The 71,188-nt window shown below is 48.5% G+C and overlaps 1 protein-coding gene across 1 annotated transcript; it reads left to right on the top strand.

Annotated features, from left to right (window-relative positions):
• The first annotated feature begins 31,411 nt into the window (after positions 1-31,411).
• On the top strand, positions 31,412-59,102 carry Slc2a1 (solute carrier family 2 member 1). The gene is made up of 10 exons (XM_021635021.2): positions 31,412-31,623; positions 43,592-43,687; positions 53,871-54,031; positions 54,159-54,399; positions 54,821-54,983; positions 55,076-55,263; positions 55,593-55,697; positions 56,088-56,189; positions 57,565-57,768; positions 58,024-59,102. Exons 1-10 carry the CDS (start codon positions 31,606-31,608, stop codon positions 58,222-58,224), a joined length of 1,479 nt encoding a protein of 492 aa, XP_021490696.1. The 5' UTR covers positions 31,412-31,605; the 3' UTR covers positions 58,225-59,102.
• Positions 59,103-71,188: the final 12,086 nt, after the last annotated feature.

Genomic DNA, 71,188 nt, shown 5'->3' with positions numbered 1-71,188 from the left:
GGGCAAATCTGGAGGCTTTTTTTTTTTTTTTTTAATTAGAACACTTTCTGTCTTTTTTATTTTATTTTTCGAGACCAGGCTGACCTCGCACTCACAGAGATCTGCTTGCCTCTGCCTCCCTTACTACTGAGATTAAAGACCTGAGCCACAGAGCCTGGCCTTTAAAACATCTTCAATCACAGAGATGCAGGACTTAACCAATACCCTACAAACTCAGGAAATAAGTGAGGTCCAACACTCGACACAAATGTACAGCTGGGACTCCAGCTGAACTCTCCTAACTTCTAGCAAAAGAGTCATCCCATACCCTTCCTTGATGCCATTCTTGTTTTGTTTTGTACGTTTGTTTATTGAGGTGTGTGTGTGTGTGTGTGTGTGTGTGTGTGAGATCTCAGTATAACCCAGGCCAGCATGCTTCTCTCACCATCAACCCTGGCATTCCTACCAGAGCATACATACCTTTTCCTCCCATGGCTCCAGCCTTTGCAAAGCAACAAGTCCAGTGTGTGGATCCCCTCCTCTTCCCTCCAGTGACAGGTTTCTTCAGGGGACCTGAGAGCCATGAGTACACAGAGGTTGCTAAAGGCCAGTCAGGTGCTGCAGTGGAGGCATTCTGAATGTGCAAGCACTGTGCAGAGCTGTGATGTGGTGCATGGCTACACTAGCCTCTTGGCTGTGAACTTCCCAGGCCAATGGGGCTGATTCAATGAGAACTGAGTGGGAATCCAGAGTAGCGGGTGACAAAGGTGTGTCTTCCCAACCTCCATCCCATTCTCTTTCCTTTCCTGCATTAACTCTCCATCTCTGTCCTCTTTCCTCCCCCACTTTCAGTCTCCCCTGTACTCCCAAAATGAAAGAAAGAATTGTGGGCTAGGCATAGGGGCACAGGCCTTTAATCCCAGCATTCAGGAAGAAGCAGAGGCAAGTGGATCTCTGTGAGTCTAAGGTCATCCTGGTCTACACAGCAAGTTCCCAGGACAGCCAAGGATACATGGTGAGACCCTACCTCAAAAACCAACAAATAAACAAAAAACCAAACCAAACAACAACAACAACAATACCCAACCAGAATTGTAGCCCACTGCTCTTCCCCCACAGAGAAGAAGTAAGCCGAAAGTGGTGTTCAAGAAAGTGCTCATACCAAATTTCCGAATCCTCCAAACATCACCTTCCAAGACAAAAGTTACCTTTTCCTGAGTTGTCCAAGGAAGCCCCAGAGGCCATCGCAACCATCTCTGAAAGAAAGAAGAGAGAAGAAAACAAGTATACGCAGAGGAGAGGGCGCTGTGAAGACAAGCAGAGATCGGAGCGATGTGGCGGAAAGCCACAGAACAGCTGCAGCCACCAGAAGCTGGAAGGGGCAGAAAGCTGGCTCTCCCACAGCCTGCTGCCACTTGCTTTGAGACTTCCTCCTTTGTGGGGAGAGAGCACATTCCTGCTATTGCCAGGTACCCGGCAGGGTAACTGCTTCCAGCAGCCATGGGGAGACTAGATGGGTCTAGAGATCCCAGCAGCATCCAACCAGCAGCCTGCTGTCCCTGCCAAGCCAAACCTGAACCTAAGCAGGCACTCAGCCAGCCACTGAACTCCAAAGTCAGATCCTGGAGGGGTGGGATGCCTGTGTCAGGACAAAGGGAGATTTTTCCTCTACCCTCCGAAGTTTGGCTGGAGTAACCTGTCGACGATGGATGCAGATAGGAGACAGGGTATACAGGCTCACTAACAAGCACGAAGGGAAACCTTCCAGCGTGAGGGAAATGACGAGTGTGACTACCCAGTAGCCCAACCTGAATGCAAATTCTGAAGTCCCTTTTCCCTACAGGGAAGGTGAGAGGGACAAACAGAGCTTTCAGAGGAATGGTAAAGGTAAATGAATTTGGGAGGGACTTACTGGAGTGTGAGAACACAGAGTTCTCGAGTAATGGGTTGTAAATGACTCTGTTTGGGACTGAAATAGACGACAACATAGAGAACAACAGCCTAAGTCCACTTTACAGTGGACTTCTTCAGGCATTCTTCCTGCAGATAGGCGTTTAGGATCCTGCTCTAGCTAGTGCGATCTCAGAAGATTGGAGGCGGCTATGTTTCCCTTTTGGTGGTTTTCTGGCTGGTTAGATAAAGAGAGTTCTACAGACAGCCTCTCCCTGTTCGGAGGGGAGAAGAGCCTTGACTTGGGGTATGCTCTGAGACCTCTTGGCACGTCCAAGTGCCAGACTTTGGGGCGTCTTTTCTGCCCACGTGCTACTTACTCTGGATCGTAGTTGCCATCTGCTCTGTGCCCTGCCTGCCTCCTCTGGAATGAAGCAGCAGTTTCTCTGGCCCACAGACCCCAGTGGGAGGTGAAAGCAGGCCATGCCAACTGGCACTGAGTACTGGCTAGTGGGGAAAAACCACTCATGGGGAAATCAGAAGGCCTATATTTAATTTTGCTTCTGCATTGACTTGTGTGCTAATCAACTCAGCCAAGCCACTCCAGATTTGTATTCTCCACTGCCAAAGGCCCAGACTGTCCAGTGTGATTTTTGCAGCCCCTGTTAGTTCTAACTGTGAATAAAGAAAGGGAAAGGGAGGATTAGGAAAAAAAAAAAAAATGAAGATCATCAATGCCAAATGGTAAAAATGTTCAGTCCTAAAAGCAGGTTGGACTCTTTCACAGGCTTGATGAAGAAGCAGCAAACTTCAAAGACTGGGAGGAATGAAAGCTCTGTGTAGGTGAGGTGGGAGTTAGAGGTGTTCATCATAGTGTCAGAGAGATGGCTGGGTTTCTCCACCCCTGCAGATGCTCAACAAAGTACATTTGATCCATGGACCCTTGCCTTCTGCTTTGGTCTGAGTGTTTATGTCCAAATTCATACATTGAAATGCTGGCCCCAGGGGGCGATATTAGCTGATGAACTTTGGGTCACGAGGTCATGATTGGGATCCAAGCACTTAGAGACTCCAGAACGCTAGCTAGCTCAGGCCACCATGTGAGGACATTACCAAGATGTTATCTATGACTGAGGAAGAAGCCCAAACAAGGCACACTCTGCCCTATCCCTGAATCACCAATCTTTCAGCCTCCAGAACTATAAGCAATTTCTGTGTGTATAAGCCATTTAGTCAAACAGTTCAAATGGACTAAGTATTCTTTTCAGACAGAACCAGGTAAACCAACAAGGAACTATCCAAGGACTGCCCAGCAATCAGTGATGGAAGGAAAGGTGACATGGGCCAAATTGGATGGGGATTTGAACTGGGAAAATATGGTAGGGACCTGGAGGCAGAGAAGCCATGACACGGGAGAGCTCAGGGACTGAGCCTGCACATCCAATGATTGGGCAGAGAAACCAAAGGGAGAGCTAGCATCCATTAGTTCGGTGAAGCAAACAGGTGGATGAAAACAGATGTAAAGACATATCAGAGACAGGACCTTTTATCTAGAATATGAAAAGAACTCTTGCAATTTAATAGAAGAAATGACTAAAATATTTGAACAGATACTCCATCAAAAAAGATGTCTGAATGGCCTGTGGTACTCAGAAAGCAAGACTCCACTATGGGTAGTAAATGGTCAGATGATGGTGGTGGGGTAGGAAAGCCATTTTCCCTGGTGATGTAGCCACTGGTTAGTTGACCACACTCCAGTGAATAATCTAGTAAATAAAGCTATACTCATGCTCATGCAACCAAGACTAACTAAACTCAGTAGGTCACACACAAGAAAGAGATACGAAGTCAGGCCTAGTGGCACACACCTTTAGTCCCAGCACTTCAGAGGCAGAAGGAGGTGGATCTCTGTGAGTTCAAGGCCAGCCTGGTTTACATAGTTAGAGTTTTAGGATAGCCAGAGCCACATAGTGAAACCCTGTCTTGAAACCACCACCATCCCAAGAAAGAAAGAAAGAAAGAAAGAAAGAAAGAAAGAAAGAAAGAAAGAAAGAAAGAAAGAAAGAAGGTAAGAAAGAAGGTAAGAAAGAAAGAAGGAAGGAAGAAAAGTAGAAGGGGAAGGGGAAACTTGTTGGGAAGTAGGGGTTCTGTGGAATTGGGGCTAAAGAGACAGTAATGCAGTGCATGTGATCAAAACATTGTATATACACATGAAATTGTTAAAGGAGAAATAAAAAATGTTTACTAGAATATCTTTTATTTATGCTTTGACAATTTTGTACATGTAATCAGTATACTTTGATCATATGCACTTCTAACTCCCCAAGCATGAAGACCTCTTTCTTGCTTTGTAGACCAAGCTAGAAAAAGTGAAAAAGTGCACCTCTATGTCCAGCTGCTTCTCTCTCTCTCTCTCTCTCTCTCTCTCTCTCTCTCTCTCTCTCTCTCTTTCTCTCTCTGAGTCCAATTAGTGTTGCTTATTGGAATGTTGGGATGTTGGCTGATTTCATTGGCTTGACCTTGTGGAGGTAACCATAGCTACAGTGGGTTCATGGATACAATAGTCATGTCATCATCGTCAGAAGACAGAATTTCACAGCATACCTCCCTGTTCTCTAGATTTCATATTCTCTCCACATAGCTTACTGCAATGTTCCATGAGCTTTGGTGGTGGTAGGGTAATATGCCCCTGAATACTCAACAATCACTCTAGCGCTTTGACCAGTTATGAGTCTCCACATTAACTGTTGACCACTGCAGAGGGAAGCTTCTATGGCCAAGCTTGAGAGCCTCACTGATCTCTGTATAACACAAATTCTTAAGAAGGTAGTTTGACATGTCCATTTAGTAAGACATCAGTAGTAAAATCATGCCCCCTCTCTCCCCACCCCACAACTATGATCTCCCTGGCCATGGGTTTATAGTACCAGGCATGAATTCCTTCCTATGGAGCAAGGTCTCAAACCCAAGCCAAAAGCAACTGGTTACGCCTGTAACTTTGATGCCACTGTTGCATCAGCGGGCACATCTTGCCGGTCATGTCAGGATTGTAGCATGAAGGTTTCGCCATTGGGTAACATCATTTGTGGCTTTTCTACTCCTGGGATTCATAAAGCACCTTCTAGCTCTATGAAAGCGACCCAGCAGGGAGGGCATTTTCACATCAGTTCCAGTTTGACTTTCCTAGGTCCTACAAGCAAAGTGGGATATCTTTATAGCAGATGTTATCTGTTCCATGTTAAAGTGTTATCAAAGTGGGATTATCTTTAGCAATAGGGGCTTACCATGTAGTTGTGGCGGACAACCAAAGAAATGACAATAGCTTGTGCTGTTTTGGTGCCCTCTGGGCCCTCACTGACCAATAACCCCAAGGGACGCATTCCAACCCTGACACGGAGATTTTCACTTAAGAACCTATGTCTTCTAAGGGGAAGCAGTGTCCCCCTATGCACGCAGTTGTGTTCAAATTCCTTTTCTTCTGAATTTATTGTGTAAATTTTCATTTTTGTTAGATACATTTCTTTTATATGTATGAGTACATAGCTACGCCATGTGTGCAGTGACGCAGGAGCCAGAAAAAGATGTTGGACACCACTGGTACTGGAGCTACAGATGGTTGTGAACTACCATGTGAATGGTGGGAACTGAACCAGGGTCCTCTGTAAGATCAATAAGTGCTCTTGACTTCAGAGTCAGAAAAAAAAATTTTAAAAAAATTCTTAACATTATTAGTCATTAGAGAAGTGTACACTTAAGCCACAATGAAATAACACCATAGCACATATCTGTTGGAATGGCCACAAAATACTGTCCTTGAGTTCAACCAGGAAGTGCAAAATACAGTCTGCACTTTAAATTGTCAGTGTTTGCTTTTAGTGCTAATACTACACGTTTAAAAGTGTTCGCCGCGTTCATCTATTCAAATAAATGTCTAGGAAGCCTGTATGAGTTAGTACATCTATCCAGCTGGAAATTACCTATCACCCATCTATAAACATGGTCACAGATCTTGTCCTGAGAATAAATCGATTAAGGATCTTACTTAATTGGCACTTTTGGTATTTAAAGCCTGACCTGCTAGGACCCAGACATGTTCAACTTCCTGGTTAGGGCGGGACTGAATCCCCTCACAACAGCCTCCCCTCATTCATGAGGTTCATTGTGACTAATACCTCTGGGATTTCTCTGTGCCCCATGCATGTGCTTACATTAATGTCCCTCTGACTGAGTCAGCGTGAATGGCTGGCCAATGGTTTCTTGCCAGCTAACAGCTCTTTGCTAGAAATGGTCAGTCAAAGTTCTAGTTCATGACTAAGGGTTAGGCTAAGACTTAGTGTTCTGGCCACGAAAGACGCAACTCGAGCTACTACTTGGATTATGTGTGACACTCTGGGTTAGTGGTTAGGATATGTTGTCAGATAAAGAAATGAATAAAAACTGGCTCTCACCTGATGAGTCTGCTCTTGGCTTCAGGTGGTTCAGCAGATGTTATCAGGAATGGGGAAGTGGGTCTCTCCTGGATTTGCTCTGACCTCTGCAGGGTCATGATCTAGCTTCCTGACACCCATCAGACAGGGACTTTCTTTCCTCCTCGGTACCATTCCACAGCAGGAGTATCCCTGGCAACAGCTATAGTAAAAAATAGCCCAAATCTCTTTCTCTCAAATGCTACAACTTCTTACTTTTCCCTGGCTCCAATTTGGTTCAGGGCCAAATTTTGATTGGCGCAAATCCATCAACTCTGTTCCTAGTTCTCTAGAGTGGGCTGCTTCCCATAAGAATGTTTCAGAGACACTGGCTCAGGAAATTACTGGTGGAACCATGGAACAGTATTATTTTAAAGTCTTCCAAATGCATACACATGATTAAACTAAACAAACAAACAAAAAACATAGGGACTAGAGAGATAGCTCAGTGGTCAAGAGAACTTGCTCTTTGCAGAAGACCCAGGTTCAATTCTCAGTACCTACATGATGGCTCATAACCATCTATAACCCCAGTTCCAGGGAATTCCATGCCGTCTTCTGACCTCTGTGGGCACCAAGCATGCATGTGGTGAACAGACATACATGTAGGCAAAACATTCATACTTGTAAAAATAAATAGCCAGGCACAATGGTACACACCTTAATTAATATCATCCTTCGAGAGGCAGAGGCAAGCAATCTCTCTAAGTTCTATCTAGGCCAGCCTGGTCTACACAGTGAGTTCCAGAACTACCTAGTGAGACCCTGTCTCAAAATTCCAATCAATCAATGCTGAGTTCAATCCCTGGTATCCACATGGTAGAAGGAGAAGAGTCAATTTCCACAGGTCCTCTGACTTCCACATACACACTATGGTGTATGTGTTTGTGTAAGCACACAAACTCCACAGTAGATAGTCCCAAACGATCACGTCATATTGATAAGTGGGAACGCCACTTACTGGGATACACACACACACAAGCTTAAGCCCCCAACAAGGAATTCCTAGCCCCTTGCCATCTGGCTTCAGGGCCCTGAGTAGCCTTGCTGCTAACCCCTAACACATGGCCGTGTGAAACCACTCCATGTCTTCAGGCACGCTCAAGTCACTCATGACCAATTCTTTGCAAAAGCTCATCCTTCTATAGCTTCTCCCTCCTCTACCCAGAGAACTTCCACACACCTTACAAGGCCCGGCTAAAACGCTGCTTCCTCTGGGCAGCCTCCCCCACCATCTTCCCACTGTACGGCTTTGCTGTGAATTTCCCAGCACCTGCCTTGCTGCCCACAAACATTTCACAAGCTCACATCCATTTACAGCTTTGTATACGCCTTCTCATGATCCTTTGAGGTAGACACCTACAGCAATGACAACAACGGTCATGATGATGATGAGGGTGTTGAGAACCAATGGACAGGAATGATGACAGCGATGATGGTGGGAACCATGTCGAGGGAGAAGTCTGCTCCGGGCCTCTTCCTGGGCCGCCACACCAAGAGATCCTCACAACGGTCTGTGAGCTCAGCTCTGTTGTTACAAGGTCCTTTTTGATGAGAGCCCTGAAGATTCTGGACTCTCTTTACCTAAACTCGCCATTCTCCTAATTTGCATAGTTTGCAGAAGCCTCTGGCTTCAGGGTTGCACACTCCCACACTAAGTCCCTGCTCAAACGTTCCTGAGTAATCCCCAGCCAAGCCAATCTCCTGTTTCCATGGCCTTAGGATCTGGGTTGCTTCCAGCTTTGAGCTATTACAAATAAAGTTACTATAAATATTCATATAGGAGCTTGTGTAATGCTTCAACTTCCCTTGAACAAACAACTAGGGGTAGAATGGCTATGTCATGTGATAGGTGTATGTTTAACTTTATATGTATTATATAAAACTATATAAATGCATATATATATACATATATATATACTTGATAGACAGACAAACAGATAGACAGACAGACAGAGTATTTTGCCTATATGTATGCCCATATACCATGTGCCTGCCTAGTGCCCACAGAGACCGGAAGAAGGCATCAGATCCCCTGGAACTGGAGTTACAGATGGCTGTGAGCCACTATGTGGGTGCTGGGAACCAAAGCCTGGTTCTCTGATAAAGTAGGCCGCCATCTCTCTAGCCCAGTATGTTTAACCTGTTGTTTGTTTGTTCTGATATAGGGTTTCTCAGTGTAGCCCTGGATGAACTGGAACTCACTCTTGTAGACCAGGGTGATCTCAAACTCAGAGATCCACTTGCCTCTGCCTCCCAAGTGCAGGTATTAAAAGCATGTGCCAACTTTGCCCAGCTTCCTTTTCATATCTCGTTTGCTTGTTTGTTTGTTTATTTTGAGATAGGTTCTCTGTGTAGTTTTGAATGTCCTAGACTCAGACTCACTTTGTAGACCAGGCTGGCCTCTAACTCACAGCAATCTGCCTGCCTCTGCCTCCCTCAGTGCTGATATTTAAAGATGTGTGCCACCATGCTGGGCTCTTTCTGTAACTTATTAACATCCTTTTGTCTGTCTGTCTGTCTGATTGTTTTTTGAGATCAGTTCTTACTGTATAGCTTTGGCTAGCTTAGAACTCAATATATATATACCAGGCTGACATCAAACTCACAGAGATTTAGCAGCCTCTGTCTCTGAGTGCTGAAATTAAAGGCATGCACAATTAACCTAGCTTGATTTTTTTTTTAAATTTAATGTGCATGTGTGTTCTGTCTGCATGTAAGCTTGTGTGTCCCTGGTACCTTTGGAGGTCAGGAGCATCAGATCCCCTGGAACTCGAGTCACAGAGTTGTGAGCCAATATGTGGGTGATGGGAATCAAACCTAGGTCCTCTGGAAGAAGTCAGCAAACCCATCTCTCCAGCCCCTTTTTATCTAGCTGGCTATATCTATCTCTCTATATATACATATGTATGTATGTATGTATGTTTATCTGTATGTATATCTGGGCATATATACCACACATATGCCCTGTGCCCATGGAGGTGAGAAGAGAGTGTTGGGTCCTCTGGAACTGGAGTTACATATGGTGTGAGTTTCCATGCACGTTCTGGGAACCAAATCTAGGTTCTCTACAAGAGCAACAAATGCTCTGAACCTCTGAGCCAACTCTCCAGTTCCCAGCATTAATTTGCTTATAATTAATTGATTGCTTGATTGACTGATATGTTTTTGAGATGTTGTCTTTATAGCCCAGGCTGGCTTTGAACTAACTATAAAGTCAGGGATCATTTTGAACTTTGAACTCTTAATCCTTCCAGATGCTGAGGGCACAGTTCTCCCGGTCTGGCTCAGGATCCATCTGTTTTCTCGGTGAAGTATAGGTTCAAATCTTTGCCCGTATTTAATTACATTGTTTGTTTTCTTAGCACTGACTTGTAATGACTCCTTTTTATATTTTGAAACAAATCTCCTGCCAGATGATTCTATTTTCTTTCTGTGATTCATCTTTTTTCTCGTTCTCAGCAGTGTGTTCCCGAGAGCAATAAGTTTCAATTTTTATGAAATCAAATTTATTGATTTCTCTCTTCTGTGGATATGCTAAGTTATCTCAGCAATCCCATCAGTTTGGTATGCAGCTCTTACACATCTTTTGTCAGATTTATCCCTAAATATTTTATTTGGACTGTGAGTGTGAGTGAGTGTGTGTGTGTGTGTGTGTGTGTCTGTCTGTCTGTGTGTGTGTGTATAATAGTGACAGCACCTGCCTGGTGGTCAGAGGACAAACTCATGTGTCTTTGGTCTCTATCTTGTGTGAGGCAGGGGCTCTTTGTTGCGCCTGCTGTGTCCACCAGGCTAACCCACAAGCTTCTGTGGATTCTCCTTTTTCTACTTCTCATCTTGCGATAGGGGTGCTGGGATTTGCCATCTACCACACCTGGCTTTCCTGTGGGTGCTGGGGATTTGAACTCATATCCTCGAGCTTGCAGCACTTTACTGGCCAGCTTTTGAGCCCCTAAATATTTCATTTTTTAGATGCATTTTAAAAAATGTATGTGTCTACATGTGGGTACATAGAGATGCCCACAGAGGCCAGATAGTTGTAAGTCACCTGGTGCGGGTGCTGGGAATTGAACTCAGGTCCTCTGAGAGAGCAGCCAGTGCCCTTTAACCACCAAGCCATCTCTCCATCCCCTGAATATTTCATTTTGTTATACCACTGTCTATTGTTTCTACCATCTGTGTCATTTCCAGGATGGACTGATTGATATTATATAGGCAGAGTCCTTTTAAGAGTGTGTGTAGTTCAGAGTAGAACCCCATGAGGTCAGCTCTCTGCTCCTCCTGATGTCCCCAGGAAGAAAGGGCCTTTTCCACGGAGCCATCTTAAGGCTGTGGGCAGTGTTCTCTTTGATTCTTTTTTTCTTGGTGGCTGCTGATTGGAAGCCAGACACTTGTCCATTTTAATACATTGGGTGTTACCTGTGTTTGGTGTTTGGTGATTATTGAGTTTTACTCGGAGAATAAAGTGATTTGGAGAGTTTGATCCTTTGGTTAAATGGGGCTGGAGCTAGATTTGCATAAAGCTACTTCCTCCCTCTCAGGTCCAAACGAAACTCCGATCCCACAAACTCCAAAAGTCAGTCCAAATATCCAGAAATGAGCTCAGCCTGGATTTCTGGTTGTTAGGTAAAAGTCAGTGAAACTGGTTTCCCTCTTCCAAAAGGAGTCATTTCCCTCACCTCAGGCAGAAGGCACCTATGGCTACCTGTGGTGGTGCTTATTAGCATATCAAAGCTCATGCTGGCCTCCAGGCTCCCTGAGGGTCACAAGTACCCTAGCCCTTCTCACCTCCTCCCCTAAACTCCTTTCCTGCAGCTGCTCATCCTCCTTATAACCCTGCTATTCCCACTGCTTTTCCTCCTCCCTCTCTGTGTTCCAGACTCCCTTTGTGCTCTGTTCCTGCGTATCTCTCTGTTTTCTCTATACTCTATCCACTGCTCTTCTTCCCTTTCTCACAGAGCACCCTGGCCACATCCAGCCTGCTTTCTCTCCCTGTTCTGAGCTCTCCCAGACACCTCTGGCCGTTCTTTCTCTTACGCCTACTGTAAAAACCTTCCCCTTAATCACACCATAGAGCAGTCATGAGCCATGTTATCCCCACCTCTCAGCCAAGGCCCTTTTTAGGAATTCTTATCCATGCCCCTTGAACTCAGATGCTTTCTCTCCAGCTCTGAAAAGCAAGCTCTACTTCCCAGCATGGTGTGTGTTCTAAGCGGTTCTCTGTTGTCTTTTTGGATAGGTCTTTCCGAGCCTCAGGCCATTTCCATTGATAACACTCAATTGAACATTTCGGCCTCTCCTCTTCCTGTGTCTCTCCAATGCCCTTTGTCTATAGCTCTCCTTGCCCCAGTGAACTGCCCATGGACTCTAGTATCGTTGACTTCCCTAGACTCCCAGTCATGTCTTAATCACTCCCAGGAGTACCATGGCCTTAGACAGGTCACCCAGTGGTTAGTCAGCCCTGGAGTTCACCTTGTTTTCCTTCCCTTCTTATGTTGGCTGCTGTTCATCATTGCCTAATCAGAATTGTCTGGAGTGCCACTCCTTTGGCCTGTTTTGTTTTGTTTTTTCTTTTTTAAACTGTTTCAGTTAGAAATGTAAACCTACTCTCCTACACCATCCTGACCACAAGTTCATGGCCCTGCCGTTAACTTTGGGGTGGGTTGAGAAGTGTGCTATCAGGGTTGTTTGTTTGTTTGCTGTTTTCCTCCTTCTCAGCAGTTGGGACGCTTCAGAGGGGTCAACACTCAAGCTCTCAGGCACTGAGTGCTAAGAGGTCAGCAGTCAGAGGAAGGAGACAATCAGCATGGCTATGGGAAGTCCGATCTACCACATCTCATAAAGCCACTAAAAGACCTTCAAGGACTGCCACTTGTGGTCAGCACGTAGTCAACTGACAGTTTTAACATTACCACCTATCACCACCCAAAAACAAAAACAAAAAAAGCTATATATATATATATATATCTTTTGTTTTTAAGTCAGTTATCATTTGCCAGCCTCTGGGTTACCTGCTAAGAATTTGGGGCTAGGAGAGGTATGAAGCTTGCCCAGCGATGGGCTGCAAAGAGAAGAACAGGGATTGGAACCGTAAACTCCAGAGTCCTGTGGCTGACAGGCTGAGAAGTAGTCCTAGGAACCTTCCTAGCCTCCATGTCTCTTCCTTCACTCCAGTCTGGAATCCATATTTCATATCTGGCTCGTGTCTGCCTCTGGCCCTGAAACCTTATCTTTAGTCTGTTAGGTGTGGGGCCACATGGTAGGTGGGATTACACATTGGGTAGGAAGGATTTGTATAGACAGACCCAAGTTCAGGTCCTACTTTCTGACTAACTGTATGACTGGGAGTAAATCACTTTGTTCTTAATCTTGCTGAAAGAATCAATTCCACAGACTCAGGCATTGCTTTGTGGGATTAAATAAGATAGTATTTAAAGTGTTTACTTCCAGCCTGGGAGTGGTAGCACGCTCCCTTAATCCCAGGACTTGGGAGGCAGAGGTAGACAGATCTCTGTGAGTCTGAGGCTAGCCTGGTCTACAGATCAAGTTCTATGACATGGAGATCCCTGTGTCAAAAATTCCAAATAATAATAACAACAACAACAATAAATACATAAATTCAAAAAGTGTTTACTGCCACATGCGAATTCAACACTTGATAGGAAGATTTTAAATGTCCAGTTAAAAGGAGTTTAGGAGCTGGAAATGCCTAACACACATGAAGCCCCAAGTTCAATTCCCAGTACTGTACAAACCAACTGTGATGGCAAATGCCAGTAATCTAAGCATATAGGAGCTAGAGGCTAGAGGATCCGTAGCTCACGATCATTCCTGACTACACAGTAGTTGGAGGCCAGCCAGAGCTATGTAATACCCTGTTTCAAAAGCAAGCAAACAAACAAAAACAAAAAAGGGGGTGCTGGAGAAAGATGGTCCAGCAGTTGAAAGCACTGGCTGCTTGGACTTGGGGATTTAGCTCAGTGGTGGAGCACTTGCTTAGCAAATGCAAGGCCCTGGGTTGGGTCCTCAGTTCTGAAGAAAACAAACAAACAAACAAACAAACACAAAAGCACTGGCTGCTCTTCCAGAATACCAATGTTTGACTCTCAGCACCCACCGGCAGTTCACACTCATCTGTAACTCCAGTTCTAGGTGACCAAATGGTCTTTCCTGGGTGCCAGGTGAGCATGTGGTGCCCAGACCTACATGTAAGCAAAATCCCCTCACAAACATAAAGTAATAAAAGACGAAAAAAGAAGAAGAGGAAGTAGAAGAAGAAGGAAAGAGGAAGAGGAGGAGGAAGAAAAAGAAAGAAAAGAGCATCCTGATTGATAGGCATCGTTTTTTGCCCTGGAAAGAGTGATGCTTTGGAAATACCTCAGAGAATGCTACTCTTCTGGGACCCGAACTCAAGAGAAACTGTTTTGTCAGAGTGTACCTTCTTAAATTGTGCCAGAGCCTACTTGCCCTGGGGGAAAAGAAACATCCAACTTCAGCTCCTGGCCTCCTATCTGAGAGAAGAGAGTACAGCTTTAGCCTTCTCTCACCGCCCTGTTAAAGGAGGCAAAAAACCCAAAAAGACAAGGAAAGTTTCACCGGGCCCCTTGCTGCCACAACACTAAAGACCTATCTTACTGTATACATCCCTTTTACCAAGTATGCTTTACAACTCTCAACAGCAGCAAATACTAACACAAACTAAAGGCCAAACTGAGTTTGGAGAAACGCAAGTATCAGAGCCAGGAGCAGATAGGACAGAATGCCAGAAATATCAGACTGGGAATTTAAAACAGTGATGATCAATAGATTCAGAGCTCTTGGGGAAAGACATCATGCAAGAACAAACAGCAGTGTAAGCAGAGTGATGGAAAAATCCTAAGATAGAAGTTATAGTGAGAGCAAGCCAGGCATGGTAGAACATTCCTCTAATCCCAAGTAAAGGCAGGAGGGTCATGAGTTCAAGGCCAGCAAAGGCTACATTGAGAGTTCCAGGTTAGCCTTCATTATATAAGCAAAATATACCTCAAAAAATAAATTAAGGGCTAGAGAGATGGTTCAGTGGGTAAGAGCAGCAAAGAGCACTGACTGCTCTTCCAGAGGACCTTGGTTCAATTCCCAGCACCCACATGGCAGCTCACAACTGTCTGTAACTACAAGATTTGACACCTCCACACAAACATAAATGCAGGCAAAACACCAATGCACATAAAAAGAATAAAATAAAAATAAATTAAAAAATTAAAATGCCAGATGGTAGTCATACACACTTTTGATCTCAGCACTCGAGAAGCAGAGGCAGATCTCTGAATTCTAGGCCAGCCCGGATTACAGAGTGAGAAAAACCAAACCAAACAAACACAAAAAAGAAGTCTAAGGTTATCCATGGTTACACCAGTGTGTTTGAGGCTAGCCTGAGCTCTAAGAAAGCTTATTTTTAAATGTGATGAGAATTTAAACTATTTAGATATATTCCTTTAAGAAGGAGCTACATTTTGGAGAGACGATGCTTTGTGAAGGTTTGAGTGGATGTCTCACAACCCACGTGGGAAAGTTAAAGCCTGAGTACACCTGAGCTCCAGAGCAATAAACTGAACCAGGAGGAGAGGAGAAAGGATTAAGATGGAGAAAAGAGGAGCGCACATCCTATCAGACCATCGATGCCAGTGTCTCTGGAACATTCTAAAACCTTTGTTTTGTCTAAGAATGCTTGGGGGTGGGGATGTGGGAAAACAATCAAACAAACAAAAACACAAAACCAAAAGAAACCAAGAGAAACAAAACCCACAAAACAAACAAACAAAATGCTTCGGGGAAGTGGGATTTGGTGGTGCAGATTTCAATCCCAGCCCTCAGAGGCAGGTGGGACTCTGAGTTCAAGGCCAGCCCGGTCTACAGCTCCAGGACAGCCAGGGCTGTACAGAGAAACCCTGCTGCAGAACAAACAAACGAAAAAATAATCCTTAGGGGAGTGATATTCCTGTGTGAGATCCAAGATCTAATTTTGTCACGCTGGGGTCAGCGTGGTCCAGAACACAGTGAACATGCCCTAATGAAACTAGACTGTATGGGGATAAAGTTGAGATTCTTAGAAAAAGCAGGGTCTTCTCTCATGGTAATATAAGCCAGATGGTCTCAAGAGACTCCATTCACATCCGTCTCTCAGTCTGTGTCAGAAGCCTTCTCTAGAGGCATAGAGTACAAAACCCAGACAACTGAATGCAGCCACCTTGGACCCTGAAGCATAAGGAGAAATGTCACTTCCATCTGAAGGGAGAGTGAAATCACCTTGACAATGCCCTCTAGCTAATATTTAGGTTCTAATATTTTGTTTTTGTTGTTGTTTCAAGGCAGGGTCTCACTATGTAGCTCTGGCTGTCCTGGAACTCACTCTGTAGACCAGTCTGGCCTCAAACTCACTAAGATCTGCCTGCCTCTGACTCTGTCTCTGCTAAGATTAAAGGAGTGTGCCACTATGAGTAGAATTTTGGTTTCTTTTAAAAACACGGAAATAAACCAGGCACGGTGGCACAAGCCTTTCATCTCAGCACTCAGGGAGGCAGAGGCAGGCAGATCTCTGTGAGTTCAAAGCCAGCCTGGTCTACAAAGTGAGTCCAGGACTGCCAACACTACACAGAGAAACCCCATCTTGAAAAAAGAAAAACAAACAAACAAACAAACAAAGAAAACACTGAACTATTATATAAGAAAGTGTTTTCTTTTTAATCCCAGGTGTGGAGATGTGCTTCGGGCTGTGTCCAGCAGCTGACTGTGATTGGCCTGCACTCTAACAGATGGGTGGTTTTGCCAGCTGCAGAGAGTTTCTGTGATTGTGTGATCTTTGGAATTCTGGGAACTATTCAGAGGGCATATAAATGCAAAGGGCCAGCTAAGCAGGGTAGGGGTTTGTTGGTCATTCAGGGGTTTTGGCTGTGGTTCGTTAGCAGCGAAGCTCAAAAAAGAAAAAAGAAATTGATTCAGGGAGCTCTCTCTCTCTCTCTCCCTCTATTCTTTCCTTCTGGTGTTACAGGGTGAAACGGAGGTAGGGGATAAAGGTTGGGAAAAAGAAATCACAACATATCGATATGCCCTATCGATATGCCCAGCCTACCTTCTTCTTCATCATCATCACAGGCGTTAATACTTTTAGTTAGGGCCTATGTTTAAGGTTTTAAAGAACCAAGTTCTACAGTTCTTCTGTTCTCTGACTTTAAGAATCCACGGGTTAGCTGGCTGTGGTGATGAGTTTGAGGCTAGCCTTATCTACATAGTTCCAGGACAGGCAGAGCTACGCAGTGAGACCCTATCACAAACAAATCTAAGAGTATTTGTGCCAGGCACTTTACGTGCCTTAGGAGATACATGCTGTCATCCCAGAGGAAGGAATGAAGCAGCTGATCCACAAGTAGCATCTTCCCCCTCTAACCTCTGACGTTCCAAAGAGGCATCTCCCATAGGCTGGGCCCTTTTATTTTTTCAAAATGTTTGTGTGTATGTGTGTGTGTGCGTGTACATGTATGTGTGTGCTTACACGTGTACGTGTGCTCACTCACGTACACATGTTCTTGCTGGCGGAGGTGAGAGGACACACAGCAGCTGCTGGTTGTGTTGCTCTGTAACAGGTGTGCTGCGCTGTTTGTCCCCATTAACCGGGGGAATTCTTCTACCACAAGGATGGAATTGGAGTCAACCTATAGACCTAGCTCTCGGGCATGCCCCACCCACAAGACATGTTTATGGGATGGATAACTCGCTGACCAATGGGCCGCCGGCAATGAGCTCTGGCGTCCTCCTCGGCCACCATCCTGGGATTGCATTGTGAGGCGGGCTGGCAAAGCGGGCATGTTCCTAGAGCCACCCAAGCAGGGTGAAGCCAAACCAGCGTTCATCCTCACATGAGCCTGGAGCCAAGAGCAAGACAGACTCCGGTTCCAGGTGTGGAGCAGATGTTAACTGGAATCCAAATGAGGGGCCTGAGGGGAGTCCCGTGAGCGAGCAAGCAAAAGTGCCCAAATGCCCCAGGTGCGAGTGACTCATTTTTGCAAGTAGTCATTAAAAAAAGAGGTCAGGGTATACCTGTAAAAAGTCAGGCGTCCTCAGCCCTCTGCCTGCCTGAGTCTAACTTCAGCAACCCAGCGGACACCCCTCAGGACTGCTTCCAGGCCTGACCTCTGCCCTGCTTCCCAGGTGTGGGCTGCTGCGGATGGTCCCCAGACGCAGCTGCGTCCACCTCTGAGAGTCTTCAAACCCAAAGTCCAGGAGTTCCTGCTTGCTCCAGCCTCTGCCAGACACCTAGCTGCCTTCAGTGGGGCCAGCTCTAGAACCCAGCCACAGAGGCAGGCCTCACACTGCTGCTGTGTCTCACCCACGTGACTGAAAAGCTGATCCTGACCCCCTCTCCCACCGCTCAGGTCCTCCAATGGCTGCCCTCCAATGGCTGCCCATCGCCAGTTCCTCAGCCTGGCATACAAGGCCCTTCACCAGCTACCTTGCTAACTCTCCAAGCTGCCACTCCCTCAGCAGCCTCAAATGTCACCTGAGTTCCAGCCACTGAGAAACCAGCTCATACCTTCGTGCCTTTGCCCTCTTCGTCCCTCCTTAAATCCCTAGTCAGTAGTCATTTAGCCTCCCATTGGTCACACCCTAGTTTTATAAGAGCGGATACTCAATGTTACGGTGGCAATAATGACATTGTGGTAGAGTTATTTGGTTGCGCTGTCTCTCAGGTGAGAACATATTGTCCTCCTAGCCATAGTCCCTATATGTCACTATGTATCTGCTGGAGGAAGGGAGAAATGAATGAAAGGCAATCACTGGCACCAGGTGGCCGGAGGCTGGAGTGGAGTTAGGGTTGGAGTGGACAAGGAAGGGACCCGGATGAAAGAGAAGAACAGACAAAGCGTGAAGACACAGAGCTGGCTCCAGGAGGAAGGCGAGGAAGCTGCCATGAGTGGCGGCCTCAGCTCTCTGCAGGGGTCCATCCTGTACCTGAGTTCTGTGCTCTGAAATCCCCGGAATCCTTGTCATTTCCTCGTGTTTGTTGCTTCTGCTGCCCTGTGAGGAAACGAGATCCTTGACCCTGTCCTGGGAAGAGCTATTCAGAGCTAACCTAACACAATTGTCTTCTGGGTGGGCTGGGGATGGAAGGTGGCCTGCACAATTTGCTCCCGCTCTGAGCACCAGGACCTTGGCAGGGCCAGGGTTTGGCAATCCCACTGGGCAGCTTGAGCCAGGGCAGAAGAAAGTGGGGATAAGAGGGACTGGGAAGCCTCGAGGACTTGAGGTTGGACCAGGGGCCCCTGAGGCAGGGGTTTGACCCCCAGGGTGAGCTTCCTGTCCCGATCTTCTTGTTCTCAGTTGTACTCCAGGACACAAAGAATTTCAAGCTCAGAGGAGCTGATGGAACGTGACCAAAAACCTTGGGGTGGGCAGAGAGAGACCTACTACCTATTTGTGCCATCATCAAATGGCCTAAGAAAGGCCTGGCACATGGCAGGATCCAGAAATGACTGGAATAAAGGGGAAGCGGTCCTTGTCCTAGTAAGCATAGGCTTTCCACAATGGCAGTTCCTGGGTCTCACCTGAGAACTGTTGGCTCAGAAAATCCCTGGTTTGGGGACTGGGTTTGTTTGAGAGCAGCCCAAGCGATGCTATTATTTCGACACCTCACAGCTCCTGCCTGTTGGATCACATTTAGCCGCACCCCAGTCCCTCAGTGAGGCATCCCCCTTGAGAGCTGGCCCCACTGGCTAGATGTTGCCTTGCTCCTCACTGCCTCACTAAACAGCTCCTTGTTCCACAGAACACATTCAGGTCCATCACCCTGATAGCAGAGCATCTGTCCCTCTGCCTGTCATTACTTAATAACACCAGTGCCAGACAGCACAAAGGTGCTTTGGGTAAGCCTCCCTAGGACCCCTTTAGATGGATGACAGTGACTAGTGATGATGACAATGACGAGTGGTAATGACAGGAGGCAGTGAAGACTTATTGGCTAAAGAGTCTGCCAGACGCCCTCACCCTTACACTTTCTTTAATATTGGACTTTTTAATTTTCAGGTTAGGACACAGAGCCTCACGGGGGGGGGGGGGAGAATTTATTTGCTCTAGATCACATAGCAGGTAGGAGAGCCAGGGTCTAGCCCAGGCCACAATCCAGGTAACCACTGGGTTTCCATTCTTTTAAGGAACTGCAATGGAGACCATTTGCTCAACCTTAACATTTTCTTTAAGAACCTTTGACCCGGAGGCTGCACACTCCCACGCGGCCCCTGCTTAAACTCTGGCTAAGCTACTTTGGGCTGACCCCCCACCCCCACCCCAATTCCTTGCCTATCCAGGCTCCCTTCCTCTCTCTTCCCATAATCCCCAGGGATTTACCTCCTCCTCTTCCATGCCTGCTTCCCCTCTGACCTCACTCCCTACCCATCCTGCCCCACCTTGATTCCCTGGAAGTGAGGCCAGCCAGGCCTGGCTGAGGTCACTGCTTCCCAGGCAGGCAGGGATCCAGAAACACTAAAAGTTTTTCTCTTAGTTCCCTAGCCAGCATTCCCATACTGAGCCTGTTGAGGTGAGGAAAGGCATCTGCCTCTCCCATTATACCCTACTTCCCCTACCCTGCCTCAGTTTCTCCATTGGTAAGGTGGAGAATGGCCCTGCTCTGATACCTGCCAGGGCTGAGAGAGACCCTCATGACATACTAGGCATGAGAGGGTACATGCTGATAATCCCACGCTAACTGTCTTATTCTTGGACAGCAGTTTAGAAAGAAGGGGATCCCAAGTCAGCTAGGTAATACTGGGCATTTATCTTACCTTGCTGGTACCCTCCTGGACCTCCCTCATCTAGGGAACAGGAACCATAGTAGTATATTCTGTATACTGTAAGGCCAAAAGGGTGGAAGGGATGCCACGCAGTTAAAGGTCAGTAGCACAGGGCAGGATCTCCATCAGCAAATGGTGACAAGTGTCCAGTGAGACCTTGCCTCCCTCTGTGGAATGCAGGACAAGGGGCAGCTTGTCAGAGACTTGTTGGGTCTCCAGGGTGGGTTCCTAGTCCAGCCATCATGTCATGGCCGCGGAGAATGACATCAATAACTCTACTCATCATCCAGTAGGTGACAGCAGGCTTTCAAATGTCGTTCTGTCAAAGATGCTCTTGAAATCTGAGAGGGTACAGAGCCCATCCAGTGCTTCTCCTTCTCTTTTTGTTTGTGTGCTGAAATGGTGTCTCAAGCAAATATGTGGGCATTGAATTCAGTATGTAGCTGAGTAACCTTGAACTCCTGCTTTCACCGGAGTGCTAGATTAGAGGCATGCACCACCAGTTTCTTCTCTTTCTCTCTTGATCAGCCAGTCTGCACAAAGTGAGTTTTCCTGATAAGTTTGAATTTACCACCATCTCTGCTGCTCATTCCCAAGGTTGCTCAGGGGAGCCATTTCTCTTTTCTGGGTCACACTTTGCTCTTCTGTAGAGTGGATAGGAGGGTCCCTATGAGGGCAGCAGGAGTCAGGCATAGAGAAGGTGTCTCAGCCCTCAGGCTTTAGTTCCTTCTACTCTAGATGAAGATACTGTCATTCCATCATGTGGTTTTGGTGAATTTTTGTTTCTTTTTTGAGATGGGGTCTCTCTGGATAACACTGACTATCCTAGAACTTACTCTGTAGACCAGGCTGGCCTCAAACTGAGATCCTTCTGCCTCTGCCTCCAGAGTGCTGGGATCAAAGGCGTGTGCCTGCCTAAAGTTTTTTTGTCTATTTGTTTTTGTTTTTTAATCTGTCTGCCTATCTCTCTGTCTCTTTGTGTGTGTTTGTGTATACATGTATATGCCGATGATACAAATGTGACGTGATGTTTGGAGGACAACGTTCAGGATTTGGTTCCTTTTACTATGTCAGGTCCTGGAGACTGTACCCAGGTCACCAGTGTTGACTGGAAGTGCTATCTAGCTGACCTCAGCCCCGTGGTTTGTTCCACAATCAGGAAGAAGCAGAGAGAATTCACAAGTCCTGCTTGCACTCTGGAAGGTGGCCCCCCAATGCAGGACCTGTTTGTTGCTTTGTTTTTGGGGTACTGGGGCTCCTCTCATGCAAGGAACATCTATTGTTCGGCCACATGTTCAGCAGAGTCCATGGGTTTCTAAGGTCAAAGGCTAATCTTGGGGCTCCACATTGTATCCTCTCATTACACCCTCATTAGTAATGCTCAGCCAGGCCCAGCTATAGCTCAGCTCCTCCAGACTGGGTCAGAGGGAACAATCACCTCAAGAGGTGTGGCAGGTAAGGCCACATGCCCTGTTCCCACTGAAAAGCCCACAAACACAGGACAGGAAGTCAATGGGCTTGTCTCAATAGCTGGCACAGCAAAGGCAGTGACCTTAGACCCACTGCCAGTAGCTTGGCTGTCAGCACCAAGCACCAATTTCCCAGTGTGTCCCTGTGTGTCACAGTGCCTGGTCTTACTGTCTCTGAATAAAAACCAAATGCTCTTCTTCATTTGCAATGCTGGGGATAGGCAGGCCATCTCCCACAGATGCTAGTGATGCAGGCCATCACCAGCCTGCATCTGGCTCAGAGCCACTCTGAATCTTCTCTCTTTCAAAAACGAAAAAACAAATGGTCATGATGGCACATGCCTGCAATCCCAGCACACAGGGAGGCAGAGGCAAGCAGATCTCTACGAGTTTGAGGCCAGCCTGGTCTACAAAGTGAGTCCATGACAGCCAAAGCTCCACAGAGAAACCGTGTCTCAAAAACAAACAAACAAAAAAACAACCAAACCAACCAACCAAGCAAACAAACAAAAGACACCATTTTTCATGAATCCAACTGGCAACAACTAAAACCACCAAGGACACTTAGTATTGGTGAGGACTGCAAAAGGGTGGTATCTCAGTTTCTCTCACTGTGATGAAATGCCATGCATGGGGAAAAGATGACGTCCTGAGTGGATGTGTGCTGTTGATATGTACACAGCCATGACAAGGACCTCAGCACTTCAGACCCAGGAGGGTGGCAAAGCCTTCCCTAGAAGAGGCTCCGAGTGACGGCAAAGTTTTCCTCTGCTCCCAGTATGAGTGTTTGTGAACCAGTGTGTGCGTAAAGGATCAGCCACATCTTCCTTCCCCAGGCTAACTGCAGCTTGAGATAGCACCCCGCAGGGACCTACAAAACCCACCTCCTTGTTCAGCTGTCTACAAGAAACCTGCCTCTTCCATTCAGCAAAGGCACCGAGTTGCTGCTGCTGGTGGTATGACGCCAACAGAGCATGCATCCTACCCCGTCCCAGATTTTCTGTGTGTCTGTCCTTTCTTCATTCCCTCGTCACCCCAGCCAGGTGCCCAAGGCATGTAGAACAGGCGACCATGATGAAAAGCAACTTGGGAGGAAACAGCAGTGTTTATCTCTTCTTACAACTCTTAGGTCATACTCCATCACTGAGGGCAGCCAGGGCAGGAACTCAGGGCAGGAACTGAAGCAGAAACTACGGAAGAACACTGTTCACCGGCTTGTGCCCCATGGCTTGCCAGCCTGCTTCCTTATATATATCTCAGGACCACCGGTCCAGGTTGGTACCACTCATGGGCTGGGCCTTCCCACATCTATCATTAATCAAGAAAATGGCAGAAGGTCATGATGATACATGTCTTTAGTCTGCCTTTAGACAGACACAGATGGATCTCTGGAAGTACAAGGCCAGTCTGGTCTACAGAGTGAGTCCCCCAAAACACCAGAGCTCCATAGGGAGACCCTGTCTCAAACAAACAAGCAAATAGACTCTTCAGACTTTCAATCTTTATGGGGACATTTTCTCAGTCCTCTCTCCCAGATAACTCTAGCTTGCGTCAAATCGACAAACAACAACAACAACAAAATACAACAGGCTGGTTGTAGCAAACTGAAGATATAAAACCTGGGTGTCCTCACTCTAGAATTCACCAAGTAGCAATTTAGATCTGAAAGAAAGCATATAGCTCATACTTCAGCAGGCAGAAGAACAAGATGTAAAAATTAAAAAAAAAAAATGTTTTTTTGAGACAAGGTTTTATACTGTAGCCCTTCCTGGCTCATCTCAAATTTGCCGTAATCCTCCTGCCTTAACCTCTTGAGTATTAGGATTATAGGTATAAGCCACCATACCCTAAAAAAACGTAGAATTCTTGAAGTACAATATATCAAAATCTCAAAATTTATGGAGTATCTTTTCACCTTATAATGCCTCTCCCACAAAAATGCATACTAGGATATTAATATTTTCATTTATAACATTTTTTATAACTGCCTCAGATGCAAACTACCTCAAGTATCCTGGTTATTTACAATTGCCTCGAGGTGAAATCTAGCTAAGGTATCCCAGTGGTGCCTCAGTTCAATCAAAAAGGCATGGGCCATTGCATCACGTGTCGCAATGGCCCATGGCTGTACTCCCAGCGCTTGGGGGCTAGAAGCTAGAGGGCCAGGAGTCCAAAGTTATCTCGGACTATACACAGAGTTTAGGGCCAGCCTGGGAAAAAAATGTAAGACATTGCCTCAAAAAATTGTTTTGTGCTTGCAGAGACAAGTTCATTATTGGTCAAGTGACACAGCAATCTAAACCCAGAATGGTCTACATCGCTATAACTGCCCAATAAGCCAATAATCCTGTTACACTGGGCATTGTCCTCTTAGAACCCAGATGCCAGGCTAGAGGCAAGCCAGGCTATCCTGCAACAGGCAAACAGGGATAGTATACTGTGTGGAAAAACAGGCCCAACTGTATGTCTACAAGCATAGCTGCCTGAGTGACCTCAGCTGATGGCATGTGCAATGGCGCATGTGCAATGGCTCAATGGGTTCCAAAGCCACAATCCCTGCTGTTTAAAACCACAGAGTCTGAAGGGGCTTCCTCTCCTGATGTGGGTTTGAAGCATGCTGCTGTTCTGTGTCTAGTGTTCACAGCCCTTTCCTGCAGTAGCTTCAGCCTGTAAGTCCTCAACCCTGTCAGCTTCAGGGAGGCAGAGCTTTGAGCAATCCCAATTTATGGAAACTGCTACCCCTGGCCAGTGATTGTACAGCCTTCACAAATACCAGCATGAATGTAACGAGTAGTCATTCATATACATAGTATGTGTATCTTCATTTTCTGTGAGGGAAAAAAAAATACTCAATGGCTTCTCATTCCTGATAGAGAAACCAGAAAAATCCTTTCAAAAGAAGCAAACAATAATAAGACTGCTAGTTTTACTACCCACAGGTCCCATAGGTAATTTCAGTTGACATATTAGCATATATCTATAGAAATCCAGCTATGAGGCACATGTATTGCTTCATTCTGTAGCCCAGGCTAGCCTAAAACTAAGAATTAATTCTCCTGCCTCAGTCTCCCAAGTTCTGAGGTTACAGGCATGAGTCATACCTGGATTATTTTCATCTGAAATCACAACAAACACAGTTTTGTAACCTGCTTTTCCCACTCCAGAATATCTCGACTTCCTTTCTGTAGCAGCGTTTATATCAATTGACCATTTTTAAACCATTGTACACACGCCTGTGTGACACATACCCTTTCTCCACCAGGTCCCCACACAGAGAGGACTGTCTGCTCTGTTGTGGCGGGCAGAGGTTACCTGTGGCAACACTTTCACTATAAAGTTAAAGAGTCTGAGGGACAAGGAGTAACCTGAAGTCACCCAGCAAACTTGTCACAGAGCCCAGATTGAGGAAATCTCCCTCCTCTTGAGTCCCCAGCCACAGTACTCTCCCTGTCTGAGGCGCTGGGCTGTCCTGGATCTGCAACACTCATTTCAAGCTTCTATAGAGACAGGCTCTCCCTCTCCCTCTATTAAAGCATGAGGATGAGTCACCCAGTCCTTCCTGGTGAACGTGCCTGTGACTGCCAGGAGACATCCAGGTGGGGGCCTCTGGGGACAGCCAGGAAATACGGACACAGGTAACCTGTTCTGTTAGGGGTGAGCTATGTGTTTCTTTTGAGTCTAAACTACTGCATGGTGGATTCAAAAATTGAAGATACCCACGTTTCAATTTGCTACTAAGTTCCTCCCTCACCATGGCCTCCAGCAGCAGCTTAACACCCATGCTCCAGCTTCCTCAGCCTGTCTTGTCTTCCCTGTAAAGGCGTGCCTGTGTTAGGGGGCAGAGGGAGGGACAGCTTCGTGGGAAGGTGTCTTGCTGGTTACATCAGTGTGAAATGCATGGCCAATCCACGCCTCTGTAGACATGAGCTCTCGGAGCAAGCCAGCCAAGCCTGGCTGCCTGCTTTCCCATTTGTCTCAGGGTCTCCTCTTCACTGCTCCCCACACCCAGTCTTGATGGAAGGCCTACTGTGTGCTAGGTCCAGGGAAAGGTACAGAACCCACTGCAGAGCCTGACAGCTTGAAGAGTACTTAGGGCTTGTTTTAGAGAGAGGAAGGTATAGTCCACAAGGAAGAAGTAGCTGGCCTAGGACAACACCTCTGGAGATAACACCAGACTTCCGACTCCCAGCACTCTGCCCTTCCTGAGGCTTGAGGAACAGAGGTCTCGAGCCATATCCAATCCTCTCTCCAACCTCAGAAGCCCCTTGGGGGCGGGGGGGAAGCAACATACAGAAATTACAGAAGACAGGAGCCTGCAACCCTGGAGTAGACAGGACTTTGAGGATGTAAAAACCTGGATATAGTGGCTACCATTCTCCAAAAACTTGTATGCTGAACACCCAATAGTTGTTTTCTCACTCCATCTTCACAATAAATTCATCAGGTGGAGATATTCCCAGAATGCATTTGGGAGACTCAGGTCACAGATCCAAGGCACATCCTGAAGCAGGTCTCTTTCTGTCTGTACTGTGTCTTCTCCACACCTTGTCACCTCCTCCTTGGTTTATCCTTTGCCTCTGTCACTCATTAAGCATTTATAGTTTATTTCCGGTGCCAACTAACTTGCTGGACAGAGGGAAGCTGGGAATGATAGAGGTCTTGCCCTGGAGAAGTAGTTATCTACAGGAAGATAAGGCTCAAATAACTGTAATCTAAGCAATTAGAATGAAGCTAGGCAGTTGCTTGGCTGGTACTGGGTCAGGGGCCTAGACAAGCGCTGCTGGTCCAGTTTTTACTTAATTTAAAGATTTGTGTGGGAGTTACAGTGTGTAGAGGTCAAAGGGCAACTTTTCTGCACTCAGTTCTCTCCTTCTGCCTTGTTTTTAAATTTTATTCATTTCATGTCTCTGTGTGTGTGTGTGTGCATGCCTGCCTGCATGCGTGTGTGTTTCTGTGGGTCTCTCTCTCTGTGTACATATGAATTTTATTATTCTCTCTCTAACTCCCACCTTGTTTCTGAGGCAGGGTCTCTCTTGTTTCTTCCACTGTTTCGCCAGTGGGGGGCTTCTGTTTCCACCTCCCACTCAATTTGGGTATGCCGGGATTACAGATGCTGCCTCTGGCTTTTTATATAGGTTCTAGAGTTTGAACTTTAGTCAGAGACTCGCAATGCAAGTGCCTTTACCCAGTGAGCCATCTCACTGGCCCCACGGTTCAAAAATATAGGCGCTAAGATGCACATTTACTACCCGTATGACATGGGCAAATTCCTTTACTTCATAGAGCCTTTTTTTTCTCTTTCAGAAAATGGAGAGAACAAGCATTCATCTCATAGAATTCCTGAGGAGATCAAATTAACTGGATTATTGTATTGTTTCACTTAACAGAAAGCAAGCAGTAGTGGCTCACCTGGAGACTAAGGCAGGAGGATTGGGAGTTTGGCATAATTCGACTGTCTGAAAAATAAACTAACAAATGAAAAATTTTCAAAATAAAAACAGGAAAAAAAATGTTAAAAGACCCAGTATGTAGCTGCTATTGGTTTGGGGGGCTTGGGATATGATACCGAAAGTCCAGGGAGGGGACATTTTCCTAGAACCATGTAAAGATTTTAAGTAAAAACACACAGAAGCCCAATCTGCATTCAGACAAACGTGGAGATTAGAAACATACACAGCTCAATATTTTCATAAACACCTGTGTAAGCAGCATCCTCATGAAGAAACATTATCAAGAGTCAGGAACCCGGTGTGGGGAGACAGGCCCTCCCCTCCCAAGCAAAGCGCAGGGATGGAAGAGTGCCTCAAAACCCATTTGTGAAGATAAATAATAATCTTAACGAAACTTTTCGGTTTAGTGTTGAGGAATCAAATCCAGGCTGAGCAAACACTCTTGTCACTGAGGCTCAGTTCCAGTCCTTAAAGCCATATTTTTGAGAAATAATAAAAAATAAATAAAAATAATAATGAAAGAAAAATCCGTGGTGACAAAGTATCAAAATTTTCAATAAAGATGGGATTAGGTACAGTGAGCTGCTGAGTCATACAAAACCTTGGGGCAAAGAGAAAAACACCAGGACTGCTGATTCGCTCTCCAGCTGCCTCACCCTGATTACCCAGCGGTACCCCCACGTAGCGGAGCCCCTCCCTGCCAGCCAGAACTCTTTTCCAGACTTTTGAGCTCACGAACGCTTTGCATGTTATGTGCCTGCATACACACACACTTTTGCATATGACCGTTCATGTAATGCCTGTGAGACTTAGCCATGCTGTCATATGCCATGGGACGATGTTTAAAGCAGGGAGTGATGTTTTTTTGAGAGACAAAGGTCATGGCAAGTGGGAAGATAACTTGGGAAACAGCTCTATCTAATGGAGGGTGGGATTAGAGGGGAGGTGAGGGAGGCCCGTAGTCCTTGGGAAGGACAAAAACCACAGAACTGGCTGGATTAGGGTTAAGGAGTCCGGTTGCTCGCTAGGGCAGTTTGGAGGTAACTTCTCTGGAGTACGTGGAGGACTGGAGTGCCGTGGTGAGTCTAGATTTAAGCTGGATGAGTGTGAACGCTTGTGGGACACCCAGAACATCGTCCTGGAGGCAGCTAAACAGCCAATTGTGGCCCTCAGCAAATACTGGAGGAGAGAGAGTTCCTTCAGCATCCCCCAGATCAACGGTGGTGGTACTTGGAGAGAGACACACAAAACGGTTAGGCAGGGACACCGGTGAGCTAGGAGCAGGTGGTTGGAAGTGTGCAAATCAGAATAAAGTATAAAACACAGAGAACTGTCCTTTCTGGCCCAGCATGCCCTCCTGGAGACCTACATAACATGTTTACCTCCAGCGCGGGAGGATTTGAGTTGCAAAGCAGTCTCCGGATTAGGGGTTCCCCAGCCCAGCCCCTGCCTGCGCCCCTTGCATCAGCTGCCACTGATTCATCAAAGCCTTTTCGCCCTACGCGGTACACTTGCCTTTAAAGGCAACAGAGCCTTTTCCGGCTGTCTTACTCACTCGTACTCCGTAGCAGCTAGGACCCGCCCCGCAAAAGCACCGCCCATTCCTAACCCGTGCTAGCAGACACGCACCAGGCAGGCACCCACCCGCAGCATCCCGAGCACCTGGCACCGGGGAGCCAGTCCTGGGAGCTCTTTTTCTTCCAGACTGGCTGGGGCTGGAGCAGCCTGGAAGCAACCCAGCAATGGCCGCGTTCCTTTAAGGGCTGAAGTCAAGTCTCCAGGGAACAAAGCTGCCAGTGTAGGCACAGACTCAGACTAGCTAGTCTCACCAGGTCTGGGGGTCCCGCTTTGGGACCACAACCCCTCCTTTAGAAGCCCCAGGTAGGGGCAGGCTTGGGGAAGGCGAGAAGTCATCGGATTCCTTTTCTGTGAAACCTTCTGTAGCTCCCCACTGCCCACCCAGCAAAGAAAGTTCTGGCCTCTACCTGGATGGCACTCAGGGATCTTTGTAACTACCTCTTCAGCCTCTTCTCCCTGGCCCCTCCCCCTCTCTCCCAGCACCCCAGGTTTCTAGGAGCCAATCACACTACAAGGAGCCACTTCACCAGGCTTCTCCTCACATCCCTCCCTCTGTGGCACACCATTCTAGCTGAGGCATCTCATGGGCTTTCTCTGGTGCTCTCTCCCAGATAGGGTTAAATTCTGTTTCCAAGGACTTGGTCTCCAAGATAATCGTCCACCTAAGAATCTAACCTCTGATCCAGTGTCCATAGCTCCTGGTGAATTTGCCTCTAAACAGCAGCCTCCAGGGGCCATAAAACATTTACAGAGAGGACAGAGAAGTGGAATTCCAAGCAGACAATGAGATCTGTGTCTGGGCAGGTATGGGGAAACGGGGAAAGTAACGCTGTTTTCCTGGCTACTCTGCTTTTCATTGAGTGCCATAGGACCATGGGACTGGGCTGAAATGCTGACACTAACAATTAGTGCAGTTTGAGTAGGGCCTGGAAGCACAAGCCTTTAATCCCGGTATTTGGTAGGCAGGTGGATCTCTGAGAATCCGAAGGCATCCTGGTCTACATAGTGAGTTCCAGGACAGCCAGGGCTCTATAGTGAAACCCTGTCTCAACAAAACCAAACCAAACGTGTTAATGGAATTACTTTGACCAAGCCTTATCCACACCAGGAGGAGATGGTTAGACCCATTTAGAGTTGTGGGGTTTGAAGCTGAAAAGAGATGTCTCAGGTGTTAGGCGAGTAAGTTGTAAAGCTGTGACTACAAAATCTGAAACTTGCGGCTCAGGGCGCTGTCTAAAGATTCTCTTTCTTCTGAAATCATTCTAGCCACCTACTGAACGCCTGTTCTACCTTCCAAACCCCTCTTCCCAAAGAGCTATTTCCTGCCAAAACCCCTACCCCCTTTTCTCTGGAGACATAGTACCCTGTATTCTCCCTCGGTGATGTTTTACATTCCCCTCTCACTGTCCCTTCAGTTGGGGACCCACTGAAGCTAGCAATAGGCTCTCATGCCTCTGTTTGTCGGAAATTGACTAGCACAGGACCATCACAGAAAAGCAAAAAGGTGGCTGCCTGGTGACTTGGCTGAGATAGGCATGTGCTTCTATGATGGGGGAGGGTGAGTTTGTGAACTGGTGCCCTAAAAAAAGGCTGGGTGATCAGTTTTGGGCCTTGCTCCAGCCCTTACATCAGATGTGTTAAGGGAGGTAACAGGGTCCTGAGTTGGGGAAAGAAAGAGCAGAGGAGACAGATCTTAGGGAAGGAAAGGGGTGAGGTGGTGAGCAAGGTGAGAGGAAGAAGGGGATCCCAGCCTTAACAGGCCCACGAGCTTTCTTTTTCTAGGACCCACGCCCAACAAGAGTGGCCCTGGGGCCAGCACCTGGCATGCCGCTCAGCTTCCTGTCTCTAACAGAAAAGTTCTCCCAGATCCCTCCCTCAGCTGAACCTAGTTGGGAAACTGGGACTGGAGGACCTTCTCTCTATGGCCTCTAGAAAAGAAAATAGAGTGAACCCGGATGACCACCATCCGGATGACCACCATAGAGGCTATGGACTGTCATACTCAGCACTTCAGGAGCTCACCTGTAATTCTCATAGCACAGGGTTTGATACGAATTCCATCTTATCCAGAAGAAAACCACAGCTCACTGACTGGGAGCTTGCCCAGGATCAGCTAGAGCCAGTTTATAGGTGAGCTGGTTCAATGTCAAGGTGCTCTGTGCCCTTAACCATTTGGGCACCCAGCCCCTCTGGTCTTTACATTTAAGTGTCACCATACAGTCAGAAATAGAGAGAGGTGGAGGTCTTACAGCCTAGAGAAGTGCTGGGCACGGTTCCTAAGAGCAAAAGAGGAGTTTGGGCTTGGCAACAGGAATACAGAACACGGGGAGGGGAGACCCCAACCTCCTAGCCAGACCTCCAAACGCGGTTGTAAACACCCTCCAAATGTTAACTCGCTTAATCTTCCCAACAACCTAGGAGGTTGCAGTATTATTATCCCCAGTTTACCAAAGTTATCTGGTAGCCTAGTGAGGAAGCCGGAGTCCCAGAACTATCTCTACAACGCGGCACCAAGCGTTACCGTTTTGCTAGTGGCCGCTGAGACTCAGAGAGGTGTGCGAACCAGCCCAGAGCCACACAGCGAGCGCCCCCCACGGGTGCCCCGCGCTCTTGGGACGACGGAGCATCCAGAGCTAGACAGGAACCCTCCGCCCCTCCCGGCGGGACCACGCCCCTCCGGGCCCCGCCCCGGACGTGCCACACAAGCCCGCCCCCTCCCGGCCCACCTACAACCCCCCCTCGCGCGGTGCCGACCAATGGCGGCGGTCCTATAAAAAGGCTGCTCCGCGGGCTCTCCCGCAAAAGCGGAGAATCTCTTGAGAGGTGCCGGTTTAGGCTGCGGGTTTCCAAGTGCGTCAGAGTGCGGAGGTCCGGCGGGAGACGCATAGTCACAGCACGCCCGTTTTCCCGTCTCGCAGCCCGCACAGCTTAGAGCCTCGATCCCGGCGCGGCCATGGAGCCCAGCAGCAAGGTGAGTAGCGGAGCTGAGCGCCCCGGGCGGGGACAGTCTGCGGAGCGCGGGGCCGGGCGCCCATGCGAGGCCCCGCTTCCTCACGCGGTCGCGGCGCGCTTCACGCGGCCCGGGGCGGGGGCCGCGGATCAGGGGCCCAGGCGCCGCACGTCGCGCACGACCTCGCCGGCTCCTCCCGCGCGAGGGAGGGGGCCGGAGCGCGGCGCCCATTGGCTAAGAGGGCCGAGCCCCCAGCCGGGCCCCGGCTAGGCGCGGAGGAGGCGGGACCCGCCCGAAGCCCGCGCCGCGCTGCGCCCGGAACCCGGGCCTTGGGGGTAGCCCGGAGGAGAAGGCACTTCCTCCAGGCCAGGGTCTGGGGACAACGTGCTCCGCGCACGGCACGATGCGCAGTCCTCCGGGGATGTGGGGCGTTTTCCCCGAGCAAGCCACCGTCCGGATAGGATCTCTCTTCACCTGTGAACAGGCTTGCCCTGCCTGGGCCCGATTTCCCCAACCCCTCCTGGGTGTGCGACATTGTTTCTTTGCTGTCGCGCCTTTGCTTTGTGTAGAGTTTGTTCTAGTCGCTTTTTAAAAATTTTTTTCAAACATTTGGATCTTCCCGTTTTAGGCACAGGGATGAGCACCGCCACACTCGACCCCCGCCGCATTCCCTTTTTAAAAGCTAAGAACAGCGCGAACGTGGGATAAATCCCGGGCTGCCTTTACTGGGAAGTGGAGGTGTTTTGGTGGGACCCTGCAGAGAAAGCTCCAGTTAGCTCCCGATGGTCGTACTGACAGTCTCTGCAGAGCCACAGTGATAGATAGGGTATAGCTAAGTAAAAATAGAAAAAAAAAAGTGAAAAATTGAGGCCCGGAGTCTTTCATCAGAGGCCACTTAAGAGGAGAACTTTCGTTTCTCCACAAAGAGAGAACTTTTGTCCCCGGCTTCTTCAGAATCAAGCCTTTCTTACCCTCTGTAGTGCCAGACCTGCTTTGATCCGTCCGTCTTTCAAAATCCTTGGATTTTGTTTTTGTTTTGGAGACGGCCTCACTATGCAACCCTGGCTGTCCTAGAACTCTTACGTAGACCAGGTTGGCCTCAATCTCGCAGAGATCGGCCTGCCTCCACTTCCCGGCACCACCACCTCGGCTGTATACTTGTTGAGTGGATAGTGGCTATTCTGACTGCAGAACGATAAAGGAGAAAACCGCGCTATGGATCACCATGGTTAAACTACATTTTCCATGTCCTTCTGTGCTTCCTCACCAGGAACACACAGAAGGGAAGTAGTTTCCTAAAGTTACACATTTCTAATGTCCTGGGCTGCTTTCACTGTCCCTTTTCACCAGCATTTCTTGAATTGTGAGCAGCAGGGAGACTTTGCCTAACTCCTAGGGCAGCCCTTGGAGTAAATGCTACCGCTGGCAGGTGGATGGATAGACACCCTGCCTTGCTTCCCAAACTTTCCGCCTTCTGGCTCCATCTGTCGATCTTGGAATACCTTCTTCCCTGTAGTTTATTATTTGTATTGATGAATCCATGTGCTTGCACTGTTACACCAGTAGATTCTCTCCCCCCCTCCCCCCAATGAGACAGGGCTCTGTGTAGCCCTGGCTGTCCTGGAACTAGCTCTGTAGACCAGGCTGGCCTCAAACTTAGAGATCAGCCTTCGGAGTGCTGGGAGTGCTTAAAATAACTCTGGGCTGGGCATGGTGGCCCACACCTTTAATCCTAGCCTTGTCTACAGAGACCAGGACATCCAGGGCTCTGTTACACAGAGAAATGCTGTCTCAAAAATAAAACAAAACAAAAAAAAACTTTGAAAGCACAAGGAAGCTGTTGTAGTACTTTGGGGTTTTTTGTTTGTTTGTTTGTTTGTTTGTTTCCTCATTTCTGACTGTTCTGGGACGCACTATGTAGATCAGTAGATGAGAATCGGCTTTGAACTCAAGAAACCCGCCTGCCTTTGCCTCCCAGTGCTGGGATTGAATGCGTGTGCCATTATACCCAGTTTAGGTGCATTTTAATTATCTTGTGTACATTCTGGGAAAAAGTCCTTCCCTATGGAGACTGCTGATTTCTCAGTCAGGGCCACAGCCTTTTGTGTTGTGTATTAAAACAAAGTCCTGGGGAGCTCTTAGAATACCTGGCACGTCTCCGGGGCGCTCCTGTAGTAATGAGCTTAGCTGAGCAGGAAGTAGGGAGGGGGTACGGCAGAGAGCTCCTGGCCAGCAGGGGTTCAACTCACGACTCCACCTTTTGTGGCCATCCTGGCTGGGCTAGCCCACATCGAGTCCCTTTTGCTTTGCTGGTCAGAGTCTGCGCTAAACAGAAGACTACTTAAAAATCACAAGGCTCTTCAGGATCCAGAGGTAGAAGAGCTTAAGGGTCTGAGCTCCATGGTGAGGTTTTCAATTCTTGTTTAGCCTAGTTGCCTCACCTGCAGAATGACAGCAGTTTTAATCATTAGATGTTAGGATTTAGTTGGATGGGGGAGCCTAAAGAGATGGCCTGACAGGTGAGAACACTTCACTGCTGGGCAAGAGGATCTTTATATTCATCCCTGGGACTCACGTGCTAGAAGGAGAGAACTGAGTCCTGCAAATTGTCCTCTGACATCCATATGCACACTGGCATGTGTCTGTCCCCACCCTACACAAATAAGTAAATGTAATTTTAAAGTATTAAATAAAAAAAATTAATAAAGGAAAAAGAGCCCAGCAAGCATGCGAGTGGATCTCTGAGGCTGGCCTTGTCTATATAGTGGGTTGCAGGCTTGTAGCTATGGCCAAAGTAAGTCCTTGCCCAGAAGTAGAATTTGGAGAGGGTGGACCCAAAACATGTGTGCCATACCCTATGGGTGCTCCTAAGCTTACCTTGTTTCCTTGAATTCTCATGACATGCTGGGCCCTGAGTAACCTTCAGCAACCTTCAGCCTCAGCTGAAGCCTCCATTCTATCAGCCTGTGCTCTAGGGGCCCAGCTGCTGCGCTGTGAGTTTTACTCAGAGAAGTCATTAAAACTCTCACTGGTCAGGAATCTGTTCTGTGTAGAGAGAGCATGGCTGGGAGTTGGGAGGGGAGGAGAGGGGATATCTGCCCCAGAGCTAAGCTGGCTAGTGTGTCTGCCTTCCCTGCCTTGGGCTTCTGTTTCAGCACTCTGAGTGCTTAGGTAGTTAGGAAAGGACTGCACAGTGCTGGGGGCCATGCACAGCTCAGTGGTAGAGCCTTTGCCTAACATGAGTGATGACCTTAAAGTTCAGAGAAAAATGACTTCATAAATTTTATGTGCTAAGTCCCCCCCCCCAAAAAAAAAAAACCTGCCAGCCTTTGCAGGTAGCATGAACATAAAGAAAAGTCATCAAGAAGAGACCTTCTGCCATGGGTTAGCCCTGTCTTTTACAGAGGGGGAAACTGAACCCAGTGAAGTCCAAGACAAGACTTTGAAGATTTGAGGTGTTTTGTTGTGTTGGCAAGTTTCCACCTCTTATCCCATGTTCTCATGTCTTCTACCTGTCCCAAGTAGGCAGAGGTCCCCGGCTTCAGGCTTTCCGAGCTGTTTCTGGGTACAGTGGGAACCTGAGGGTTGCGTTAGGTCTAAGTGGGTATCTGGAAGCTTCTGTGAAGAGAAGATTTCCTGGGACCTCAGTTTCTTTCTCTGTTAATTGTGGTTAAGACTGCCCTCTTGTCCTCCATCAGGGTGGTGGCTATTATAAACGGAAAGACAACCTCCCTTTTCCTGCATCTTAGATACACAAACAGTGTAAATAGCCCCAAGATGATTCTTGTTCAGTGTTGAGCCACCCTTGGGTTCCATCTTACCTCCCCCCCAAGCTGGGTCAGCCCCAAATCCCCTTCTAATCAGCTTGTGATTTCAAGGAGTGCAGCTTTACCCTCTTGGTCACAGGGTGTCAGTGCCCAGAGATCTACTCCAGCACCAAGGGTACAAACATCAAGCCCCTCCCTCCCCCCAGACTGGCAGAGCTGGGAGGCCTGGAACAAAGGGGAAAGTGTGCAGCATTGGCTTGGGGCCTGCACCCTCACCCCTCACCTCTCTCCTGGGTACAGAGGTGACAAAGCCATTCAGTCTAGCAACCACTGTCCTAGATGGCAGAGGCCAGGAAAGCTCCTGGCGGACTCAAGGCTCAGAGAGCTTGTGTCCAGGCTGGCCTAGCCTAAAACAAATCTCCAATTGTTACCTCCCTCCCAGGGAGGGGTGGAGTGGAGCCCGAGGCTCTGCCATTCAGCCACCAAGCCTGGCAGTAGCTTATGCAAAAACACTGAGATTTTTGCAGTAACTGAGCCAGGGGCTACCGGACCTCGAACCTGGCTCTTGCTTACCCCAAGGCTTTGGCATCCAGAAAAGGCAGAGCATATCTTGCTGGGTCCCAGATGATGAAGGCGTTGACTGTCTAGGCATTTGCTGGACAGAACCACCTGTCCGAATTGCTTAATCCATAGTTTATGTCCTCTGTCTTGAAATTGAGAGTGTCCAGGGAAGGGCCACTCAGAAACTGCTTTCTTACCTTGTTAAATGTCCCCAGCCTATGCTCACTTTTGTGGCTCAGCCACACTGATGTTTGCTCCATGCAGGCCACTTGTATAGAGACTTGAGGACTGTTAGATCCCTAGTCTGTTTTCACAGCAGTGGGGTTGGGGGGTCAGGTGTCTGGAAGGCCCTCTGCTGAAGGAGGGTTGGGGAGCCTCACTAAAGGGAAGAAAGAAACAGTGTCTCCTAGCTTTCCTTCAGCATCAAGCTGTGGCTGTCCTCCTGACCTAAACCATGGCTTCCTGCTCAGCTGTCCTGGTATGTGACTCTTAGTGGCCCTCCAGTGTGCCAGAGCGACTCTTCAGGGTCCTGACATATGTCCTTGATGCTCTAGGTTCATCTCGCCACCCAGCCTTGGGTGCTGCCGGTGGTGGCCATGTCAGTCACATGGCTCGCGTGTTGTGGCCTCCCTCAGCACCAGCTCCCTGGATAGTAGCTAGCAGCTGAAGAAATTTCCTTCAGACTGAATGTGAGCCTCAGGAGCCTGTAGGCCAGCTTTGCCGTCAGTGTTGTGGACTGTATCCTTGGACTGGCACTGTCCTCTGTGGCGATAGCGCCTGTCTTCATCCTCACCCGGGCGCTTGGCCTCTGGTGTCAGCAGCACCTTTATCTCCATAACGAGCTGTCCTGACCCTAACAGCCAGAGTATGATTCTAGGACCACTTTGCTCCAAGGCTTTTAGCAAGCGTGCCATGCTCACAAGCAGTTGCCTTTCAATACCTGATCTTGTGCGTTGGTCTGTTCTGTTGGCCCTGTTCTTGCACTCACCTACCTTATGTCACAGTCAGTGGGACCCACATCTTGCCCCACCAGGGAAGGTACCCACCATAACGTCATTTTTCACTCTTCTAAACATTTACTTGTAAAAGCTGACCTCATAAACCTGGGAGCAGTGTCTTCCAGCTAAGTGAAGCCTTCAACGAGAGTTCTGGGGGGTGGGGGAGATTGCCATCCCCCCACACTTCTGAAGGCACTTTGCTGGGCCTGCCAGGCCCTGGAGTTGTGGCCAGTAAAGTTCCCAGATGTGACTGGAAAACAAAACTGGATTTTAAAAACACAGAGAAGTAATGGGGGCAAACTAAAGAGAACCACAAACGTTTGAAGAAGAAGGAAAAAAAAAGCACTTTTTCTCCCAGTTTTCAGGTTTAGTGTTTACTCAAGGCCCCTTTTGTGTGTGTTAGATGCGTGCCCTTGAGTGCAGTATTGGCGCAATCATTCATACTTCTGTGCTGTGTAGTCCATCCCATTCACCAACCAAAAATAAATTCTTCAGCATCCTACACAGCTAAGGCATTGGCTTTACATCCAGCAACTCGGGGAGGACTTTCGAGACATATATATACCTAGGAGAACCTAGGAGACATATATATATATATACATAGGAGACATATATATATATACATATATACACATAGGAGACATATATATATACACAGCCATACAGATGAACTCTTCTCACACAATCTGATTATACCTGGGGCTTTTGATTTGGTTTTTGTTTCTCTAGCAAGCCACCACAGGGCTCTCTACCAGCACACACACAAGTTTTGCATTCTTTCCAGCAGCTGCATAATATTCCATTACAGACATGTTTCGATGTGCCCCTGCACTTTTTTTTAATGTTATTTGCCACCCAGCGCAATACATAATTCATTTTTGCTCTAGCTGCCAACTAAAATACCAAGTTGCATAGACAGGGATTTGCCTCATTCAGTTTATCACTGAATCCCCGCTCACTCAGGTAGTGTGCTGGGAGCATGTGCTGAGACACAGTCCTCACTCAGAGGGCTGGAGAATGGCTCAGATGACTCTTCTTCCAAAGGTCTCGAGTTCAATTCCCAGCAATCACTCGGTGGCTCACAACCATCTATAATGAGATCTGGTGCCTTCTTCTGGCATGCGGCAGAAAACTGTATAAATAATAAATAAGTCTTTTAAGAAAAGAAAAGAAAAAAGCCTCACAGAGAATGGAAGACATAGGGGAAAGGGTGCCCATAAGGTCACAGGAGTGTAGAAATAGGACTTACACTTGCTGTGAGTGACAGTTATGTTTGTCTATGCCCAGTCTTAGTCAAATTAAGTTTACATCTGTTGAATTGGTTGCCAGAGCACCACTGGGTACACCTTACGAAGTATCAGCTTCTGCAGGGTCCCTTATTCGCCACAGGTTCACTTCCTCAGGCCAAGGAGGTAGTTGGTAGCTCCTCATGGGACGAACGCCATTTTCAGCCCTTTAAGGAGGGTGCCTGAAAGGCTTTGACTGTCTGGCACAGTTCAGGCATTGGCTTTGTATCTGGCAGCTCAGGGAGCAATGTTTCAGGCAGACAGATTTTCTATAAAAGGCAGGATAGTAAATATTGTTGGCTTTGTGGCAAGATCTGTCTGCCTTAGCTTGCCTCAACTACAGCAGAGCCACTGTAGCACAAAAGCCACAAATAGGTACTCAGATGAGTGATGTTATTAATGGTCTTGGAAATTCTAATTTAATGTAGCTTTCATTTAGTCCCCCTTCCTCAACCCCACCCCTTAGAAATGGCAAGTCCATCCTTAGCTGGTAGGTGGGATCTCTGCTCCTTTACTCAGCCCAGGGGTGATTGTCAGCCAACCTTGGCTTAAATGCCAGTAAAAGTTCCCAGACTTGGCTGCTGGGTTCAGAATTGACAAGACCTAGAGAGTTGCTGGAGTGGAATTTGACCTACATAGAAAGCACCAAGTAGGAATCTTGTTTCCTTCAGGAACCAGTACCGGGAAGTAGAGGAGAGAACCTGACCAGGAAGGGCAGGGCTTGTGGTACTAGAGCCCCCCCCCCCCCCCAGCACTTAAAGCTTCAGAGAACTTTGTGCACCCAGGGTAGGAGCCTTTCCCTCTTTAAGCCTTCCATTCTCTTGTCAGGTGGGAGCAATCTCTTCCAGAGTGGAGTAGAGTGGGTTCGTGGTGGTTAAATCAGGATGGGAACAGCCCCTGGCAGGGTACCTGGCACCTTCCTGGTGCTGCTGCTAAGTGCCATGCTCCTGCTCCTACCCTTTTTAAGCACCACCTGCCTCTAGGGCCACCACAGAGTGAATGCCCAGGAGTCAGTCATGCAAGTCTTAACATCCCTAGAAGGCTTAAAGGAAACCGATTCAAGAGGAGTCAGGGCCTAAGGTCACTTGAAGGTCAGTGTTCTGGGACCATCTGTTGATACGATTTGGAGAGCTTGAAGGAATCAGAGTAAAAGAGCAGGGTAGGAGTCCATAAAAACTCAGGTCCTATGCCTGGCTTCTTTTGTTTTCTAATTAACCAGGGACCTTATTCTCTAACCTCGCTTTCCTTATCTGTCAGGTGAAGATGGCACATGGGTCTCCACTATCTCAGGATTCTTTTTAAATCCCAGAACTTTATTCAAATGCATTCTTAGAAAAGAAATATACCTGCGGACATACATATACATGTGCACACATACGTACAAATAACAGCTGGTTCATGCTCCAGCACACCTGAAGACCATTCAGGAAGCAGCAGAATCAGATAGAGTGACCTCTAAGGTGGGACTCTCCTCCCACTAGCAACATCCTGCCTCTGCCTCCTAGTGGTGGTGCCACGTGCCCTCTGCCAGTAATGACTGAGAGACTGCTGCAAGACAAGCCTGGCTGGACGGGCACAGGGGTGGGGTCAAAAGGCCAGTGTATGCTGTGGTCTGCAATCTGCACTATTTGTCTTCCCAGCAAATGGGAAGAAAGGTCCCCAGGCAACAGTCCCCAGTTGCTTCCTGGGATAGGGAGGAGGGGGACACAGAAGGCCCTCTGTATAGCCAGGCCTACACTCAGGTGTTTGCTAAGCTGAGAGCCCATGGAACACCTAGTTGGAACTCTTTGTACCTGACTCTAAGGTCTCCCAGACCCCTGTGGGCATGGCACAGAGGGCTTGGGAAGGGGATCAGCCATTTCTACTTCTCAGCTCTGATGTGCCAGCATTTATTAGGGTTTCATTCTGACAAAACACAGATGGAGTGAGTTTTATCCAAACAGGAAATATCGAGGTGGGTCTTAGAGTCCCCAGTTGATAGCAGATGGGTATACTAAGCCAGAGACTGTTAGAAACCACATCAGAGGAAAGGCTTGGAGGAACATGCAATGTTCAAAAAGGTGGCCTCATTCTCAGATGAGGCTTGCATCCCATCTCTAAGTCACCACCATCACGTCAGCCTGGCAAAAATAAACACGTTGGCTTTATGGATTTCAATTTCATCTGCAGGCTAATGGGAGCAGATGGACAATGGTGGCTCAGTTGAGGGTGGCTTCCTGTCCTTACTTCATTCAGCAAACACTTGTTGATTGAGATTTCCCAGGCCCTGTATGGACACTAATATGGAATTTGACAGTGACGCTTTAAGGAAGAGCTGTTCCTATTTCCTCGGAGGTAGGGGCTGCCTCGGATCCTAACAAGGCAAAAGTCAGTGGTAGACTGTATGCAAGCCTTATTCTCCGTAATTCTATGTCAGCGGTAATCAAGTAGGGTATAGTAGTAAGTGGTGTGGGGCAGAGGCAGGGTGGGTCGGGGTCTGGGGCAGGCGACTGATGTCAGGGCCCATGTGCCTATCAAGGGGCAGGAGCTCCACTCCTCCCCTGCAGCTTGTACTGAGCCTTGCTAAACCCTCATTTTCCTAACCTGGCCTTATCATTTCATCCCTGTTTCTACCATTGCACATACTGTTCTGTCTACCTGGAATGTAGTCTTGCCACTGCTTTCCACTTGACAAACTTCTGTCCTTCCAGCTAATTTCAATGTCACCTGCTGGGAATTGAGTTTTGATTTGCCCCTAGGGCAAAATTAGAATGTGTCCCTCCAGGGCTTCCTCGGGTCCCCAAAGCACCTCTACTGAAATCCAGATGCCACGGTGGTCATTGGGTCTGCCTTGCCACTGGTGCTCACTTGACTAGCCATCTCCTTGACACTGGGCAGCTCTTCTACAGTAAAGTTAGACCCCGACCTGCCGATGGCAAAACCTCTTAGAGGGGTTTGTCCTCCTTTTGCCAGAAGATCCCTCCTCCCTGCTTGCCTGCCTCCCTCTTTGGCGGCAGAGCCAGACTTATGTAAAATGGCCTGCTAGCACCACGCGCACCTCACCTACCGTCCATTGCAGTAGCTCTCTGCTCGCACTCTACTTGCATAATTTTTGACAAATCTGTATTTTTTTCTCCTGCTGTTTTTGATTAAATTTTGTTATTTTTTTTTTAATTTGGTATAAGTAATATGAAATCATAGCTTTATAAAAGTTTATTGTGGTTGAGTGTTCAGTCACACTGTTTAGAGTTAAAGAACTCACAAAGGGGTCCAAAATGAGGTTTCCCTTTTACCTTGCCTCTTCCGGCCACCCAGGACCCCCAGTGTCAGTGTTATCTAGACCATCTCAGCTCTGCCTGTCTTTGCTTCCCAAGTGTCGAGACTAAAAGTGTGGGTCACCGTACTCAACTTTCATTATCCTTTCTGTACATGTTTTTAAGTACTCATATTTGTCCTTCTGAATTTTTTTTCATGTCAAGGTGGCATTCAATATGAATACTGCTGAAGCTTGCTTTTAAACTTGTCATACGAAGTTGTAGAATGTCCCAAACCAATACATCCTGATAGAGTCTTTACATATTCCATTATATTGCTATGCCATAGCTCACTAAATCATAGGTATGTGCTAATTTTATTTCTATTCTAGTGTGTACTAGAAAAACACATGTTTGCATAGCGTAAGTATCACACACACCTGAATGACCCTGAGCATGACACTCAACAGATAGCCCAGCACATGGTGGGGCTCAACTGTCACTGTTGAGCCCTGTGGCTGATGTTTACCATAGCCCCTTGAGTCCCAGTGGTCACCTGATGACCCTTGGCTGGGCTGTGGTGCACCAGAAGCTTATCATGTGCTCACTGCCCACTCACCCAGCAGCCCTGGGTCTGGAGGCTCCCTGGAGAGCTGGGAGACAGGAGTTTTGCCTTTGATTTCGCTCACAGAGGATGGGAGTTGGAGGGAAGCCCCACAATAGAAGATGAGTTTGCAAGGTCAGCCAAGGAGAAACAGGCAGACAGAGCATTAGAAGGCAGGCCCCAACATTCTGCGCTGTGCGCCGGAGCAGGCACAGCCCTTCCTCTTTCTCAGACTCTGATGTGAGAACTACATGGCTTTGGCAATCCGTGTCCTGTGGGCTCCTGGAAAACGAGAAGACCCAGGAACATGTCTGCTCAAGGGCTATGCCCAGCTCTATCTAACAATCCAGAAGTAAGCAGTGCTTCAGGGTACTGTGGGGAAACAGGCCCAGAGGCCCCCAAAGGCTCCAGCTAACCCTATCCCCCTCTGTCCTAGAGTCTCACGTAGCTCGGGACCCGCTGCTTCCCTCCTGCACCTGCAGCAGCATTGCAGGTGTGCTCCACCTGCAGAGGCCGGTCTTTTTTGGCATGTCTCCCCAGTTCTTCCCACAACCAGTAAAGGGCCTGCCTCTCGTCACATTTCTTGGCTTCCTCATTTGAAGAGCTGGAGAGGGTCCCTTACCTTTGTCTATCTAGCTGGACACCTCACTGGCCTTTCACCTCTGTGTAAGCAGGCCCTTTCACCTGTTGGCCTTGTCCCTTCCTGCCACTTCCAACCCTTTGCCCCTTAGGAATTCTTTGGTTTGGCGCTTCGTCACCTTGGGTCATGAATTGTCTTTCTGTGTTATTTGGTACAGGTAACCTGAAGTGAAAGCTCATGGTTTGCCGGGGATGGGGGTTGGGGGGGCCTGTTGGTGTGAGGAGCACTGAATGGGACTCCAGGGCCCTGAGTTCCAACTCTGCTGCTGCATCAGACCACTGAGTAGATTGGCACTTTAGGCTCTTGCTCTGAGCTCTCAGCGCTTTGTTTTCTGCCCGGTGAAGGGTGGGAAGGCTGGGGGAGGGCAAGGGTTGTGTCTCCAGTGCTGAACCATGTGAATGTTCCCATTTTGCAGATAGGCACATGAGGTGTGGGGAGGCAGTGGGGCAGGGAAACCTAGCAAGCCTGCTGAAGTTCCCGTGGGCTAGACTCAGGCTATCGTTTCAAATCCAGAGCCTTTCTCTCCCGTTTGCACTATTCCTTTCATTTAGTGCTCCCTGGCAGGGAAGGAGGCTTGGTTCCCGGTCCTCCCAGGGTCTGGGGCCACCTGAAGGGTAAGCATCCCTCTGCCTGGGGAATGAGACCTTGGAAAAGCAAAACCTCTCTAACTGCATAGAGGAAAAACCCTGATTCCTCTTTCCTCAGACAATAAGCTAGAAGTCAGCTGGGCAGGTTTGGGCACCCGAGGCCAGGAAGCAGGCAGGTTTCCTGGGAGAAGCACAGGTGTGTTGCCAGGAGTCAGGCGAGGCATCTGAACATGGGAGCCTGCCAGCATTGACTTTGCTCTGTAGTACTCTGGGCCCAGACTTGCCTGTAACCGTGTGATTTCTTCCTCTGCAGAAGGTGACGGGCCGCCTCATGCTGGCCGTGGGAGGAGCGGTGCTCGGATCCCTGCAGTTTGGCTACAACACTGGTGTCATCAATGCCCCCCAGAAGGTAAGCGCTACGCCCCACCTGCCCATATATGCCATCACTCCCACATACTTAGCAGCTAACCATCTTCTCCCAGCTGGGATTCTAACCTTATGGCCACAGAATGCTGGGATCTTGGTAGGCCATCTTGACCAGTTTCCCAAGCAGCAAAGACCTTTAGTAAAGTGGGGCTTCGTGTACATGGTCTTGGGGCTCCTGAGGGCTCCACAGGCAAGCAGAGCAGGCAGGCAGGCAGTGGGGAAATGTCCAGAGAGGAGGACCCTTCCCCAGTGCCCCTGAGGTAGACAGAGCTGGTGTCCAGCGCCATCCTGTTGTGCAGTCTTTATGTTCTCATGCCCTGCCCCGTCCACGTACGGCACAGTCCAGTTCCAGATTGAAACTGCTTCCTGTCCTTGGAGGTCCCAGGTCAATTTAAGCAAACATGGCATCTTGCCTGAGGCACTGCAGGAGCTAGAGGCCTGGCTTCCTTCTCCCCATTGCACACCCCAAATCTGCCTCCACTTGCTTTGCGGCTGTTCAGACAGGAAAGGACTCTGGCAATCACCTACTTGTTCTGGGAGAAGAGAAGGGGTTAGGCACAGGCATGGAGATTGACAGCCCCTCCTCTGTCTACACTAGGCATTTTTCATGTGTTGATGAGTTTGGGTGGTGATTTCTGTTCTATAGGCCCAGAAAATGAGGCCCAGGCTGATGAAATGACCCACGGGCCCAAGGTCATGTACTAGTGAATGGTGGCATCAGAAGCCAAGCTCTTTGTTTCCATAGCCTCGGGCTGCCTTCCTACCCCATGCTCTGTTGTCATTTTAACAATTCATACTTTCACAGGGATCATGAAAGGGCAGTGGATGGTCCTCCTGTCAGGACCATGCTCACTACCCAGGCTGATGAGACTAGACAGTGAGTGTCGGGACCAGGGGCGCAGCTGGGGCACCAGACTGTGTGAAATCAGAGCTGGGCTTCTTCCAAGTAGGCAGAGCCTGGCTGTAGGGGCCACGCCTGAGGCTGGGGAACAGGTCACTAGGCAGGCCCGGCTGCTGAGTCATGCTGAGCTGCTGCAGCCCTGATGGGATTTTTCCAGGATCTGACATGGCCAGTGTGAGCCCATGCTTAGAACAATCTCAAACCCTGTTTTTCATAAGTGCTTAGAACAGCTCCCACCAAGGTATGTGCTTTGGAGCCAGCTCTTTCTGGGAATCCATGCAGACGGAAGCCTGTAAGACAAGATGGGAAGAAATAGGGAGATGAGTTTGCTGTACATTGAGGTTTGGGGTGCTGAGGAAGCTCCTTAACTGTTTCTGACGGGTAGCCAACATTGAAAAGTCCTGGGTTAAGCAATGTCCTAACTGTGGTCACAGTGAGCTGATGACGTAACCAGGACTCTAAAGGCAGGATAGCCGAGGAGAGTTCCCAAAACAGACAGGGTGGAGTGAGCAGGGACCTGCAGGGGAGACAGTAAGATGCACTGAGAGCCATATCCGCTCAAGGATGAATATGATGGCATGTCAGGAAGGTAGGAGTTGGGAGTTCAATGGCAAGCCAGATCCTGTTGCAAGAAGGCCAAAATAAAATCTAGAACCCCAAGGCAAGGACTTCACATAGTGAAGGGAAGGTCTGGGGTGTTGAGGATCTTTGTTGAGTCCATTCTCCGCTATGTGCCTAGAGCGGTACTTGTCACAGCAATGGGCACATGCTCAGCAGGAAGTACATGCACTGAAAAAGCTGACCAGACACCCAGAGCTTAAGATGGACTGGTCACTCCCACACTGCTCAGTGTGGAAATGGCAGTGCTGGCTTTGTACCTGCCAAGACCAGCGATAGCAGAGTATGTAGACATTTGAAGAGGAAAGAGACAGACAGAGTAGGTTTATCATATATATGAAGAGAGGATGGCAGTATGCCAGAGGAAAGCATGAAAATGTGGCTCAGCTAACGTAGCACACAGGGTCACCATGCTTGGGTACGATTGATTCATTGCCCGAGGAAAGCATGATTGAATCCTGCCAGCACTGCCATTTGATAAGGACTTAACCTAGCATCCACTTGGCCAGACCCTGCCCTCTGCCACAAGGAGATGTAGCTGTGAACACAACAGAGCACATCCTGGCTTCTAAAGCCACCCCATCTAGAGAGGATGGTGGGGAGACCCCTTAGAAACAGGAGAGTGTGGGGAGCTCTGTGAGGGGTAGGTTCCAGGACCCTCCCACCCCCGACGTGTGTTGAAACCTTGGACACTCAAGACCCCGTATGGAACCTAGCACAGCACTGTCCAGCCTGTGCACATCCTTCCTCCCACTCGCCCATCCCTGCATCACCTACATCTGAGACCGCATGCGTGCTGTTGTCAGTAGTTGCTGTACTCACTGTATTGTTTAGGGATTAAAGGCAAAACAGACTGTCCATGGTCAGCACAGATGCAGCTTTTCTTACAAATATTTATGTTCCCCAGCTGGTTGAACCCATGGATTCTAAGAGAAGAGGAGGGCAGCAGCAGAAAGATTTTATGAAGGATTTGGCAGCCCACTCATACCTGGAAAGGGAGGTTGGCCCCACAGCAGGGAGGGCCAGACGTCTAGACAAAAAGTGTGCAAGGACTTGGTCGAGCAAAGGGCTCCCCTGATGTGGAGTCTGTCCATCTGCATTGAGTACCCCAACTTCTCACATCTGTTCCAAGTACTTCTCTTAGGGAGCGAGGCTAGGTGGCCATGCTCTAGAATTTTGGCCACAGTGAGTAGATAGGAGTTTGTTCTTTGCCATAAAACAGGCCTGAAAGGCTTCTGCCAGAAGTGGTAATTAATTGTGATATTATCTTAAATGTTTATATAGCACCTGCCCTCAAATTACCTCCTCTCCCTGCACCTTGTAAGCCTGGCAAGCAAGACTAGACGTCTTACTCTTTGTGAATGAGGAAAGCAAGGTTGGCTGGTAAAAGGCTCCTGGAGAATGGAAGGCTGAGCGGGGATGGGTGTGCTCTGGGCATGGTGACCCCAAATTGGGGTGGAAAAGGTGAGCTTGGCTACAGAGGGAGCCAGTAACTCCCTGGCTACCATCCTGGGCTGATGTACACAGAGCCTCTCCGTTTGGTGAGGGGCAGGGCCAAGCACCTGAACAGAAATGCATCCGTGGAACTTAGAGGCTGTTGGGAGGGACCTGATGTTAGCTCAGCCCTTCTTGTTTGACAAAGGAGGATCCTGCTCTGTAGAGGAAGTGAGGCCTTGCCTCAAGTGACCTGGCTTAGCCAGTGACAGAATGACCTCAGTTGGACCTGATTCCCACCCCCAGCCCAGTGCCCCTGGGGCTGAGCTGACTCCAAGCTCTAGACCAGCCTCTCTTTACCTCTATGGGGATACAAACAGCCTTAATGTAGCCCATTGCCACAAACCCTCACAGCCTCCTTATTCTCCTGTATATATTCTGAGTGCTTTGAAAGTGGCCATTCAGTTGTTCTCACAATAACCTCATTAAGTATGCGCCCTAACCCCCATTCTCTAAGAAACAAGCACAGAGATGTGAAGAATCCACACCAAGGACACATAGCACTGGGCAGAGCTGGAGTTTGAAACCAGTGAGTCTGGTTCTATTCTGTACTCTGTGGGAGATAGGTGCTGAGAAATGGGTATCATCTAAACATCCTCTCTCTCTCTTTATATCTCTCTCTCTCTCTCTTTATCTCTCTCTATCTCTATCTCTCTTCTTCCCTCTTCCTTTGCTTCCTTTGTCTCTCCCTCCCTCTCTCCCACACCCCCTCCTCTCCAGGCTGGCCTTGAACTCATAGCTCTGCCTGCCTCTGCCTCTGGACCCTTCCTCATACTTGTCACACTACTGGCCCACTGTGCTGTGAGCTCAGAGCTGTGTCAAGCCCAGTCATGTACAGATATATCTCAAAAACTTCCCACACAGCAGTTGCACAATCCCTCATGCCCTCACGCCCTCACACTGTCACAAGCCCCTTTATTGCCAGCCCACTTTGTTCCCTGCACCCAGCACACACAAATCAGACCATGTCGAAGTTTGATCTAGATCTGGATCCCAGTGTCTTCTAGGCAGCTGTCCCGGGACACTGATAGAAACATGGGCAGGCCCAATGGAGGCAGAGGCGTCAGTTGGCCCTAACAATGCTTCTCAACCATAGCACCATGGGTACTTTGCTCTAGACAGCTCTTTGGTGTTTACTGTGACGGGCTGTTCTGCCTGTATTCAGTAGGATGCCAGCAGCCGGTGTGACAGCAGGCGTGGTGATCATGGCATGTTCTCTGAGGGAGCAGATCACTCTTCTTCGAGACCCACTTTGATGGAAGGAGGGGTGCTGGCCAGGGAGACTTCCCATCGGGGAGCTGCGTTCCCTGAAAGATGATCAAATAGAAGGGAAAGAGCAGTTTGAGATGTGGGGTGTCACTGTCTGCCTGGAAAGGATATGAGTCATAGTGCTGGTGAAGAAACGCTTCATCCTGAGGGCTGAGGTGGCTCTGGCCACTGCAACTGCCACAGTGAGGTGAAAGTCTGTGTGGGAAACTCCTGCAGGCAATGGAGCAGGGCAGGGAGCACTAGTCAGGGCAGAGGCTTGTCCTTGGTGAGGAGCAAGGCTGGCCCTGGGTCCTCTGAAGCAGCTTGGGTGGTCCGATGCTGCTTCTAGCTTTAACCTGAGCCACTTCCAGGTTTTAGAGAGGGTCCCCTGAGGAAGAGTGGGTGAGACTGCCTGTCCAGCCCCACCTGCAATATCTGACCCTGGGTTCACAGCTGAGCACAGCCTCGGGTGTGGCTGCATTGTTCTGGAGACATCTAAGGTCTGGGCTGAGCTGAGGGGAAGAGAGGTGCAGGGGCAGTGTTCTGGGAAAGGTGAGAGGCTGGGAGTAGGGGTCAGGACCAGGCTGAGGGACTGAGCTGGACAATCCAACCCTTTCCTCCTGTGAAAGGAATGGGAAGGCTGTGGGCCTATAAGAAGGGCCGTAACCTTTCATCCCCACAGAACATGGAGGAAAGAGAGCTCAGGCAATTGGTTATTGCTGGGGTGGAGAGAAGATTCAGGTCTGGAAGTAGAATGTCCAAGGGTAGGTACTGAGAGCAGCCAGAGGTCCCCAGAGATGCCTCTCTGGAGCAGTCTAGAATCCTAGGTCAAGTCAGCAGGAGGGCCGACCTAGCCAGCACCCCGGATGTATAGCTATGAGCCAAAATGGGTTTCACATTTGTAAAGGGTTGAAAGAAAAGCAAGTGACAGGCTGTGTGTGGCTTCTTACTTACCCTTCATGTAAATGTTTCCTCTCATAGCTCTGGACTGTTTTGCCTTGCAAGGGCCTCACAATAGGCAACTCCCATTCCTAAGAGGGGCGAGCCTCTTAGAAACCTAGGAACCCGGGGCTTCTGCTCTCTTGAGGCCATAGAACCATTAGGGTCCCCGAGTCAGGCCTCCAAGTTCCTTCAGGTTCTTCTTGCCCTGTATAGTCCATACTGTCCCTGGCAGTGTAAGCTGGGAACCCTGTCCCAGCTGCTCCTTTGTAGCTTAGGTATTTGTTTGAGTCTTCTTTGGATTTTGATTGTTTTTGTTTTTCCAGGCCTTGACCCTTAGAGGTCCTGGTATGTGCTGAGTAAGCAGGCTATAGGCAAGTCACAGCCTAGACCCCTCTTGCTTCTCTCAGAAAGGTGGCATGTCTCCTCAGGAGCAACAGTGACGTCAATAATGGCTTTTTCTGTGTGCAGGCTACATGCTCTGCTTCACATCTCTTTTCAGACACCACCCTGCCACCACAGAGAGGAAGCAAGTACTTCCTCTATATTAGAGTAGGCATGCTCACACGTAGTTGCATGGGCCTGGTAGAGTGTGGCATCTCTAAGATCTCAGCTCTCAGGACAGTGTAACTCCACAACAATTCTTTCAACTGACTAGAACCCTCCCTATCTCATCAACATGAACCCATGAAGAAATGGTTTCACATTTTATTTTTTTATTTTATGTGTGGAGGGTGTTTTGCTTGCACGTAAGTCTCTACCACATGCTAGAAAAGAGCCTCGGATGGCATTACCAGATGGTTGTGAGCTGCCATTGGATGCTGGGAACAGAATCTGGGTCCTCTGTAGGAGTAGCAAGTGCTGAGCCAGCCCTCCAGACCCCTGGTTTTTCATTTTAAAAGAATTCTATGAAAAGCAAGTGAGAGCCGTGCATGTGTGGCTCTGGGCCCTTCCAAACAGGCCTCCTTAACCTAAACTGTTGCCTGTTCCTGCTCTAGGTCAGATTGTTTCAAATGTTCCCAGTCCTGGGAGTAGAGGGCTGTGCCAGTTTGTTACCCTGAAAAGGCGTGGCTTTGGAGGTGAAAGGCAGGAACAGAACACAGGGTGGACCTAGGGCAGATGCCACACAGCGAAAAGATGACTCAGGAGGCGCATTCCACAGGCCTAGGGTGGCTGGGCTGGGGACAGTGGCAGCATCAAGGATAGTGAGGTGAGGGGTAGGAGCCCTCAAGCATAAGCATAAGCTAGCATAAGCTAGGGCTGAAGCTGTCCCATGGGATTCAGAAAGAGAGGACACTCTCCCTGGGAGCATCTGCTCCCAGGCGGATGCTGAGGAACCTTTTCCCATATAGAATTGTTGGGATTCAGTGGGACCCTCTCTGTCTTTCCTGAGCCAGTGTCAGCTTGGAGAACCTCATGTGGCCCTTACGAAAAGAGTCTCCGTCAGCATCAGGACTGGGAAGCCAGTAGCTTCTTCCCAGATGATATTCCTGATTCTAATAGGAATCCCACTGCTCAGCCTCTGCTGCCCTTGAGTGTGGGGCCGGTGATGAAGCCTAGGAGCTGGCTGCCCATGCTCCTTCATGCTCAACAGAGGGCTTAGCAGCAGAGAGGAGCAGAGAGTGAGTTTTGGCACACACTGACAACCCAGGCTGGGGACTTAACTGGATATGAGAGAGCTTCGGGCCACCTTATCACTTCCTGCCCCTGTCCCTGAGCTGTGGGAAGAGAAGCTCAGTGTCCGTCCTTTGGTTCACGGAGGCAGCTTAAGTCCTAACTGACTTACTCTGAGCACAGATCTACTGTTAGCACACAGTTCAAATGAGCTCCATGAGCTGACTTCAAAAATTATTTTTTAATCAGTTGTGGTGACTCATGCCTTTAGTCCCAAGTACCAGGGAGGCAGAGGCAAGCAGATTTGTGAGTTCAAGGACATCCACAGAGAATTTCAGGACAGCCAAGGCTACGTAGAGAGAGATCCAGTCTCCAAAAGAAAAATATTTACTATTTATCCTTTATATGTATGAGTGTTTTGCCTGCAAGGACCTCATTGCCCTTAAATTCTGCTTAAGGGATTAAGAGTTGGTTTGGTCACCCTGAGTGGCTAAAGGGAAAAAGTCCTACTTCCCAGTCTTGGGCCCTGGAGAAGCAATCATCGTTTATCTGTCCGGCTCCCGTATTCAGAACAGCGTGTTCCCTGCAGAGCCTGATAAGTGGGGCTTTGCCATTCCAGCAGCTCTCTGGGGTGTGTATCCCTTGAAGAACACAAGCACTTTGTTTTGTTTGTCGGAGTCATCCTGCTCCCTGACCCCTGTAGGGATTTCTAAGAAGAGAGCCTAAGACCCTCTGAGTTAAGGTGTCCCTAACACTGACTCTGGCCCCCGACTGCAGGGAGGACAAATTCCTGGGAGTCTGGAAATCTCTGGGTTAGACCTCAGAACAGGAACAACCATGGGAGGCTAGGGAAGATGGCAGTGGGAGCAGAGGCTGGGTTCATGCATGGCCCTCGATGTTGGAATTTGTGGCAGGAAAGTGGAGTCAGACGTTCTCCACTGAACTGGGGCCAGTACCACGTGTTGGGTTCTTGCACCGCAGAGGAAGCAGTCATGTACCACATGAAGACCTCTGAGTGACAGGCTGTGTGTGCAAAGTGGCCATCCTGTAATACCATGACAGCTGGAAAGTAGCGGTTGAGCACATGACCAGCGTGTGCAAGGCCCCGAGTTTATCCTAGCACCACGAAACAAAGCCACATAGAAAAGTTCTCCTGTGGCCTAGCAACATTGGCCTAACAGCAGTACTCGGGTCTGTAGATGTGCACAGTGCCCACTGTGCGGCTGGTCGTAAAAAATTTAGCACAGAGCTGGGGAGATAGATCAGTGGTAGAGCTCTCACCTATATACCCAGGACCCCAACCAAGCCAGCCTTCACTGCGGCAGAAATAGCACACACAGTTGTGTTCGAACGATTCCATATATGGTGACAACAATAGGGGCTGGAAAGGTGGCTCAGTGGTTCAGAGCACAACTGCTCTTGCAGAGAGAGAACCCGGGTTTAGTGCCCAGCACCCATGCCAGTTGGCTGCCAACTTCCTATAACTCCAGCCCCAGGGGATCTGTCACCCTCTTCTGGCCCACATGAGCCTCTGCACTCGGATGCACATGCCTACATACATATACACATGCATATAATTTAAGATAAAATTTTAAAAAGTTATAGAATAACAGATAAGCTCTTACTAGCTTATCAACTATTTTTTTTTAATCATACTTTCACAGTGAGTCCCTTCTACAGACCGGAACAGCATGCTGGGTTGCGCAGCAGCACCCTGGAATGTCTCATGTTTGCCGTCTCTTAATTGCATCAAGAGCCCCTGATGACCCACACCATTTAGGTTTATTCTAGATGCACTCTGGTGTTTGCACAGTGGAATCACCTAATAACACATTTCTCAGAGTGGCCCCATTAAGTGATGCATGACCGCAGTGCTGAAGGCGCTGCTAGAGATGGGCCAGTCAGAGCTCAGCTTCAGTAATGTGCCCCGGTCAGCCCAGCGCAATGGGGCACACCTGGCAACAGTCAGAGCTTGACCCCTGCCCTGTCTGGCTTCCCTGTGTACAGCAGGTGCTTATTCTCTAGACTGTGTGCTGAGGTCGCCTTTCCCCAGTCTGTTCTAACCCCCTGAGCTTGGCTCTCTCAGTCTCTGGACTCGGCACACAAACCAAGACAGCAGAGCAGGGGTAAAGATGATGAGGGGCTGCCCCACTCTCCACACTCTTACTCTGACAAGCATGGCTTGCCTTGTTTTTCCACACCCCTTCCTTTCTGCGGTGCCTAAGTGTTCAGAGTCAGGAGGAGAAGGGGGTCTGTGGAGAGACTGCTGCTCCAGGCGCAGTGTGGACCTGGGGAGGAAATGGCCTGTGTTAGTGTGCAATTGTGTAAGAGCTGCCAGTGATAAGGGTGGAGGCAGGGTGCTGACTAGCCAAAACTGAGAGCCTTATGATCCAGGCGTGCCCGCGCACATCTATGGTCCTAACATTCAAGAGGCTGAGGCAGGAGGATTGCTGTGAGCTCCCGAGGGCCCACGTCAAAGAGAAAGTGAAGTGAAATAAAAGTATAGTGTGTGTCACGTCGGGGTGTATAGATCCAGAAAGTTGTTTCCCTGTATATACTTGGGCTTGTCTGTGGCTACATGGGTGCTGAGTGTCTGTGGCCCTGGGTGTTGTCTCTGTTGCCTGACAGTGAAGTGAGTGTGTCAGAACCAGTGCCACCTGCCTGTAGCCACATCCTTGGCACCGTGTTAGGCCCTCCCTGGTGTGTGGGCAGGGCTACCGACCAGGCCCTACCAGGACAGATTCTTCAGTTCCTGGAACCACTTCCTTGCCCAGGGCCTTTTCCTGAACCTCTCAGCTAAGCACCTAGAAAGGAAAGGAGGCCTTGGTTCCTTCAAGGTGGCATTTCCAGCCAGCCTCAGGGGAGCTGGGCTTGGGAAACAGAAAGTGACAGTGTGCCTTAGAACGTGTCCTTTAGTCCCCCAGGCTCAGAATGCAGAGTCAGTGAGTGTACAGCCCTCAGAATGGCAGAACCTGTCTGTCCAGCTGTGCTTCCTCCCCTGCAGGGGGTGGGGAGAGGGCGCAGGGCCTACAGCTGTGGCTTAGTGGCCCAGAGTTTACGGGGAGCCATCTGAAAGAGGGCAGTTGGGCAGAAGCCTTCCCCCCCTGTGCCTTCCTGCTCGGTGCCCAAACTGGCTCTGTCATCCTTGGCCATCTTTCCCACTAAGTCTTGAGCCCCTTGGGAGAGGGGGAGGGCTCGGGCCTCTTTTTACCTGGGGAAACTGAACCTATGTAAAAGGAAGAAGGGAGCTGGCTGAAGAACACACAGTGGATTTGCAGTCAAGCTCTGGCGTCTGCAGAGAGGTAGCCGCTCTGTCTGGAGGGGCCCCTTACCCGGGTTCGTCTCTCCGCAGGTAATTGAGGAGTTCTACAACCAGACATGGTCCAACCGCACTGGAGAGCCCATCCTGCCCACCACACTCACCACGCTTTGGTCCCTGTCGGTAGCCATCTTCTCCGTTGGGGGCATGATTGGTTCCTTCTCCGTGGGCCTTTTTGTTAACCGCTTTGGCAGGTAAGCAGGAAGGGCCCCAGCTCTGGCTTGGGGAGCCCAGGGAGTTCTCGGGGGGGCGCCTGACTGTGGCCTCGTCTCCGGGGAGTCTGGGGTCCCAGCAGCTGGCTGACCAGTGACCTATCCCCAGGCGGAACTCCATGCTGATGATGAACCTGCTGGCCTTTTTGTCCGCCCTGCTTATGGGCTTCTCCAAACTGTGCAAGTCCTTCGAGATGCTGATCCTGGGGCGCTTCATCATTGGCGTGTACTGTGGCCTGACCACCGGCTTTGTGCCCATGTATGTGGGAGAGGTGTCACCCACGGCTCTTCGTGGAGCCCTAGGCACACTGCACCAGCTAGGCATCGTTGTTGGCATCCTCATTGCCCAGGTAAGTCAGTCCTGGTGGACCTGCCCACAGCGTTGGCCCTTAGGTCACAGCCGAGCAGAGCTTCTCTACCCAGTCCTGCCTAGGGCACCCTGCAGCAGGTGGATCCCAGAATGCACATGACCCCCAGACCTACCAGCCTAAGAGCAAGAGCCCCTGGCCTCATCTCCTTCATCTTTGTCCCTGAGTCCTCCTAGAGCTGAGTAACACCCCTATATGCAGTGCTGGACACATTTATATGTGGCCCTGTCCCTTGTCCTCGCAGTAATTTGAGCTGGTTTTGCAGGTGAGGGAACATTTCAGAGAGGTCCTCCCAGCTCCCAGCAGCTGGTGGTCAGGGGAGTCCTGCTTGGTGGCTGAGATGGGTCCTGGAGCAGGGCCAGGGCAGGGAGGGCCACTCACAGTTCCTGGTTTCTTTGTCCAGGTGTTTGGCCTAGACTCCATCATGGGTAATAAAAACTTGTGGCCTCTGCTGCTCAGCATCATCTTCGTCCCAGCCCTGCTACAGTGCATCCTGTTGCCCTTCTGCCCCGAGAGCCCCCGCTTCCTGCTCATCAATCGAAATGAGGAGAACCGGGCCAAGAGTGGTACGGGCTGGGCCCTGCCCTCCTCCCTGCCCCCCTGAGCTCAGGCTTTTCCCCTGCTCTGAGCCACCCCACCTTCCCTCTGGTCCCACCAGTGCTGAAGAAGCTCCGAGGGACCGCCGATGTGACCCGAGACCTGCAGGAGATGAAAGAAGAAGGCCGTCAGATGATGCGGGAGAAGAAAGTCACCATCCTGGAGCTGTTCCGCTCCTCCGCCTACCACCAGCCCATCCTCATCGCTGTGGTGCTGCAGCTGTCCCAGCAGCTGTCCGGTATCAATGCTGTGAGTGTCCCACCTACCTCTTCCTGTGGCCCCGGCCAAGTCCAGACTCAGGTGTACACCATGAGTGAGTCCCCAACAAAACAATAAGAAAGTTCTGCCAAAGCAGTAGACCTATAGAGGCAAAACGTGTGGCAGAATCCACCTGCTGGGAGATGTTCACCCCCACCCCCGTCTGAACACCACACATAACACACACACACACACACACACACACACACACACACACACACACTCTCACTTATTCTCCTGGGCCCCACACCCACTAGAACTGGTACAGAGGCAGGAGAAGACCATAAGCATGGATCTCCGACTGTCTCCCTTTCTGGCAGGTGTTCTATTACTCAACGAGCATCTTCGAGAAGGCAGGCGTGCAGCAGCCTGTGTATGCCACCATCGGCTCGGGTATTGTCAACACGGCCTTCACTGTGGTGTCGGTGAGTCCTGCTTTTGGTCAGCAGCCAGGGTCCAGTTGAGGGCATCATGACAGAATGACAGCCTGTCCTGGGAGCCAGGCTTGTGTCAGTGAACTCGTGAGGCTTTATTACTCATACCATTCAGCTGACACAAACTCCCAGGTAGGTGAGAAGGCAAGTGCTCTCCCAAGGTCACAGCCAGGATACTTGAGCTGTCTGATCCCCAGGGCCACCTCTCACCCTGTTGGACTCAGAAGGCAGGTGTCTGCCCTCATTCCCTACAAGGTTCAGCATGGTGGGAAAAGGAATTGTTTTCCCTACTAGTGTGTGTATTTTAGCTATTGAGGGGGCCCCTCTGGGCAGGTAGGCTCCAAGAGGCACATGGGAACATGTCTTTCTCCTTGCCCACAGCTGTTTGTGGTGGAGCGGGCTGGACGGCGGACCCTGCACCTCATTGGCCTCGCTGGCATGGCAGGCTGTGCTGTACTCATGACCATCGCGCTGGCCTTGCTGGTGAGTGGCCAGGGCGAGGCAGGGTGGGGACCTGGAGTTAGATCCCCAAATGCCCATGTTGTACCCACCCAGTCTAGGCTGCCAGTGTGGGAGTGCCTCGGGCTAGGGCCTGCCTTTGGGCTTCTCAGGTTGTCTCCTCCCATCCTGATCTTTCTTTTCCCTGTCTGGGGATTTCCTGTCCCAGCACACCTAGCTCTAGAAGCCAGGCTTTTATCACCATAGAAAAGTGCCTTGCCTAATGCCTTTCCCTAGATGGGCTCATCTCCCCAGCAACCCTCAGCCGTATAATGGTACTTCTCATGCCACAGAGTACACAGACACACCTGTCTCCATTCTCCTGGCGAGGGGCTTTTGCAGCTTTAGCAGCTTCACTTCACTTCCCTGAAGTGCTCAAACCAGACACACCTTGGGTTGGAGATTTGTGATTATCAGAATACATGCAATGAGTTTCTTAGGACTCAGATCTAAACGTAGAGTTCATTTGTGTTTCATATGTGCCATCCACACATAGGCTGATGGCAAACATAAATGGTACTTTTATCATGTCTGTATTTTGACTGACATAATACATGATTAGGTATGGAGTTTTCCCCTTCTGCTATCAAGTCGCTAGCACTCAAAGCTTCAGGTTTCGAAGCATTTTGCATTTCTGGTGTTTCTGATTAGAGGGGTTCAGCTTGCATTCCCATTTTACTCAAACTAAGGCCCTTTGTTGGATAAGGAATGAAGCTAAGAATTGACCTTAGCTCAGCTGGTGCCCAGCCTATCACTAATCCCTACACACACACACACACACACACACACACACACACACACACACCCCGCTGTGTCCAGTCCATGTGACGGAAAGCACCATGGAGTCCAAGAACACTATGGGAGAGGCATAGAATAGATCCTTGTGAGACTGAGACCCTGCATAGGGTATCTGAATGTCTCAATTACTTTTATTGCTGTAATGAGATACCATGGCCAAAGCAACTTATAGAAAAGAGCTTTTTATTTGGGGGCTCATGGCTCCAGAGGGCTTAAGTCCATGACCATCATGGCGGAAGCATGGCAGCAGGTAGGCAGGCATGGCACTGGAGCAGTTACTGAGAGCCTACTTCCCCACAAGCATGAGGCAGAGAAAAAACATTGGCTTTTGAAACCTCCAATCCCACCAGCAGAGACAGACCTCCTCCAACTGGGGACCAAACATTCAAACATGAGCCTCTGGGGGCCATTCTTCATCAGACCACCACATTGGGTTGCACAGGAAATCCATGGTGACCCCAGACCTCCTACCTCTCGGCCCAGTGTAGAGACCACTGCAGCTTCTCTTCCTTGAGAAGCCATCACATCCCAGTCTAACCTCTCACCCCATCTCCCTCAACAGGAACAGCTGCCCTGGATGTCCTATCTGAGCATCGTGGCCATCTTTGGCTTTGTGGCCTTCTTTGAAGTAGGCCCTGGTCCCATCCCATGGTTCATTGTGGCTGAGCTGTTCAGCCAAGGGCCCCGTCCTGCTGCTATTGCTGTGGCTGGCTTCTCCAACTGGACCTCTAATTTCATCGTGGGCATGTGCTTCCAGTATGTGGAGGTGAGAACCACATTGTCTCTCCACCATTTCCCACTCACATAAGGACCCATCATGCTGGGTCAGAGGTGCTAGCTCAAGTCAGGCTGACAAACAGCTCAGAAGCCCAGGCCAGGCTCTTCCCTTAGTTTTCAGGTCAGGGGTGAGCAGTCCCATTTAGGTTTTTTAGCACCTGGTTGGCTGGTAGTAATTCCCTTCTTTAGATCAAAGGCTAAGAGGTAGAGTCCAAACAGAGGGTGATATCTGTCTGTTTTCCAGAAACTGTGTGGTCCCTACGTCTTCATCATCTTCACGGTGCTCCTCGTGCTGTTCTTCATCTTCACCTACTTCAAAGTTCCTGAGACCAAAGGCCGGACCTTTGATGAGATCGCTTCTGGCTTCCGGCAGGGGGGTGCCAGCCAAAGTGACAAGACACCTGAGGAGCTCTTCCACCCTCTGGGGGCTGACTCCCAAGTGTGAGGAGCCCCACACCCAGCCCGGCCTGCTCCCAGCAGCCACAGGATCTCTCTGGAGCACAGGCAGCTAGATGAGACCTCTTCCAAACTGACAGATCTCAGGCGAGCCGGGCCTGGGCGCCTTTCTTCAGCCAGCAGTGAAGTCCAGAAGAATATTCAGGACTCTTGATGGCTCCAGAATTTTTAATGAAAGCAAGACTGTTGCTCAGATCTATTCAGATGAGCAACAGGTTTTATAATTTTTTATTACTGATTTTGTTATTTTTTTTTTTTTATCAGCCACTCTATCTCCACACCCTAGTCTTCACCTTGGATGGCCCAGTGCCTGAGGGTGGGGACCATGCCCTGTCCAGACACATGCCTTCTTCGCCAAGCTAATCTGTAGGGCTGGACCTACGGCCAAGGACACACTAATCGAACTATGAGCTATGAGGCTTTACCTCAGGAGGCGGTAGCTGCCACCCCTTCCAAAGGCCTGGATCTCCCCACCAAAGGGGTCCAGGCTCCATTTTTAGGATTCGCCCATTCCTGTCTCTTCCTACCCAACCACTCAATTAATCTTTCCTTGCCTGAGACCAGTTGGAAGCACTGGAGTGCAGGGAGTAGAGGGGAAGGGCCAGGCTGGGCTGCCAGGTTCTAGTCTCCTGTGCACTGAGGGCCAGAGGATCACCATGAAAAGAGCCTCAGAGGCGGAGAACTCACTGCTGAAGACATGGACACTCCTGCCCTGCTGTGTATAGATGGAAGATATTTATATATTTTTTGGTTGTCAATATTAAATAGACACTAAGTTATAGTATATCTGGACAAACCCACTTGTAAATACACCAACATACTTCTGTAACTTTACCTAAGCAGATATAAATGGCTGGTTTTTAGAAACATGGTTTCAGAATGTGTGTGGATTGGGGCCAGGCAGGTTGGATGGATGTGAGAAGCAAAGCATGGCTGTAACAGTGCAGAGGCTTTGGGTTTCTTGGCTCAAGGTGCTGACAGTTATAAGCACCTGTTCGGTGTACACCCCTTCCCCCCCGTTTTTTGCTTTTTTTCCCCCCCTCATCAGTGTCCCTTTTATCGCTCAAAAATCTATGACCTCTGACCCAGAGGAAAACTCAAGTTCTCTGTCTTGGCCTTCAGCATTTTCACGTTATCTTCAGACCGATAACTGTCCCAGCCCTGATACTCAGGCTTGAACATTATCTTGAAGTGAAGATGAGAATCCTATCTTCATCTGACAGGCTTCAAGAAGTTTAACAAGCTGTTTACAACTTCCTCTCTGTACCCTGTCTCCTGTCCCCCGAAACAAAATGAGCTCTTTGTGCTGCCCTAGTGAGTTGTTGGGGTGCCTCGTATCCAGGGCAACGTTCTTATTTACAGAAACCAGAGGCCACCCGAAGGAGTGCCGGGGTGTCTGACAGCACTTAAAACAGGCAGCTCCTTCCCAGAGAACCTTCCCCCCCCCCCCCCGTAGAATTCAGAGGCTCTTGAAGGGACTTTGTTGGGGCAGTGTATGGCCCCACCTGTCTGGGTTCGTCTGTATTCTGAGCGCTATCTAGTGCAGAGCTAGCTGGAAATAGCTTTAGCAGAGTTCCATGGGTCTCCCATCTCCATTTACCCTCTTAAAGGCCTAGATGTGTAAGGACTTAACTCTAGCTCCTTCCCAATTGAACAAAGCTGAAAAGGGCCAAGGCTGAGCTCCTGAAAGCCGAGTGGGGCGGGCAGGGGCGTGGCAAGGCGGGTGGCCTTCAGGTTCTGGAGAAGCAGTATCACCCGGTTCAGGCAACATAGCTGAAAAATACTCTGCAGCCCTGTCTCCTAACAAGGCAACACGCAGGCGCAGAGTGGCCGCGATGGCCACATTCTCCCAGCCACGCAGCTGGGACGCACTCAGCCCACTGATGCGCAGAGGAGGCGGAGTTAGGTGACGTCTTCACCAATTAGAGCGAGGGGCGGCCTCTGAGCAGGAAGGAGCACACCTGTGCGGCTTCAGGTGAAGCCATCAGTTTCTGATAAAAAGCTCCCTGGCTCCTCCCTCTTCTCACGAGCGCCTAGACAAGTTGGTACTTAGTCTGCAATTCTACCTCAATCTCCCTGGGAACTATCTGGCCTTCCCGGCAGCGTGTACTTTCCTCATTACATAGTACTGTCCACTCACTGCAGGAGTCGATCCTTCCGCCAGAGCAAGCAGCGCCAAGGCTAAACCACTCCTAGCTAGACTTCAGTTTTCATCAAAGAATTTGGTCAAGACTTCAAATGAGAGCACACGAACTTAGTCTCGGCTTCCTAAACCGAATTCCTCCAACGCAGTCCTAGGCAGGAGGGCCGATTCGGAAAGTGCATTCATTTACAGGGAAAGAACGCCCATTGTCTTTTTGACAAAGCTGCATATTCATGGGCCCTCCTCCCCTTCTATTCTCTGCGGAGCCCTGTCTTTTCAATTGCTCTCAGTAGTGCCGCCGCTTATCCTTTCCCCAAATCATGCAGCGGCCTCCGCGCTCCTTTCTCCTCTTTCAGGATCACACTAGCTCTTTTCCCTCAGGATAATGCCCATCTTTTTTTTTCATTTATTACACAGAATATAGATTTCATTACAGCATTCCATGCATGCATATAATGTATTTTGATCATATCCACCTCCATTACACTGTTTCCCTTCTCTCTTTCTGAGCCCTTGGCTACCAACTAGCCCCCCAAACTTTTTTTTTTTTTTTTAATTTTAAAACTTGCATTATGTTATTGGAGATGGTGGTGATGGGAGCACATACATGCCACCCATGTGTGTGGAGTTCAGGGGACAACTTTTGGACCTTGGTTTTCCACTACGGGTTCCAGGGATCAAACTCAGGTGGTCCTGCTTTAGTGGAAAGCACTTCTTCCTGCTGAGCCGTCTTACTGGCCTTTCCTCTTCCTCCTCCTCCTCCTCCTCCCAGCCTCCTCCTCTCCCTTCTCCCCTCCTCCTCTTCTCCTTCTCCCCCCTTCCTACTCCTCTCCTCCCCCTCCTCCTCTTCCTTCCCTTCTCCTCCACCTCTCCTCCTCCTCCTCCCCTTCCTCCTCCTCTTCCCCCCTACCCATGAGTTTCACCAGAGTTGCCCCTTGCCAGTGACTTGGAGAAACTATCAAGCCATCCTTTGGCAACTGTTACTGCCTCGAGGTCCTCAGAGATGGGTGGGGTTCCTCCTTCCCCTCCATGAGAGGCTATGTTGATGGTCCAATCTTGTTCCGGTAATCACAACTGTTGTGAGTTCAAGAGTGACACAGCCAATATCACGCCCAGAAATCAGACTTCCAGAGCGCTCCGCATCACCTTTCTGTCCCTCCATTCTTTCTACCCTCCATCCCCCAGCGACCCTGAGCTTTGAATGGAGCAATATAGATGTCCTACTTATGGCCGAACGACTTTAACCAGTTATGAGTTTGCAGTTACTGCTGCCTACTTCGTGAAGAAGCTCCTCTGACGGAAACTGGCAGTGGCACTAATCTATGGGATAAACATAATTATCAGGAGGCAAATTGATGGGCATGCCATACTCATTTAGCATAACAACAACAGCTGTAGCTTCCCACTAGGGCCTGTGACCTTTCCAGCTATGGGCTTTGGGAAGGGTTACACTACCAGACGTAAATTCTCTCCTGTAAAACAGGCCTCTGCTGTGATCAGAAAGCTGATTACCCCATATCAGATTTGATTCTGTTGTATCATCAAGCACCTCTTAATTTCCATTGTTCTTAGTCTGAACATTCAAGGCTTTTTGAGATGTCCCTCTCAGCACTGCCCCCCACGGCTCCCATCCATATCCTCCAGAAACCAAGCCACTTTGTCTTTGGCTACCTTGTCCCCTTTCCCCCTTGGGTCCCTGGGATCCTCTTCACACAGATTGCCCTCCCCACTCACTGTTTCTGATTCCCATACACAGATGGCCATTCTTGTGAGGAAACTTGGCCTATCCACTTATTGGCACACTGCTGCCTGCTAGTGGCTGGTGGGTGAATTTAAGTCAGGGCTGATTATTGCTTTGGAGGGGACAGGTCCATTTCATCACCCTGTTCCTTCACTCAAAACGATTTCACTAAAGCAACATCTGCCATATTATTCGTGGCTCAATAACTCTACACTGTTTCATGATGCACGCCTGTAATCCCAGCACTCAGGGAGGCAGATCTCCGTGAGTTCGAGGCCAGCCTAGTCTACACAGTGAATCCAGGACAGCCAAGGCTACACAGAAACCCTGTCTCTAAAACAAACAAGCAAAAAAGACTGCACCATGCGCTCAATGCCCTATGCTCTGGCCAGGCTGCCAATTCAGTATTCACTAAAGAGTATCCCACCCCTACTCCCACTCCCAACCCTACTCGTTGCTGTCTTAATCTAACACCTTGGCTAAAGCTTTTTTCCCTCCTGGTCTGCCTTTGTTCTTTTGTTACCTGCCCTTCTCCTGGGGAGACAGAGCAAACATATGTGCACCCCAGATAGGGAACCAATGAAAAAACAAAGGTGCCACCCAAGAAAGCTTAGAAGACCAATGAGTTTATTGGCCTTGTTTCAGGCAACACAGGTGACCCCTAACCAGCCACACCGCTGAGAATCCTCCCCACAGCATGGGTTAAGACTTGCCCACAGTTTCACAGATGGAGTTCCTACTTCAATTAGCCTTTCACCTTCTATGAAATCTAGCATCTTTCTAAGATGGGACAAAGTTACAGTATGGGGGATGGGGTGCAAGAAAGAGAAGTTTCATAAATACAACTTTTATTTGCCAGATGTAATTGTCATCTCAGAGGCTTACTGCTGAATAAACTCACCTTTTCTAGCTCTTTCTGAACTCTGGCTGGCTGGTTCAGCTCAGCTGTTCTGGGTCAAGCTGTCGCCAAGCTATCTGATTCAATTCTGACGGAATTGCTCTGCTCGGCCTCAAACTAACTCTTGACAATCTGTTCTAATCTTCTGGCTTCTTCTCATTCTCTGGCTCCTTCTGTTTTCATCTGTGTCCAGCTTGTTCTTTCTGTGACCTGTCTCTGTAAAACTGTCCTCATAAAACTGTTCTCCTTCTCTCTCTCAAGTCACCTCTCTTTCCTATGCTGTTCTTGTGAGAGTTGGGTGTATCCTATCTCTGACTCATTCTGTCAAATCTTTTTCTGACTGCCACTTTGTCTGCCCCTCAATTGGAGGTTACTTTCAAACATGGCTGCTTCCTTCTACAAACTAACTCTACTGTCACTGTTTGGGATCTTTGGGTGTGATCCCTTACCAGAGCAGCCACGTTGCTTAATTACATGCTGGAACCTCAAGGGAGGGTCTAAGGACTAGGCCCACCCCGTTCTTTGATGAGGGAAGGCGAACAGGTCCAAACCCCAGGGCTGCTTGCTTGCAAGGCATCCCAGCCACTCTGAATGAGATGGTGTTGACTAAGCCAGGTGCTGTGGTGCATGCCTGTAAGCCTGGGTGGTGATGGCTGCTCTCCTCAGAGGCCAGCATTCCACAGCTGCACGTAATGTGGGGTAGTCACATGAGACCAAATGAGCTGTCACTTTCTCTGTGAGGTGTTTGTTCATGCCTTCACCTCTTTCGTAAGTAAGCACACACTCCTGCGCTATGCATTGCCTTGGACACTGGAGTCAGACGCAGTTAACTTTAGACTAGCACTTAACTGAGTCATCTTGGGAAAGTCTTTTCACTCTTCTGATCCCTGGTGTCCTCATCTTCTGTCATGTTCAAGTGGAATAAGTATGGCGTGGTGGTGGTGGCAGTGGCGGTGGTGGTGGTGGTGGTGGCACACACCTTTAATCCCAGCACTCAGGAGGCAGAGGCAGGCAGATTTCTGAGTTTCAGGACAGCCTGGTCTACACAGTTCGAGGATGCAGGTAGATTTCTGAGTTCCAGGATTGCCAAAGCTACACAAACCTTATCTCAAACAAACAAACAGAAACCAAGAAAAAAAAAAAAAGTGGAGTAGGTATAATGCAGGTGTCCACTGAGGTCATACCATTTCCTCCCTTTCACTTTTTGGAAAGCAGTATTTCCCTCGAAGATTTCTTAAAATGAGAAGTTCATGCATGGGTATATGCATTCTCTCCCTCTCCGTCTCCTCTCTTCCCTCCATCTCTTCCATGACTTTTTCTTCCCATCTTCATGTGCACTCACTTGATCACTCTCATTTTGTTTATTTTGTTTTATTTTGTTTTGTTTTGAGACAGGGTCTTACTATGTGGCCTTAGCTGTTTTGGAACTCACTATATAGAACAGGCTGGCCTTGAACTCACAGAGGTCAGCCTGCTTCTGCCTCTCTACTGCTGGGATTAAAGATGTGCACCAGAAAAAAAAAAATGAGAGTGATCAAGTGAGTAGGTGGACATGAAGATGAGAAAGAAAGGTAGCAGAAGGATGGAGAAGATGGGAATTGAACTCAGGACCTCTGGAAGAACAGCCAATGCTCTTAACTGCTGAGCCATCTCTCTAGCCCTGACTTCTTTTTCTTGCTTGGGCTCACTCACTTTTTTTTTCCCTTAAAAATGTATTTTGGGGGCTGGAGAGATGGCTCAGCAGTTAAGAGCACTGTCTGCTCTTCCAGAGGACCCAGGTTCAATTCCCAGTACCCACATGGCAGCTCACAACTATCTGTACCACCAGTTCCAAGGGATCTGACACCTTCACGCTAATGCCCATAAAATAAAGTTAAAATTTATTTTAAAAATGTATTTTGATGGGGATGGAGAGATGACTCATCATGTAAAAGAACACTTGCTGCTCTTGCAGATGATCTGGGTTCTATTCTCAATGGCCACATGGTTGCTCACAACCATCTCTAACTCTAATTCTAAGAGATCACATGTCCAGTTGTGACTTCCACGGGCACCAGGCATGAATGTGATACACAGACACACATGCAGGCAAAACACTCCTATATATAAGACAAAAATAAAGACATCTTTTAAAATTCTATTTGTTTATTTTGTTGTTGCTGTTGCTGTTGTTCAAAACAGGGTTTCCCTGTGTAGCCCCGGCTGACCTGGAACTCACTCTGCAGATCTGCCTGCCTCTGCCTCCTGAGTGCTAGGATCAAAGATGTGTGTCCCATGCCCAACTTAAATCTTTTTTTTTTTAAATTAAGATTATTTTAGAAACTGGGAAGTAGTTATTTTAGAAACTGGCACATGCCTTTAATCCTAGTTCTCGAGAGGCAGAAGCAAGTGGATTTCTATGAGTTCAAGGCCAGCCTGGTATATAGAGTGAGTTCCAGGACAGCCAAGGGTACATAGAAAAACAAACAAACAAACAAAGATTATTTTTATTACTTTTAATTATATGCACTGTGTATCTCTGTGTTCATGTCCATGTGCGTGCATGTGTGCATGTGTGTGTATATGTCTTTTGTCTCTTTGTGAGTGGTGAGCATGTGAGTACAGGTGCCCACAGAGGACATAAGCATCAGATCTTCCAGAGCTGGAGTTAGCGGTGGGTTTGAGCCACCACATGGGTGCTGGGAACTAAATCTGGGTCCTTTGTAAGAGCAGTATGCACTCTTAACCACTGGATAAAGGGCTTGGTTTGATTTTAAGGATCAAGAGAACCACGCTGTATCCCCTAACTAGCTTGTCTCCCTCCTCTGCCGTCTCTCTCCTTTAGTCGATATCTTCAAGCCTTCTTACTCAAATACTCTCCAAAAATAATTTTTAAATTTGTAATTATTTATCTGTGTGTATGTATGTGTCTGTATATGTGCCCAAGGAGGTCAGAAAGGTGTCGGCTTCATGAAGCTAGAGTTCCAAGCAGTTGTGAACTGCCTGATGTAGGTGCTGGGAATTGAACTTGAGTTCTCTGCAAGAACTATCTTAACCACAGAGCCCCACTAAAAAGAATTTATTAAAACTGTATGTTTGGGCTGGATAGATGGCTCAGCAGTTAAGAGCACTGGCTGCTCTTGCAGAAGATCAGGGTTCCATAGCCAGTGCCCACGTGGAAGCTCACAACCAACTCTAACTCCAGTCCTGGGGGATCCAGTGTTCTTTTCTGGCCTCTATAAGGCATGTGTATATGGTGCACAGACATCTATGCAGGCAAAACACTCATACAGATAAGATAAAAATAAAGTATTCAAAAGTAGACGCATACCCTTATCATGCCATCACTCAGGCTGAAACAAAGGAGTGCTGTGATCTTGCAGCCAGCCTGGACTACATATGACACTGTTTCTAAACAAGATTTAAGAAGAAAACTATGCCTACGTATTTTTAGGTTGGCGTTAACACTTTTCATCATAAATTCAAACATCTGAAAGGAATGTAGTATGAGGGTGATGTGGTATCTATACATGAAACATGAGACATCTTACCTATGTTGTTTGAATTACTCCTAAAATTTTCCATTTTCATGATGTAGACAGCAGTTGGTGTTAGTTCCCAGTTCCCCTTGTTCATTGCTGGGTTTGTAATTTGTTGACTGTCCCCTACATTCCATGGGCTAAAGGCCTCCCAGAGTGGTGCTACCAGAGACTGTGGAGCCTTCGGGAGGCAAGGAGCTGGTGGAGGAGACGTAGGTCATAGGAGTCTGCCCTCACCAGAAAGTAGGCTCAGGTTGCTTCTTTCTCTTCTGAGCCCAGACAGTGAGGTGAGTGGCTTGTACTCTGTCTTTTGCTATTTTTGTCTTTGGTTTTTGTTTTGTTTTGAGATAGGGTTTCTCTATGTAGTCTTGGCTTTCCTGGACCAGGCTGGCTTTGAACTCACAGAGATTCGACTGCCTCAGCCTCTCTGAGTGCTGAGACTACAGGTATGCACCACCACGCCCAGCCGTCTTTTGCTATTTTATCCAGTACCAAATCAGAGGTCCAAGGCAATGGGGCCTCTTGATTTTGGATTAGAGCCAAATAGTAACTTTAGATGCATTCTGTTTGTTTCTGTCTTCAAGAAAAGACTATAGAGGTTTGGTATAATTTATCCTTAACTGTTTTGGAGAATTCGCTACCAAACTCATCTCTTCCTGATGCTGTTTGGGAGTCTGTTACTGATTCCAGACAGTTCATATCATCTGCATCCTTTTGTATGAAAAGAGTTTAACTTATGACTTTCAAGAAGTTGGTCCATTTGGCGTAGGCTGTCTGTGATGGTTTGAAAGAGAATGGCCCCCACAGGTTCATCTGCTTGACTAATTGGACCCCAGTTGGTAGAAAGGATTAAGGAGGTGTGGCCTTCTTGGAGGAGGTATGTCTGATGGGTGTGGGCTTTGAGGTTTCACTTAGCACCATTTTCACTCAGCTCTCTGTCTCTCTCTCTCTCTCTCTGACTCCTGCTTGAGGTTCAAGATGGGAGCTCTCAGCTGCTGCTCTAGCTGCCTTGCCTTTGATCTGCCACTGTAAACTCCTACCCTCTAAAACTGTAAACCCAATTAAACTCTTTCTTTTATAAATTGCCTTTTGTGAGGTGTCATCACAGCAATAGAACTATATACCCAATAACGTGTTGCCCTAGTGTTCCTCAGTTACCCACTTAACCCAGAGTTCTGTACTGATGTTGCATCTTTCATCCCTAGTATTAATAATTTGTGTTCTTGCCCTCTCAACAACTGATTAAGTCAATTTATGACAACAGCTGGCTTGTCCATCTGCAACAGTGACTTCGGGCTCCACTCCTGGCTCAGCACTGCTAGAAGTGATCTGCTTCACTGTCTCAGGACTGTACAGGTCAACGAGCTATTTGGGGATTCTCCTCTGGAAACACCGGGGTATCACAAACCCTTCAGAAGATTTCTCCTGTAGTGATACTGGTCCTTTCTCTCTCTGGTTCTTTTATTTTGTATCTCTAGCCAAGTCAGCACACACCTCTTCCAGAGACCTCATGGTAGGTGAAGGACTCTAGCAGGCCCAAGCAGGGCAAACACAGGCCCAAGAATGGCAAACATGGCGCTAACAGGATTTGCCCTCCCCTCCTTCTTCCCTCTCCCTTGCTAAAAACTGTTAGATTACATTCCTAAAGCTAGCCCCCAAGATCTATTCCCTTATTTGGCTGCTGACTCATTTCTGAGACAAAACACCAAGGTCCAACAATTAAAATTTATTATTTGGAGAATCTGTATTCAGATAATAATAAATCAGAACTCGCCAACCCACCCTAGCACAGACTCACTCTTTTTCTCCTTACAAAACCACTCCTCAAACAAAACAGAACAAAACAAAGCAAAACAAAACAAAAGGACATTTGCTGCTGCTGCTGCTGCTGCTGCTGCTTGCTGTCTGCCTTTGCAGCCTCCTCCTTGCTCACCCCTCTGGGGTAATAAATGTCCTTTGTGCTGAGAACTTGCTGTCTGGATATGTCCTGTACTAACTCCAAGAGGGCCACAACTTCCCTTAGTGGGACTGGTAATGAGGATTCAACTTCATTCTATGGACACCTCCTTTTTGTTTCTTTAAAAGCTAAGTCTGTGCTGTGACCTCCTGACCAACCTGTTCCTGTAGGAAACACAATGAGTAAGGACAAGAGGAAACAGAGTCCCACAGTTTCCGTAATCACTCTCTTTTTTTAATTAGCATGGTACCTAGAACAGCAGTAAATCAAAAGCAATGTTGCTTTTAATATAGTGCAGAGATTAATGTCATCACCAAAGACTTGAAAAATGCAAGGGTGATGATTCCCACTACATCTGCATTTGATTCTCCTATCTGGATTGTGTAGAACAGAAATGGATCATGGAGACTCATGATAGATTGTGACACTTAACCAAATGGTAACTCGGAGGCATCTATTGTTAGATATGCTTTCATTGTTTGAGAAATCAACACATCTCCTTGTACTTGGTATGTAGTCTTCACTCTGGAAAATGCCCTTTTCTCCACACCCATAGCAAAGGCCCATCCAAGCACCTTTCACTTAACCAGAAAGGCCAACAACATTCTTTTATCATCCAGTCTCAGGAGTCTATGGGCTCTTGAGTCCTGTACTGTATTTAATTTATAGAGGTCTTATCTTTCTCTTACACTGGTCCATAACACTGATAAAAATAAGTTGATTGGACATTAATGATCAAGCGGCATCAGCCACTTTGGACTTATGGTAAGATACCAGCATCAAAGGCACAGAAATTAAAATAAAAGCAAACAAACAAACAAACTAACTAACTAACAGCACCTTTCCACCTCAGTGAGATTTCTAGAGGTGCAGAGATGTGGGACTGTCTGAGATAGCCCATCCTAAGATGAAGGATAGCTGCTGGATCTGGGCTCTCCTTCAAACAAGAGAGGAACAAGGTCTAACCGGCTTCTTTGGACGTTGGAGAATACGTATTTCTCATTTGAGTCCCTCCAGCTCTTTTAACAGTGACCCCACACCTGTGCCAAATGAATGAATGAATGAATGAATGAATGAATGAATAATCTGTTAGTTTTGAGTGGGACCCAGAATAGGGTCTAAGACAGGTCCAGCCTTCCTGCATGTTGTCCTACCACGTGGGCCACTTGAGCCGACAGACCAATGGCGCTCAATGTGTCAGTGCCAGGGAAGGGTGCTGTTGGGGTCCTTGGCAGGGATCGGTAGTTTAGTTACAGCATGGCCTTTAGGATTTCGGAGCAAGGCCCAGTCATCTCCCATAGACAATGGTTCTCCTCTTGAGGGACAGCTCTCGGCTGCCACAGCACCTCGGTGGAAACTGAAAGCTCGACCATCAGCCACAGAGTTACTCTATGACCCAACTCCTTATCACTGTTGTAGGTGCTGTGATTATCTGCCCTAAAGTCATAAACCCAGGTGTGAGCACGCTCCGTTAGCAGACGAAAGTGGTGTGTATGTGACAAGGCGAGACAGACCCTGTGGACACAAGTTACATGCAAAGGCCAGGGACCAAAGCCCCTTGCTCCTGCTACACCGCGTTCACTCTCCCTGCTCTCAGGGCCTCGTGAGGATTTTCCTACAGTCATGTCACAGAGGAAGAGAAGACACAGTCTTGGTTTAAGGCTGATTCTGTGTGATCGGCAGGCCTCACCTGAAAGCAGACAGCCATAGCCCGATCCCTGATATTATCAAGGGCAGTTTTTCCGAGAAATCCTCCCAGTGAGCTGAACGTGATGGCCCCGGTTATGCACTTTGGGAGGAGAACTAGCCAGAAATGCAGTAATACAAGTGCACAGGTTCACCATTCGCAGCCAATGGTTCACCTGAGTGGTCAGAAACTTGTAAGGAACATGACTGGAAATTTGGTGAAAGAGAAATTTGAGCTGGGTGTGATGGCAACATACCTTTAATCCTGACACTGAAGAGGCATAACTAGGAAGATCTTCAAGGCCAGCCTGGACTACAAAGTGAGAGTCATGCCAGCCAGGGGTACATAGTGAGAACTTTTCTCAAATTAATAAATCAATAAAAAAATAAAGACAAACAAAAAAAAACTTGGGGATATATGTATGATCAATTTCTCTGAAAAAGTCAAAAGATGTTGAATGCACTTGTGTCTTACATGAATGTTTTTCAGTAACAGTGACCCATTCTACAGATGTGTCCAGGCAGGTCTTTCTATAGTCACCTCTGGCATCGTTCAAGGGGCTCATGAACAAAGCAACCTTTATGGCAGTAACACGCTTAGACTCAGGAACACAGACTTTCACTAAGGCTGACCTAGCCATCGCCAACCAATCCATCAGCAACAGCACCAACTAACCCTGAGCCCCTCACATGACACCATTTCCCAGGCTGATCAGCTGATGCTCAGTGGGACACCATTTCCCAGGGTGATCAGACCATGGCTGGTGGCAGAGTGACCACACTGGGCCACTTCCACCGTGCAAAGGTAGCAATTTGTTGTTTTTAGAACCAGCATGTACTCTGGATATGGATCTACTTCCCCTGTACGCAATGCTATTACTGGCTGGCTTATTCATTATTATCGTATTCTACACATCATGGCTGCTGACTGAAGCTCACTTTGTGGTAAGAGAAAGGATTCAGTGAGCCCATGTACATGGAATTCTCTGGTCGTATCACCCTCACCATCC

This window comes from Meriones unguiculatus, chromosome 3 (assembly GCF_030254825.1).
Source record: "Meriones unguiculatus strain TT.TT164.6M chromosome 3, Bangor_MerUng_6.1, whole genome shotgun sequence".
Classification (NCBI taxonomy): Eukaryota; Metazoa; Chordata; class Mammalia; order Rodentia; family Muridae; genus Meriones; species Meriones unguiculatus.
Note: the sequence above shows the minus strand (reverse complement) of the source record. Positions and strands in the feature narration are given on the sequence as shown.

Excerpts from the sequence above, each read along its gene's own strand:
- Slc2a1 (XM_021635021.2), top strand. Across the intron at positions 54,032-54,158 it reads TTTGTTAACCGCTTTGGCAG|GCGGAACTCCATGCTGATGA; the intron begins GTAAGCAGGAAG and ends ACCTATCCCCAG. Across the intron at positions 56,190-57,564 it reads CCATCGCGCTGGCCTTGCTG|GAACAGCTGCCCTGGATGTC; the intron begins GTGAGTGGCCAG and ends CTCCCTCAACAG.